This window comes from Grampus griseus (genome assembly GCF_964374135.1).
Source record: "Grampus griseus genome assembly, chromosome: 9".
NCBI classification, from domain to species: domain Eukaryota; kingdom Metazoa; phylum Chordata; class Mammalia; order Artiodactyla; family Delphinidae; genus Grampus; species Grampus griseus.
Window position 1 is genome coordinate 92,314,078 of NC_139003.1, and position 69,846 is coordinate 92,383,923.

Consider the following 69,846-nt stretch of genomic DNA (forward strand, 5'->3'; position numbering starts at 1 on the left):
GGAAGCAACTGAAATGTCCACTGACAGATGAATGGATAAAGAAGACGTGGTACATACATACAATGGAATACTACTCAGCCATAAAAAAGAATGAAATAATGCCATTTGCAGCAACATGGATGGACCTAGAGATTATCATACTAGGCAAAGTAAGTTAGAAAGAGAAAGACAAATACCATAATGGAATCTAAGATATGACACAAATGAACTTACCTACAAAACAGAAGCAGACTCACAGACACGGAGAACAGACTGTGGTTGCAGGGATTGTGGGGAGGGATGGATTGGGAGCTTGGGATTAGCAGATACAAACTATTATATATAGAATGGATATACAACAGGTCCTGCTGTATAGCACAGGGAACTATACTTAATATCCTGTAATAAACCATAATGGAAAAGAAAAAAAATACTACCTGCTTCATAAGTACTTATAGGGAATAAACAAGTTAACATATATGAAGCGTTACTAAGTGGTATGTAAGTCTTAGCTGCTGTTGTGGTTTGGAGAGGTGAGGAAATTGGGCAGTGTTTCAGTGGATAAAATAAGATTTTTTTTACATACATCTCCTCCCCAACCAGTATGGTCTCCTCATATGAAGGTGTTCACAGTTTACATTGTTTTTAGTTCCTATCATAATGAAAAAAATTGTAATGTTCATACTGTCTTAGTGTAAATGAAATTTGGCTTCATAAGTCGTGTAGTTTTCATGTATTGATACTAACAGGCTTCATGTTCTGGCAGGCTTGTGATCATTGCAGTTTCCTCCTTTGGAGCATCAGCAAGACACTGGGGTTTATACTAGGACTTGCTGTGTTGGTGAAGGCAGCTCTTACCCGCTGGGGCCGTGGAGTGGGTTTGGAAGGGACCCCAGGTTTCTCTACCAACCAAATGCTGTGCTTATATCTGTGGCCTGACCTCCTGGTTTAGCTTATTGGAGAAAAGATACTTAAGAGGCTGAAACTTTGGGGCCAGGACAGTTGGGAGTGGCAGGCCCTGTCTGTGCAAAGTCACTAGGTTATCTATCCTCTTTTTTTTTTTTTTTTTTTGCGGTACGCGGGCCTCTCACTGTTGTGGCCTCTCCCGTTGCGGAGCATAGGCTCCGGACGCGCAGGCTCAGCGGCCATGGCTCACGGGCCCAGCCGCTCCGCAGCATGTGGGATCTTCCCGGACCAGGGCACGAACCCGTGTCCCCAGCATCGGCAGGTGGAGTCTCAACTATTGTGCCACCAGGGAAGCCCAGGTTATCTATCCTGAGTAGAGAGATATAATGATGAAGTCACCCACCTGCTATTCTCCAGGGATGCTGACCTATGCTGGTCAGGTTTGTGTTACCACCAGAGCTCCTCCTATTTCCCTTGAGGTGTTGACTATTCAGGTATCAAACATGGAGCATAGGCACAGCAACTCCACCTGCTGACAGGATTAAACTAGAATATTCTGTCCTCACAGGGCAATCCCATTTCTCTTGCCCAGCTGAAGGAAAAAGGCCCAAGAAGTGTCAACAATTTTGATCAAAAGCAATCAACACAAGGGAAAAAAATACTTCATCAGAACAAGAGAGACTATAGACTATTTTCTAATCCCCTGGAAGAGTAAGCATCTTTTGAAAGGATTTGTTGTATCTGAAATCCAAATTCTGAAATCCAGTTCCTGGTACCTACCAAAAGCAGGGCAGTGACATTCACGGGTGTCTTTTGTGTCTCAGTCAAGGATAAATACTTTACATATGTTGAATCATTTAAAATCCTCTTAACATAATTATCTTCATTTTTATTGGTCTGGAAAAGGAAGCTCTTAAATTGAGGTAACACGTCCAAAGTAGCACCTCTAACACGGGGTTGGGGCCAGAACACCATTCCAGGTCTGTCCATAGACTCTGGCTCCTCGGGGAGGAAATTCACCTGTTTACCTAAGACAGCTGGGCTGCCTTAACATGAATGAAACGACGAAATGTCTTTTCAAAGATACGGGTTTTATGGAAAAGTCAGAAAATATACAGAAGCAAATGGAAAAATTATCATTCATCATCTCCCATCCAAGTTACTGCAGAAAACATTTTGGGGTTATATTTGAAAACGTTAATATGTTTACCTGCTTTTTTCATCTGAGCCTTTAGAATTAGGTTTTATTTCTAGGTCAATAAATGTAGATATAGGGGCTTCCCTGGTGGCACAGTGGTTAAGAATCTGCCTGCCAGTGCAAGGGATACAGGTTCGAGCTCTGGTCTGGGAAGATCCCACATGCCGCAGAGCAACTAAGCCCATGCGCCACAACTGCTGAACCTGCGCTCTAGAGTCCGCGAGCCACAACTACTGAAGCCCGCGTGCCTAGAGCCCGTGCTCCGCAACAAGAGAAGCCACTGCAATGAGAAGCCCACACACCTCAACGAATGGTAGTCCCTGCTCGCTGCAACTAGAGAAAAGCCCGCACTCAGCAATGAAGACCCAACGCAGCCAAAAATCAATAAATGTAATAAATAAATGTAATAAATAAATAAAAATGTAGACCTATACCATCTACAGTTGGCTGGGTAGTATCTCAGTGTACACATGTCCTAAATTATTCACCTGGTTCCTCTATCGTTAGACATCTATGTTGTTTCTAATTTTTATTTATTATAAACAGTGTTCGATACATATCTTTGTACATCTTTGGGTGCTTTTGTTTCTTTAGGGGAAAAAATCCTAAATGTGAAATTGCCAAGTCAAAGGGAATGCACGTAACTTTCTTAAAAAACAAACTTTTGTTTTATTTTATTTTGTTTTTGAAAAGCTTTTAAATATATATTTATTTATTTATTTGTTTGTTTGTTTGTTTTGTTGTGCCGGGTCTTAGTTGCAGCAGACAGACTCCTTAGTTGTGACATGTGAATTCTTAGTTGCAGCATGCATGTGGGATCTAGTTCCCTGACCAGGGATTGAACCTGGGCCCCCTGCATTGGGAGTGTGGAGTCTTAACCACTGCGCCACCAGGGAAGTCCCTGAAAATTTTTTTTTTAATTTTATGTACAAACAGCTAGCATTGTTTCTGCTGTAAGGATGTCCTGGATGACCCATTCAAGGAAGTTTACTTGGTCCAGTTTAATGAAGCCAATATCCTTTGTGTACTGACGGATCCTACTGTGCTGGTTTGAGCAGAGGTAGAGCAAGAACCAGAGCAAGAACCCTGGCTGAATTTTCTCGAATGGCTCCAGAAGAGCTGCTGGCTACCCATCCTGCTTTCTCGAATGCAAGGAGGCAAAAGGAAAGAGCTCCAAAAACAACCTTTTAGATTCAAGTATGTCATGTATAGAGAAAGTGCATAAGTTATAAGTGGACAGTTTGATCAAGTATCACAAAGGGAGCACACCTGTGTAAATACCACCCAGATCGAGAAATAGAAAACTATGATCCCCCTCCACCCCTCTCAGGCCTCCCCCCAACCTTTCCTGCTCTCACCTTTCCAGACATAACAACTCTTCTGACGTTTAACATCACAGATTGATTCTGGCTATCTCTTAACGTATAAACATTATCATCCAGTGTGTACTCATTTGTGTCTGATTTCTCTCACTCAATGTTATCTTTGTGAACTTATGTTGATGAGTATAGTGGGAGCTCATTTTCATTGATGTATTTTTTTTTAATTCTAATATTGAATTTTTAGAAAGTGAATAGTCACGGGCAACATCATACCAGAAGCATCTCTTGTGCCTTCTACCAGTCTTTGCTTTCCTAAAAGGTGACCTCTCTTCCGATTTCTATCACACTCGATTTGTTTTACCTTCCTTTAAATCTTACTGTAGATCATACAGTAAGTACTCTTTGATGACTGGCTTTTCACTCATATTTTTACCTATTGGATTCACCCACATTTTTGGGTGTAGCAGGAGTTCATCCTTTATTGTATAGTAGATCAGTTTACGAACATGCAGTAATTTATCCATTCTACTGTTGATAGGCATTTGGATTTTATATGATTTTTGGCTATCATCAATAATGCTACTACGGACATTCTTGTGCATGTCTTTAATGTTTGGAGGGGGCCATGTCCCCCTTTTCATTATTTTTCTTTTTCAGAATTTTTGGGCTATCTTTGCATATTATTCTTCATAGAGATGTACTTTAGTATCATTTGGTAAAAATCTTAGAAAAGTTAACGTTAGGATTTTGACTTGGATAGTGCAAAACACACAGGTTAATTTAATATCTTAATTTTGCTGATTCTCATTCCGTGTTTATTAAAATCCCATGTCTCTTGACAAAGTTTTACAGTTTTCTTCATATCATTTTTAAGCATTTATTTTTAAATTTATTCCTCGGTAGTTTATACCTTTGGTTGCTTTTGTGAATAGGATCTTCTTCCAGGGAGGTCTTTCAATGACACTGTATGAAAGAAATAAATGAGTGCTGTTCAGAAATTCAGTATGTTACAGAAATTCTACTTGTCTCTTTTGTTTGTAAACAACTATTTAGAACTTTCATAGTTGCTTGGTAACGTGTCCCCTTGGCTTTTCATTCTGTGGTGGTACAAAGATAACATGGATTTCTGGAGAAATCCAAAATTGCATGGCAGTGTTGGAAGCTTTCCCAGCTCACGAGTCCCTGCACAAGTTTCTACTCAGGCTGACGGGAAAGAACACCTAAAGCCTGGGCCATTTCTAGGTACTTATTCTGTACCAGTTACTACTAAATGTGGAGAAAACAGACAGATGATCCTCAGAAACATGTATAGAGCTTTCAGTTCTCTATGGAGAGAGATTCAGCCTGTAAGGCTGAAGAACTTTCCAGCAGGGGACCCGCATGGGGAAAGGCCCTGAGGTGGGAGGGACTTAGCACATTCAGAGAAGGGAAAAGAATGCAGGGCTGGGAAGTGCTGAGTGAGGGGTGTGTCCTGCGATGAGTCATGACTGGGGAAGTGCAGGAAGGATTATCTGCTGAGATGATGCTCTTCCCACTCTGGCTGATGGGGACCCAAGCAAATGCGATGGGCTGGGGGTGGCAGTCAGGCGGCCCTGGCTGCAAGGTGGTGTGGGCCCAGGGAGACTGAGTCCCAGCCCCAGGGTGGCCTCCTTCTAGCTGTGGAAATGAGGGCCAGTGCCGTGGCCTAACTCTCCCTGGGCCCCATACTGAACTGGACATCTGGCATTGTAGCTACATTACATAGAGAATGGATGGACAACAAGGTCCTACTGTATAGCACAGGGAATTATAGTCAATGTCCTAGGATAAGCCATAATGGAAAAGAATATAAAAAAGAATGTACATATATGTATAACCGAGTCATTTTGCTGTAGAGTGGAAATTAACACAACATTGTTAATCAACTATACTTCAATTAAAAAGGATTACTAATGAAATTAACATTTAAAGATCAACATATAAAAATACTTTTGGGACTTCCCTGGCGGTCCAGTGGTTAGGACTCCACACTTCCACTGCGGGTGGCACGGGTTCAATCCTTGGTCAGGGAACTAAGATCCCGCATCCTGTGGCGTGACCTAAAAAGAAATAAAAATATATTTTTTAGCATCATCCTTGCAGATTAACTTTATCTTATTTTTAAACTACATTTAATAAGCAGCAAGTTGGAACAGTTAAGCTTTGGGTTCCTCCCTCTGTTAAGCATGTAACCATCTGTAAGTGTACACATGAGAAGCTACTTCTTCAAGGGGCCCTTTTGAAATATGGACAAGCATTTTCTCATGGGAATAACATCACCCTCTAATTGGATGCAGTAAGAGAGTAAATGGTTTGATCATGCAGAAGACAGTCTAGTGAGGGAGAGGGTATGTTTATACACACAGGATCCTTTGATTCACACTCTGCTGTGTCCTGTGTTTCTATGACAGACATCCGGTCATTCCCCTCCCAGAAAGCCACTGTGTGGCACCAAAGAGATAAAGTGTGTGAAAAGGCTTTTTAACAGAAGAGCTAGACAGATTGGGGGTTATAATTAGGTTGGGTGACTTCCTGGGGTCCCTGAGCATCTGGGGAAATGGGTGGTAGGGGCCCTGACAGGTCACCCACTGAGAAAGCAGAGGAAATGCCAAAACTGAGATAACTGAGGCAGCTGGAGATCACATAAGACCTTTAATTTTTTTTCTAAGCTGGCCTGCCCACAGTTCAAAATTTGGCACTAGTTCCCACGGAAGAATGCTGATTGCCTCAACCATGAGACCTTTCACTGCCCCTCCACTCTCACCCTGTCCAGCTTCGACCTGGGCTCAGCCTAGCCAAACCCAGCTCCTGAATGCATGTGGGCCCAAGTGTTGCAGGAAAACGCGTGGGGCCAGAGAGGATGGTCACATCCCACGTCTCAGGCGAGTCCCTGGGACGGCCGCCAAGTGTGGGTTCTTAGCTTCGCACAGGAAAGAATTAAAGAGCGAGCCACAGTAAAGTGAAAGAAGGTTTATTCAGGGAGATCTATATTCCATAGACAGAGTGTGGGCCATCTGGGAAGGTGAGAGTGGCCCCAAGGTAGGGAGATCTATATTCCATAGACAGAGTGTGGGCCATCTCAGAAGGTGAGAGTGGCCCCAAGGTATAGTGCTGCCAGTTTCTATAGGGGTGGGTTTCTATAGTGGGTAATTTCATAGGCTAATGAGTGGGAGGAATATTCCAGCTATTTGGGGGAAGTGGTGGGGATTTCCAGGAATTGGACCACCGCCCACTTTTTGACTTTGTATGGTCGGCCTTGGAACTGTCATGGCACCTGTGAGTGTGTCATTTAGCATGCTGATGTGTTACAATGAGCATATATTGAGGCTCAAGGTCTGGTGGGAGTCAATTCATCAGCCATCTTGGACCTAGTTCGTTCTAACCAATTTATGTCGTGTCCTCAATGGCTGTCATTCTTTTAAAGGTTGTGTCCTGCCCCCTTCCTGTCTCACAAGCACCCATGTGGCTCAGAGATGGGGTGAACACATCTGGTTTTCCTGTGACCCTCCCCATTTGTGCCTGTTGTCCTGGTGCCATTACTAATACTCCCCCTCTCATTCTCCGCAGTGCTCCAATATAGGTGATAAATTATGTGTTCTCCTTATTGAGAACCCAGCTACAGGCTGTTTCCTCAACAGGCAGCAAGACTTGGAAGCCTAGGTTTGGAGAGCAAGGGTCCAGGGATACTACACTTGTTCCCAAAAGGTAAAAGGAATGGACAGCAGAGGAGGGTCTAAATTGTTCAGCCTAACATAAGAAAGACCCAGGAGGCAGTGATAATGCTCTGGTTCACCTCCCCATCCCAGGCATCCTCATTTGTTTGAGCCCCAGCACTGCTGCCTTGCGTACTAGCAATCTAGATGCATAAAGCACGGTACACTGATCAAAGGCAATCAGACATTCATTCCATCTAACAAAACTGAGTCCAAGCTCGCTTTGTGTACCACACAACAGGCCAATGAATCTGGAAGCGAGGTGCTGGGGCAAGGAATAGCGACTTTATTCAGAAAGACGGCAGACCAAGAAGATGGTGGACTAGTGTCCCCAAAAAACCATCTTATCAGGGTCTGGATGCCAGTTTCTTTTATAGAACAGAGAGGGTGAGGCAGTGAGGAAGTAAAGTAAAAAGGGCCATTAGTTTTGCCTGGCTTGGCCAGCCTCAGGGAGGGGATGTGTTAGTTTCTTCTTTTCTGCAGCCATCCACCAGTGGGCAGGGTCAGATTGTCTCCCTGTGAGCTGAACAAAGGCACTTTAGTTTAACATTCAGGCAGAGGGGCAGGGTTCCCTGAGGCAGGCCATTACCGATGATTATAATAACAAAAGCAACGAAAAGCAAAGGTTAAAGTCAAAGCAACAGATCCAACATGGAGTCAGATTTTGCTCTTCCCTGTTACACAATTACTGACACGCTACTTTGGTCCAGGAACAGACACAGATACTGGGAATCCAAAGAGGATTTCAGGCAAGTCACTAGACTTATAGTGCAGTGAGGTAAACACTATGAGGTAAGCCCAAGGGGTCATGGGAGCCCAGAGGAAGAGCTGGCTCACTTTTCCTGGAAAGCCAGCGGGGGGCAGGGAGGGGCGCAGTTACCAGGAAAGCTATCACAAAGGAGCTCTTGGAGCCAGGCTCTGCAGACAAGACAAGGTACCAGATATCTCCCTGTGGGAGCAGGGAGTTCTCAGCTTTCAAGAGCCATACAACCAGTGTGATGAATTGGGAAATGGGGATTGACATATATACACTAATATGTATAAAATGGATAACTAATAAGAACCTGCTGTATAAAAAAAAAAAACCATAAAATAAAATTAAAAAAAAAAAAAGCGCCAAACAACCAGAATTACAAGTGTGTGTGAGCCAGCAGGAGGACCCAGGCAGGCAGATGAAGCCATGGATGACGCAGTCCCAGGAGGGTGGGGCTGGTGTTCCTTTCAGACCTTCCCCTTAGGGGCAGCTTGTGCCAGGCCCCAAGCCGGGTCTGGGGCTGAAGTTCAGAGCATCCAGATGGCCTGTGGGAGGTGAGAGTGGGCCTAGAATCAGGCAGGCTCTGAAAAAGCTGATCCGCTGTCAGATAAACCTCCTGGGAAGAAGGGTGGAAATCTTGTGTGGCCATTCCGAGAAGCAGAAAGAATAGGCAGGCGCCAAGGCACTGGTTTCCCCTTGACTAGGGGGCAAGGTTGGGAAACAGGCTGGCCCCAGCTCACCCTTCCCACCCCTCCACGCTCTGCAATGTTTGCCACTGAGGATGCCATTAGGTTTTAGGGTCTGGTTGAGGTAACCCAGTGGTTCTCACGTTTTAGCATCACCTGGGGAGGCCTGTTAAAACACAGATGCCTGGGGCCCACTCCAGAGTCCATAGGTCTGGGGTAGAGACCCCAAAACTGTACTGTATACAAGTTCCCAGGTGCTCTGGTTCTCATGGCGTTTTTTGGTTTATTTGCTTTTCATTGAGGTATAATTATACAATAGTATACAAATTTCAGGTGTACAACATAGTGATTCACAATTTTTAAAGGTTATACTCCATTTATAGTTATTAGAAAATATTGGCTATATTCCCAGTGTATAGTATATCCTTGGAGCTTATTGATTATATTCTCAGGTTTTGAGAAGCACTGAGGTAACCCAGTCGTGGTCTCTCTTTGATGGGGCCCCCAGTGAGGCTGCCTGGGGCTGAGGACATGGGATTCGGAAGCGGGAACTGGGCTTGTGGGCTGGCTTGTAAGACTCCTCAGTTTCTACCTCAATAAAACGGTCATTCTGGGGAATATCCTGGCGGTCCAGTGGTTAGGACTTCGTGCTCTCACTGCCGAGGGCTTGGGCAACTAATAAATCCCACAAGCTGCGCAGCATGACCGAAAAAAAGAGAAAGGGGTCATTTTGAGTCCCAAACAAGACCTGTGATATAAAAGCCCTTTGTAAACTGAGAGGTGAAATTCAATGTCAGTTATCATGCCCAAGCTGAAACCGTGTAAAACTCAGATTGGGACTCGAACCACGCAGCCGGGGCTCAAACCCGGCCAAAACCCAGATTGGGACTTCAACCTACGTGGCCAGGATTTGAACCGGGCCAAAGCCCTGCTTGGGACTCTAACCTGACGTCTGGACTTACTGAGGCTCAGGTTCTGCGTCTCGGTGCAGAAGGAATTCAGCGAGAGGCAAAGTGATAGGAAAGAAGTAGATTTCTTAACTTAGGATGCTTGTAAGAGATGCAAGCGGGCAGGCGAGGGAGCTCTGCCTTGAGGATTAAGTGGGCTACAATTTTATGGTCAAAGGAAAGGGGGAGGGGAAAAGACGGCCTTATTCCAGTAGATGTGAGGCTTACATCACTAGTTCCTTCTTCATATCAGGCAGGAGAGTGTCTGACCCTATGAAGTCAAACTAGGATTATCATAGCACTTATTCAAATTAGTAGAAGGGTGGGGACATTTTTCTTCCATCTAATGGCCTGGGGCATATCTCGTACTTTTATTTATGGCTTTATAGTTAAGCAAGGCTGCTTTGTTCCAATAGCTTTCTTGAGCCATCATTAACTTACAGTGGTCTCCCAAAGTTTCCTAGGTTTCCCTCTCTAACTATAGTCCCCTACTGGGACTTCTACAACTACCTGTATAACTATCCTATTCTATGCGTATCACAAACCTGAAGTTGTGAAATGTGCTTGTTTCTCCTAAAATAATTATGGCTGTGACCTAAGGACCACACCTACATCAGGATCCCCTGGGATGCTTCTTTTAATGTGAACTTCATAGATCTGAATCTTGGGTTGGGGTCCATCATTACATTTACAATTTCAAAACATCTTGGGTGATTCTTGGACACCCCAAGGAGTTTAAGAACCTCCAACTTATTTGAAGAGTGAGTGGGAGATGAAAAAAAAAAAGTCATTCTTCATTTATCTGGTTTGCTCTTGGGCCAGTAAGATCCCTCCCGCCCCAAACCCCGCACTCCCTCAGTCTCCTTGCTGCCAGCAATGCTGGAGGAACCTCACTTCTCTGGAAAGTCATGGCTCACGGGATTCACTTTTCCAGAAAGCTGCTTCTCCGTTGCCAGGCTCCCAGCTGCACGCACGCCAGGCGCCCCCTCCTGGCCACATAGTTTTGTCACTTTTCCTCCGATGGGGCTAATCTGATCCTCCCACGTATGAGTTCAGAATCCTTTTAATGTCAGAAGAAAATATGATTCTCTTGCATTTAAGAAGTTTGAAAGCCTCTTGAAATGTCTCAGCTACTTGTGATTTTACTGTTCCAGTGTTCTGGAATGAGCTGTCCAGAAAAAAGAGGTTCAGGCATTTAGTTTGCAGAAGTGAAATCAGATCGGGGCGGGCGCGGTGGACTCCACCTTCCGTAGGTGGAGTCTTTTCTTTAAAAGGACCACATCTGCCAGGGTGTAGCTCATAACACAGCAGTAAACTTGGTCCCTGGAGGATGTTGGAGGTGTGTACCTGTGTGCAGTTTCCTTCCATGGCTTCATTTCAGCAGTGTGTGGTTTTCTGTGTTCAGTTAGCGTTTCTTGCAGAAGAAATCATGCATAAGCAAATGTAAAATTCCCATTATCCTCAGTTCCCTAATGTATCAATTGTACTGGCACAAATTCGTGCTCTTTTATAGCAAATCTGACTGTAATGCATCATTAAGAATGTGCTGATATGAAAATACCTCTGAAATAAATTGTAGAGTGAATAAAACCAAGGTGCAAAAAAAAAAAAAAAAAAGCCACATTTCGGTAGGCTGGCAGAGAAAGTGTTCGTGGATTCAGAAAATCTAATTAACAACCTGAGACTTCCTCTGAGTCTTCTGTTGACTGTCTGGTCACTTTCACCACAGCATCCTGGAGCTGGAGGGTGTCCTAGAGCTGTTCTTCCCAACTGTGTGCACACCCAGCACATAGTGATTGTTAAAAGATAAACTGATAAACTAAGGCACATTACACCTTTGAAGAGTTTATCTGAGCAAACATCAGTTTGAATCGGGCAGTACCGAACCAAAAGCTGTTAGAAGCACTCCACCTACAGGAGCTAGTAGAAAGGCTTTTATAGGAGGAGACTTGGAAAGAAAGCGAAGAAATTATTTGATTGGCTATAGCTTGAGCAGTTGCTTTTGGGGGGCAAACCTAGCTGACTGTTTGTTTTTGTGTTTTTTTGTTTTTTTGCTTTTTGGCACGTGGCACGTGGGATCTTAGCTCCCTGACCAGGGATCAAACCCACACCCCCTGCATTGGAAGCGTGGAGTCTCAACCACTGGATTGCCAGGGAAGTCCTGACCGTTTGTTCTTAAATTTTATTTTCTGGGATTTGAGTGGCTAGGTTTTGGTTTACTTAGATAGGCTACCAAGGCATTTGAGTCACCTTAGTCCATATATACATTAGGGTCCACCCTTGGTGTTGTACATTCTATGGGTTTGGACAAATGTGTAATGACATGCATCCATCATTATAGTATTATACAGAGTATTTTCACTGCCCTAAAAACCCTCTGTGCTCCCACGTAGTCAACCTCTCCCTTCTCACTAACAATCATTGATCTTTTTATTGTCTCCACAGTTTTGCCTTTTCCAGAATGTCTTATAGTTGGAATCATATAGTACGTAGCCTTCTCAGATTGGTTTATTTCACTTAGTCATATGCACTTAAGTTTCCTCCATTTCTTTTCATGGCTTCATACCTCATTTCCTTTCAGTGCTGAATAACATTCCATTTACTGATGTACTGCACTGTACCTATCCACTCATCTACTGAAGATTCCAGAATTTTTCATCTCCCCAAAAGGAAGCTCTGAACGCATCAAACACTTACTCCACATTCCCTGGTCTCCCCAACCCCTGGCAACTACTGATCTACTTTTAGTCTCTGTGCATTTGCCTATTCTGGATATTTCATGCAAATGAAATCTCATTAATTCTTTGTACCTTCCTTACTATAGTCTTTTTTTTTCCACATCTTTATTGGAGTATAATTGCTTTACAATGGTGTGTTAGTTTCTGCTTTATAACAAAGTGAATCAGTTATACATATACATATGTTCCCATATATCTTCCCTCTTGCATCTCCCTCCCTCCCACCCTCCCTATCCCACCCCTCTAGCTGGTCACAAAGCACTGAGCTGATCTCCCTGTGCTATGCAGCTGCTTCCCACTAGCTATCTACCTTACGTTTGGTGGTGTATATATGTCCATGCCTCTCTCTCACTTCGTCACAGCTTACCCTTCCCCTGCCCTATATCCTCAAGTCCATTCTCTAGTAGGTCTGTGTCTTTATTCCTGTCTTACCCCTAGGTTCTTCATGACCTTTTTTTTTTTCTTAGATTCCATATATGTGTGTTAGCATATGGTATTTGTTTTTCTCTTTCTGACTTACTTCACTCTGTATGACAGACTCTAGGTCCATCCACCTCACTACAAATAACTCAATTTCGTTTCTTTTTATGGCTGAGTAATATTCCATTGTATATATGTGCCACATCTTCTTTATCCATTCATCTGTTGATGGACACTTAGGTTGCTTCCATGTCCTGGTTATTGTAAATAGAGCTGCAATGAATATTTTGGTACATGACTCTTTTTGAATTATAGTTTTCTCAGGGTATATGCCCAGTAGTGGGATTGCTGGGTCGTATGGTAGTTCTATTTGTAGTTTTTTAAGGAACCTCCATACTGTTCTCCATAGTGGCTGTACCAATTTACATTCCCACCAACAGTGCAAGAGGGTTCTCTTTTCTCCACACCCTCTCCAGCATTTATTGTTTCTAGATTTTTTGATGATGGCCATTCTGACTGGTGTGAGATGATATCTCATTGTAGTTTTGATTTGCATTTCTCTAATGATTAATGATGTTGAGCATTCTTTCATGTGTTTGTTGGCAGTCTGTATATCTTCTTTGGAGAAATGTCTATTTAGGTCTTCTGCCCATTTTTGGATTGGGTTGTTTGTTTTTTTGTTATTGAGCTTATACAGTCTTTCTTTCATTTGTTCTTCATTTCCAACCTCTCCTTTGCCCTAGGTCCCCCAGGCTCCCCTGCTGCACGACAATGTGTTATCTTTCCTTGGAATATTTGCACTTTAAACCCATGTGAATATGGCAAGTATAAGGCAAAAAGATATTTTTAATCATATTTCTGGGCCTCATTGTGACCCTGGAGATCCAGTGGTTAGGACTGGGTGCTTTCACTGCTGAGGCCCTGGGTTCAATCCCTGGTCAGGGAACTAAGATCCCGCAAACCCCTTGGCATGGCCAAAAAAAAAAAAAGAGGCCTAATACTTGGAACAAATAGAGCCAGGGAACCTGGGTCAGCCTCAGAGTCACCTGGAAAGTTTCATGAAATGCAGATTCTAACTGCCCACCGGGGAAGTCTCATCCAGGGTGTCTTCGGTATGGTTTCGACAATGTCTTTTTGTTCATGCACACTTGTGAGCACTCTGGGGAGGGGCTATAAGTACAGTAAAGTCAAACCCTGGGGCACAGCATTTAGGGAAGCACTTGCCCTGCACCCCTTGCATCACCCAGTCAGGGCCCTGCACTGGGGGCTTCTAAAAATGTGTGGAGGAAAATGGGTCTTTCCAGGGAGCTGGAACCAGTGACCAGGGTCAGAAAAACCCAGGTTATACCTATAAGGTCTCCTGACATGGCAACTCGTTGAGTTTTCACTGTTATCTTTTAAAAACTCATATCTTGAAAGGTCACAGGCATAAGGCAATATTTCCACCTAAATCTCAGACCTAGAGATGTCTAAGAACTAATTAGAGTTAATGACATTGACTTTTCTCAAATGGATGATTTTTAACATGCTGTATTAGTTTCCTAGTGTTGCTGTAACAAAGCACCATAAATGAGGTAGCTTAGAGTAACTATTCTCACTCCGTTCTGGAGGCCAGAAGTCTGAAATCAAGGTGTTGGCAGGACCATGCTCCCTCTGAAACCTGTAGGGGAGAATCTCTCCTTGCTTCTTCTAGCTTCCAGGGGTTGCTGGCCATCCTTGGGTTTCCTCAGCTTGAAGTTCCATTACTCCAGTCTCTGCCCCCACAGTCTCAATGACCTTCTTCTCTCTGTGTCTGTGTCTCTGTCTCCCTCTCGTTATAAGATGGCCTATCCCAATCCAACGTGTCCTCATCTTAACTTGATTGCATCTGCAAAGATCCTATTTCCAAACAAGGTCACATTCATAGGTCACGGATAGACATGAATTGGAGGGGAGGAGGGGGACCCACTTCAACCCCGTCCTGTGCTCGCTTCGGCAGCACATATACTAAAATCGGAATGGTCCAGAGAAGATTGGCATGGCCCCTGCACAAGGATGACATGCAAATTCGTGAAGGGTTCCATGTTTTTCAAATATCATATATCACATATATGGAATCTAAAATATGACACAGATGAACTTTCCTACGAAACAGAAACAGACTCACAGACATAGAGAACAGACTTGTGGTTGCCAACGGGGAGGGGGCATAGGGGAGGGAAGGATTGGGAGTTTGGAATTAGCAGATGCAAACTATTATATATGGAATAGATAAACAACAAGGTCCTACTGTATAGCACAAGGAACTATATTCAATCTCCTGTGATAAACCATAATGGAAAAGAATATGAAAAAGAATATATATATACATATATATGTAAATAACTGAATCACTTTGCTGTACAGCAGAAATTAACACATTATAAATCAACTATACTTCAATAAAAAAAAAATTTTGGAGGGGGCTATACCACGCAGCTTGCGGGATCTTAGTTCCATGACCAGGGATTGAACCTAGACCACGACAGTGATAGCGCCAAGCCCTAACCACTGGACCGTCAGGGAACTCCCGAATAAATTTTTAAAAAAATTGTTCACCTCTTGGTTTTTCATTTGATTTGGATTCATTCTCTTCACCTACCTCCAAATAAGCCGGGGTCTTTTATAAGGATTTTAATGGATGTTGCCAATCATCTAGCACCAATTTAAAAGATGAGAAGATACTATTCTCCACAGGTGAACTAACCCATCAGATTATCAATGTGCTCTGCTCCCTTACAGAAATGCACATTTATAGGGGAGCAGCCTTTAGGGTTTCACCATCTGTATCCACTTGTATGTTTCCAAATGTAGGAGACAGTATACCTACAAAGGAATTTCTATTTCTAGGAAGGTTGGGAAAAAATAAATAAAACTCCCACTGTTTACTTGAATCTAGAAAGGAATGAAAGCTCTCTTTCTAAGTTAGCGAAGGAATGAGATAGTGACAGGCAGACCTAAAAGGCGAATTTTTATTTTAAGCGAAACAATGAGGAATCATCGCTGTTTCTCAGTCTTAAGGATCACCAGGTTCACCTCAGTTTATAGTCAATTGAAACCCAGGGAAGCTAAGTGATTTCCCAAGGTCACACAGTGCATCAATCACCTAAAAAATACTTACTGAGCCTCTGCTACATGGAAATTTCTATGCTGGGTAGCATAGGAGCCAGAACAGAACACTTGACTCCAGATTCCTAGTCTCTTAAAATTGCTGGTGCCTCAATACCAATCAAGGGAGTGGCACCAAACCACCAGCAGCTACTGCATTCTTTATCTCCATGTACTTTTTTTTAAAAAGCCAGTATCATTTAAGAATGTTCTTGATCAAGCAGTAAGAAGTCATTAATTTTATCAAATCTTGATCCTTGCATACACATCTTAATATCTTGTGTACGACATAAACAGGCATAAAGCGCTTTTGTTGCATCCTGAAGTTGTCCACGAAAAGCCCTTGACTTGCAAACTGAACGAGTTGCATTTTTCATGAAATACCATTTATACGTCAAAGAACACCTGCCCAAACTAGAGTTATTCACATCTGAGTATTTGGTAGGCATTTCCTCGAAACTGAATAAAGTGGAGACAACTGACAGCGTTTGTTGCCCATGATAAAATTTGAGCCTTCAAGTGACAAGTGAAATTTTGGAAAACTTGTGCCTACCACCATGAGCTTGACAGGTTCCCAACATTGTAAGACTTTTCTAATAAGATCTATAGTCATATTCCAAAGGTAATTTTTTCTATATTACATAATGAAGTGTGTTAACTTTTATAAGACTTGCATAACTCAGTTAATCAATATTTGCCAAATTATCAATCCATGATGTTAAAAAACCAAGCATGGGTAAAATATCTATTCAAAGTGCAAGATGAAAAAAAAACAAAGTGCAAAAGATGGATTTTAATGTAGCCAAGTAGAGTTCATTGATATGGTTTTAGATTACACATTGCAACTTAGGAAACCATCACTTGTCAAGCATTGGTGGTAGTATCACGCAATAGTCGCAATTATCTAATAATCATCTAAAAATGAAATTTTCTTCCCCTTGCTAACTACATAACAGTGAGGATGAATTTTCTTCAAACACTTTAACCAGAACAACACCTTGCAACAGACTAATGAAAAAGTAGGTGAGAATCAAACTGTCTTCTATTAGGTGAGGCCTTAATAAAACATTTTTAATGTAAAAAAACCACATTCTTCTCACTAAATGCTTCCCTATTTTGAAGAAGATCATTATTTTTTATTTTTAAAAATGTGTTGGGACTTCTCTGGTGGCGCAGTGGTTAAGAATCCACCTGCCAATGCAGGGGACACAGGTTCGAGCCCTGGTCCGGAAAGATCCCACATGCCGTGGAGCAACTAAGCCCGTGCGCCACAACTACTGAAGCCCACATGCCTAGAGCCCGTGCTCCACAACAAGAGAAGCCACCGCAATGAGAAGCCTGTGCACTGCAACAAAGAGTAGCCCTGCTTGCCGCAACTAGAGAAAGCCCGTGTGCAGCAACGAAGACCCAATGCAGCCAAAAATAAATTATTATTATTTTTTTTTGCGGTGCGCAGGCCTCTCACTGCTGTGGCCTCTCCCGTTGCGGATCACAGGCTCCAGACGCGCAGGCTCAGTGGCCGTGGCCCACGCGCCCAGCTGCTCTGTGGCACGCGGGATCCCCTCGAACCGGGGCACGAACCCACGTCCCCTGCATCGGCAGGCGGACTCCCAACCACTGCGCCACCAGGGAAGCCCTATTATTGTTTTAAAGTGTTATCGTTTTACCTAACATGAAGTGGGTTTATTATTGTTATTGCTCTGGTCATCCCATGGAAGTATATGGATCCCACAAGCAAAATTTGACTCCGGTTTTGAGACTAACACACCACACACACTAAGAGGGTATGAAGAATGCTATTACTCACATAATCAGGCTTTCTGGGAAGAGCAGGGCAGGCTCCAAAGAAGGTCCAAAAACAGCTGAAGAAAGCAGGGAGAGGCGACTGGAGTCTTCTGGTGGTTAGGGGTGGGGCTGGAGTGAGGGCTTCCTCACGCGGACCAGATCGTGCGTGGGCTGAACTTTTCCTTGGCACAAAGGCAGGCAGCTCCTTGAGCTTTGTAACTGGCTTCAGCTGTGGGGCGAGAGGGCCAGGTTAGGCACAGAGGCTGGAAGTTGTCAACACTCAAATAGCAACAACGGGGTCAGACTCCTTATTAAAATTCACCCTTGATATTGGACTGATGACTGAAATGTGGCCATGTTTCATTCAAATGAATTTGAACTTGTAAGAAACAAACCATTATGGTGTTCTATGAAGCCTGTAGGCTGGTTAGGGAGGTGAAAGTTCTGTTGAATGCCTTAAGAGCCCAGTGTTCTGTGTTTTGCAAAGTGAAATGTGTGCATTGGTTGCTATCAATAATATTTAGAACTGCAAAGGAGATAAGAAGGGTCTTGGTGAGCCCTCGTATTGTGGCTTTCGTAGGTGCAGAGATATGTGTGACCTTGGGTTTATATTTTGGGTATCTGTGAAGCAAGAGATTCCTAGAGTTTTTGACCCATAAGGATGCAACCTTGGATAAGGAATTGTTGCTGCCACTTGGCTGGACCAGATGGCTGACTATTGGCAATGAACAACCCAGGCATCTGTAAACATGCGCAGCTGAAGCAGATTGTTGGCTAGGGATCAGGGCTAAGATGACTGCCTGAAGTCCAGCTAATTGTGCTGACACTGTGTCCTGTCCTCAGTTAGGGATGACCCCATAAAGGGATAAAAAGCAGCAGCTCTCCAGAGAGCTCCATCACGTATAGTGATGGCAATGATGTCTGTAAACCATTCAAACTCCCATTGCTATTCACTGTATCGACCCCAAGCCTCCCCAAGTAGCCATGAGGTCTGGAGAGGGGTGACCTCTTCCAGCATGGTAGCATCTGGCAAAGGTTGTGAGACAAATGACCCAGGGCTACTTGAAAGAGGGCCTCAATGACATTCTCCAGGCCTTAAACATCAATTATCAAAACTTTCAACTGAGGTTGATGACATGTGTAACAGAGGCTTGGGCAGACTCAGCAGATGCAGCATAAAGCAGCCAACTCAGGGTGTAAGCTCCCTAGCAGGCAGCAACACAGCTCAAAGAGCACACTGGCCAGTCAGCAGGCAGCAGCTCAGAATGCATGCCTGCCAGCAGGCAACAGAACCAGTTAGCGAATCAAAGCAGGAGAAGAAAGACCCTTGGTAGTGGTCACCACCTAGATACTCAACGGTTGGGTTCACTCTGCCTGCTTGGGGTGATCACAACATTTATTTACACAGAAATAAATAAATAAATAAACAAATCAGTCATTAATTTTAAAATAAAATTTTGAATTCTCAGTTTTAATTTCTAATACAGTAAACGTCAGTAGAAATATCCCACATAAACAACAACTTTTTGACCCCCTCTCTATATTTTAAGGGTGTGAAGAGATCCTGAGACCAAACAGTGTGAGACCCATTGGCATATCTATTTGTAAAACTGAAGCAAAAGTCTCACAAGACGGCAGTTACTCATCTATCATGTGATACACCCGGTTTTCTCCCCTATTCTTTTCTATTTCATCCTCTAACAAATGCTGTTCATGCCCACAAGTGGTTCACTAGCTACAGCTTGAAAACACACAAGTAAGGCATGAGGATAGTATAGTGTCTTTGTGGGGCACTTTTTACTTAAATTAAACTTGGTTATTGCTGGAGAAGGAAGTATCTAAAGTCACATTGCCCCTGAGGATCAGGTTCTCACTTCTAAACAGAGTTGAATAGACCGTGAAGTTAATGAAGCTTGGCTTTACGTCTCCTCATGCGCACAGGCCCCTTCTAGGGTCCTGTACCTATTTTTTATGGGTAATTTGGCATTCCTATTTTTTTTTAAAGCTGGCCACCCAATCTGTATAAGCTTCAGGCCTCACCAAACCTAGATCCATGCCTGCTTCTAAACCATTTTTCCCCCAGTATATAAGCTGGATTGTTTTAAAATAAATGCTTTGCTTTCCTAACTAAAAACAATGGTAGCAATTAGAAACACAGTTGCTGTTTGCGTCAGGTCCCTTTAAAGAAACCCACATGAGTTACTTATTTCAAGGAAAAGGGAGTTGATTCTAAGGATACATGTGCACTGGGACTTGAGAACCGTCCAGAACAAGTCTGTCCCTTTTTCCCTTAGCAGCCCCATGGACTCTCTGCTTCTTTCTTGTGAATCTGTCCTCCTCTCTTTACAACCGGGCTCCTTCAGACCCTCAACTCCACGGTCCACAGTGAGCCCTTACTTAGTTCTCATCCTCCATTGACCCAGCCTGCCTCGGTTTACTCCCTTGATTTACAAATTGCCAACCCCTGGACGAGCAATCTGATTGGCTCAGCTCAGGGGTCCAAGTCTGGCCATGCCATAGGCTGCTGGGGAGCCTGAGATAGGCCATCCTTGGACCAAGTGCCCAGTAAACCACAGCGGCGGGTGTGGGCACAGGGCCAGGTGATACAAGCCTTAGCCAGTTAGGCCACAGAATCTGTAGACAGGGCCTTATCCCTTAGAAGGGCTGGTCAGCAGACAGAAGTTATTCTGATCATTCAAGCTTTGAGTTTTTGCTCTATATTCTTAATTAGATTTTAGTTCAATTTTAACTTGAATGTTTTTGCAGTGTTGCTTCCAAATGTATGTGTATGTGTGTGTTTGTGTTTACCTCACTTTTCACTGTTTAATTTTGGAGTACAAAGGAGAATTTTTGTTTCTGGTATTTTCTATTTTTAAAAACATGTTTCTTTCAGAGCATACTGATGTTCCAATTGTATTCCTCCCGGATTTTTTGCTAATCATTGGAAAGTTGATGCAGGTGAATTATTTCAAAGAAGTATGTGCTACTCAGTTTCACCTAGATGTCACTCTAAAAAGGTGGTTAAGACAAAAGAATCAATAGTATGTGTAAATAGGAGTTTCATTACGATATTCTTAGCTGCTGGAGAATTTAATTTGTGAGAAAGACACACAAACTCACTGTGAGAGTCAGCTCCAAAAGGTCTGCAATTTCCTTTGTCTCTCTTCAGTGACACCCTAGGATTCCCTGAGTGTGTTGTGGGCTGCGTGCCATTCCATGTTATTGCTTTGTTTGTTGCTGATGGCAAAACGTGTCTGTGACTTTTTTTAAAAATCTGGAAGCAGAAGTACCACATGAAGCATGTTTACAAATTTTAAGCCCTTCTGGATAGTTGCAGGAAAGAAGGCAGGAGAGGAAGGGAGTTCATGCACAAGAAAACCTACCATGGGCTTGGCACTATTCTCAGGTACTACCCTTTCTGAAGGTCAGCTCAGTAGAAGACTGCTAGACCCCATCCTTCCTCTGTAGCAGACACCCCTGTAGGGCTGTGGTTTTCCAAGTGGGGTCCTAGGACCAGCAGCGTCAGCACCACCTGGGAACTTACCAGGAAAGCACATCTTCAGGCTCAGCCCTAGACCTACCTAATCAGAGCCCCTGGGGGTGGGATCTGACACTTGGTTTTAACGAGCTCCCCCAGGTTTCTGATGCAGGCTAGAATCTGAGAACCGCCATTTACAGCAGCGGCCCCCAACAGTTCTGGCACTGGTTTCTTAGAAGACAATTTTTCCACCGACAGCTGGTTCAGGAGGTAATGCGAGCGATGGGGAGTGATGGGCAGAGGCAGATGAAGCTTCACTTACTCGTTCACCACTCACCTCCTGCTGTGCGGCCCGGCTCCTAACATGGAAGTACTACTGTGGACCAGTACCAGTCCACGGCCCGGGGGTTGGGGACCCCTGACTTACAGGCTTCCATGTCAAGATATAAGGATATGCAACACAAACAAACAGTACTTGGAGTAGGATCACAAGGGCCTATAACTCACAGGTTACTTTGCTACTTTCCTCACTGAGTCCAAGCTCACACTTCTCTCGGCACAATAGGCCAATAAATTGAGAGACGAGGTGTTGGGGCAGGAATAGCAACTTTATTAGGAGAGCCAGCGGACAGAGAAGACGGTGGACTTGTGTCCCAAAGAACCATCTTGTCCAAGTTAGAATTCAGGCTTCTTTTATACTCAGAGGGGAGGGAATAAAGTCAAACATTTCCTGCTTCCCAGACAGCCTCCAGAAGGGATATGTTAATTTCTTCCTTCCTGCAATCATTCATAGGTTTGCATGGTCAGGATGTTTCCTGTAGCTAAACAAAGGTATTTCAGCTTAATGCTCATTACCTGGGAGGCAGGGGTTCCAGAGATGGGTCATTATGTGTAATTTAAGCTTATAGGCAACATCCCTTTGGTGATTAACTTGTAATAGAATACAAAGGTTCTTCCCCGTTACACTTTCAGGCCTTTATTTAGGTTACTCCTCTAACTAGAACACTTTCTCTCTCCATGTCCAGGCCCATCTGTTGGAACCTTGTTTGTTTTTCAAAGCCAAACCAGTTCAAAAGCTACTTCCTCTAAGAAAATTTTCCAGATTCATTCACTCCTCTGAAATGTGGTGTCTGTCTTCTATGGGGAGTTCAAAATAGAACAAGTTGTGGTCAGGAAGAAAAGTTAGAAGCTGACACATTTCCTTTGCTTTCTATCAGCAAGTCATACTGCTGCTCCCACCTCAGGGTCTAACTGTTCCCTCTCCTGGAATGTGTGTACTTGAGCTCAGGAATCAGAGATCAGAGGTCAACAAACATAGCCCACATTCTATATTTGTACAGCCTCTGAGCTAAGAATGTTTTTTACATTTTAAAAGGGTTAGAAAAAATCAAAAGAAAAATAATGTTTTGTGACACATGAAAAGTACAGGAAATGCAAATTTCACTGTCCATAGATAAGGGATTGGTGGGACAACAGCCTCACCCATTCATTTATATGGTCTATGGCTGCTTTCTTGCCCCAAGGGCAAAGTTGAAATAGTTGCAACAGAAACTGTATGGCCTGCAAAGCCAAAAACCATGTCTGGCCCCTTACAGAAAAAGTTTGCCAACTCCTGCTCTAGGTAACCTCATGTTTCATGCTTTCACTTTATTTAAGTCTCTGCTCAGATCTCACCTTATCAGAGAGGTCTTCCTGGACCACCCTACCTAAATGAAACAGATGCCTCCCGACCTGTTCTGCATCCTTAAGATGCTTTGTTTTTCTTTGTAGCCCTTATCTTTTGTAGATGTTACGTATTTTTAAATTATGGGTCTCTCCTCATCAGAATCCAGCTTCATGAGATCAGAGTCTTTATTTTGGTTCATTACTACATGCCCAGAATGCTCTTAATTAACATTTAAATGAATGAATAAATATTCTCTAATAAGAATTCCTCCTAAGACATTTCCTGGTAGCTAAATTATTTTACTTTTATATTTGGAGGGACATGGGGTCATGTGTAACTAAGTGTAGTCTCTAGACTAAGTGATAGGAACAGAGGAAACTGGAGATACTGTTTGCCTTAAAAATAATGAACATACACTTTAGAATTTTTTTTTAATTAGAAGAACTGGAGGCAAAGCTTTCAGACATGGAGGCCATTTATCAAAACAACTCCTCTAGTTTGTAATAAGAACGTCCAGAGTTGCTGACTGGAATTCTAGAAATTAATTTTGACCACTTGTTTTTTTAAAGAGGTTTTAGAGACTACTTTGTCCTATTCTGTTTCTATTTCAAAATTCTTCCACATTTTAATCCAATTTTACAGATGTAGAATGTAGGCAAAAAAAATGGGTTTCAAGACATAATTGCTGTTTGCTTTAGGGTAAGGAATTTTCTGGAGAAGTAGCCAGCATCACTCAAGAGCCTCAAGTGATCTTCCCATGCCCTCCCAATTAGAAGTCAGAACAGTGTTTGTAAAGGAATAACTCATCTGCCTTTTCCTCCTTTTGTAAAGGCGTGGTGCCTTCTGTTGTTTTCTGTGGTTTTTTTGTTTTGTTTTTTTTTTATTTTTGGCTGCATTGGGTTTTCACTGCTGCGCGGGCTTTTCTCTAGTTGCCGCGAGCGGGGGCTACTCTTTGTTGTGGTGCACAGGCTTCTCAGTGCAGTGGTTTCTCTTGTTGCGGAGCACAGGCTCTAGGCACACGGGCTCAGTAGTTGTGGCTCGTGGGCTCTAGAGCGCAGGCTCAGTAGTTGTGGCGCACGGGCTCAGTTGCTCCGCGGCATGCGGGATCTTCCCGGACCAGGGCTCGAACCCATGTCCCCTGCATTGGCAGGCGGATTGTTAACCACGGTGCCACCAGGGAAGCCCCTGTAGTTTGTCTTTTAAACAGATTGCCTCATGTTTACCTTGTGCTGGATGAAGACAGCATGTTCACTAGGAATATGCCCTCTTCCCTTCCCCACTCAAATAAATAGAAGTTTAGGAAAACAAACAAAAAATAAATAAATAGATAGAAGTATCCACATGAAAGGACAGGTTTTATCATTACATTAGGGAAATTTATACAAATGACTTCTATCTGGAAAATCTGAATTGTGAGATTACAAACTTAGGGTGGTTCTCTCACGAAGACTGTCACTGTCACTTTGGGGAGAATTATGACTTTTGTATTAAATTCTGAAAGTTTTTTCTTGGATATCATAGTCTAACTCCCAGAAAGTATAAGCAACTTGGCTGTGGTCACACAGCTAGATTAGGACCCGGATGTCCTGCCTCCATCTCTGAGGGCTCTTTCCTCTTCCCTGCATCCTTCAATGCTTTCCAAAAACACTTTCCTGCATTTTCCTCCTTTAAACCTACATGACGGTGCAGGCAGGGTTTCCTTTGTTTATTATTAGTCTAGTTGTTGATTAAAAATGGAGAGAGACATTTCAATGCAATTCTTTTTTTTGTTAAAGGCATTTCTGGTCTCTGCTTAGTGGAATGTGAAAAGTTTACTACAGAAAATAAAAAGGAGTACATTCCTATATCAAGGAATAGTAGGACTTTTTGAGGTTCAGTGACTAGGGGAATAAAATGTGTGTGCTTGAAAGTACACTAAACAATTAGGTTCAGAAAATACTTTTCCAAATACTCTTTGCATCTAAAACAAGAAATCAGTTTGTCCTGGTACAGACACATCTGACAGAGCTAACGTTACTGGGCTTCAAGAAACTGCCCACGAGGACTTCCCTGGTGGCGCAGTGGTTAAGAATCCACCTGCTGATTCAGGGGACACAGGTTCGAGCCCTGGTTCAGGAAGATCCCACGTGCCACAGAGCAACTAAGCCCGTTTGCCACAACTACTGAGCCTGAGGTCTAGAGCCCATGAGCCACAACTACTGAAGCCTGTGCGCCTACAGCCCGTGCTCTGCAACAAGAGAAGCCACCGCAATGAGAGAAGCCCACACACCACAACAAAGAGTAGCCCCCGCTGGCCACAACTAGAGAAAGCCTGCGTGCAGCAACAAAGACCCAATGCAGCCAAAAAAATATAACTAAATGGATAAATAAATTTAAAAAAAGAAACTGCCCAGAGACAGGACTGAGAGCTCGGAAACAAGACTGAAGATCTGTTGTGACAGCAACTGACCATTCAGAAGCTTTATAAGCCGAAGATAAATGAGCTTGAGAAGAAACATGGGATAGCAACAAATCATCACCCTACACGGTGAGCTCTCCGATTTCTATGAAAGATGAAAATTCTGTCATTTGAAAAGGCAGGAAAAAATAAACATTCTCGAAAAAAAAAGAAGAAAAAAAACAAAAAAATAAACATTCTAACAATGAAACTTCTTAAGATTTTCTTTTTGTGAGAAACTGAGAGGAAAGTAGCACCTAAGTTATTTTAAAAAGATCACGATGTCAGAAGTCCTGTGGCTTGGAACAAAAAAACCCTGGGCTTAAGTTTTTGCTTGAGTTAACACTTTGTAAAATGGTTTCAAGTACATACTTTTATTTTTTTAAGACATACTTTTCAAAAGTAGGATGAATATATATTGGGCTGCACCCCGCATGCCTGCAAGGCCTGCACTTGCCCAGCGTTAAGACTGAAGGAAGAGGGACTTCCCTGGTAGTTCAGTGGTTAGAACCCCACACTTCCACTGCTGGGGGCCCCGGGTTTAATCCCTGGTCGGGGAACTAAGATCCAGCAAGCCACGCCACAGTGGCCAAAAAAAAAAAAAGACCAAAGAAAGAGTCCCGAGTCAGCAACAGAGACATCAATGGTTTAATGGATGGGGAGCTTACACGTCTGAAGCACAGTCCTGGAGTGACACCCCTCTGTGTACCCAGTGGGCAGGACTCAGCGGCAGGCTTTACTCCCTGGGGAAGGGGAGATTCCCAGTTATAGGGGAATTGACATCAGACGGGCTCACTGGTTACCAGGGAAACCAGCAGAGAGGCACGCCCCTCACGGCCCCTTCGATAAGAACAATCACCAGCTGGAGCCGGGGCAAGGAGGAAGGTCAGTTATGTGAGTAGGTGTAGGTGAAGCAGGCCCTGGTCAGGCGGGGCGTGTACAGAGAGCAAGAGGACAGCCCTCTTGAGTGGCCTGACCACACGATATGCCGTTTCCTGCTGCTACCTAGAGCTGTTGTGATTAATTAAATTGAAAAACAAAATAAAATTAAACAGAGGCAGTACCTAGATCAAAATATCTCTGTGCTATGAAAAAAAGAAGAGACATTAAAATATTGACTGCATGAAAATGAAAAATGAGGTTGGCGTCTACCTGTGCTCTAGTTTTGATATATCTGTTTTTCTTTTGCCAGGCTCAGGAGACATTTGTTGTTTCGGTGCGTATGTGTAGGTTGGATATCTGTTAAGGGGAGAGTGTATTGGATAGTTGTTGTTGTTGCTGTCGTTTTTACCCAGCTCTACTCTGTAGTAATTGTTCCCTGATTTTGCTTTGGGGAACCACCCCTTACTCCACACTCTGAGCCCACATGCTTCAGGTGAACCTGAATCCACTCTGGCTCCTGGAAAGAAGTATGTGACCCAGGGTAAGCTGATCAGCAAGCCTATGTCTCCTGACAACAGTAATTGGTTCAGAGAAGAACACGTGAATCAAATCAGACCAATCAGGGCATAAAAGATTCAGTTCCAAGAAATTGAGTTTATTGGTGGGTGACCTGGACCTATTTTTTCTCATTGGATGTGAATAAGAAAAGAGCTACTCCTATAGCTCCGGGGAAGAATAGAGCTACTCCTTGCATTCCGGGGGGGAATGCAACTCCTTGCATTCGGGGGGCGGGGGGGGGAATGCAAAATGTTACAACCTTACGGAGGAGAATTCAGCAATATCTAAAGAGACTGACAATAGAACGCAACTCAAAACCTGCGATATTTTTCCCCCTATAAAAGGTGTTATTGGAACAATTAGTGAAATCTGAGTTATTATATCAAGTTTAATATCTTGTTTTTTATCACTGTGTTTTCATAACTATACTGTGGTTGATAGTTTTGTTTTTAGATACTACACACTGACGTATTGAGAGATAGTCATCACATCTGCAACTCATTGCCCATGGTTCCAAAAAATTACATTATACACGTACACACGCAGATAGTATATGTATGAAGTAAGAGACAAGAAAAAGAATGATAAAACAAATGGGGTAAAAAGTTAACTAGGGAACCTGGTTAAGGGGTGTGGTATAATGAGAAATACATTTGGTCTTTGTCATAGTTCCTGGCTCTGAGCTCCTAAAACCCTTGCCATTCCCTGAGTGATAGGAGGGTCTGATCATTCATAAGGAGCCCCTCTCATGTACACCCGAGTTTATGCTAATGAGGTGACTTAGGGTGGGCCCCAAGATAACCTCTGGATGGAGCTGGTCGCCAGAAAGGCAAAGTGATTAGAATGGAAGAGTATGGAAGTTTCAGCCATACTCACCAACCTCTGGGAACGTGGGGAGGATGGAGATTAAGCTCTATAAAAACTCCTGAACAAAATTTGATCAGCTTCCTAGTTGGTGAAAGCTTCCACACACTGGGAGGTGGTGCACCCCAGTTCCACAGGGACAGAAACTCCGCTCCTCAGGACTCTTCCAGACCTTGCCCTATATACCTCTTCATCTGGCTGTAAATTTGTATCCTTTATAATAAACTGGTCAATGGAAATAAATATTTCTCTGAGCTCTGTGAGTCACTCTAGCAAGGTAATTGAACTTGAGGAAGGGGTTGTGAGAACCTCCAATTTATAGCCAGTTGGTCAGTAGCACAGGTGACAACCTGGAGTTTCTACTGGCATCTGAAAAGGCGAGGGTGGGGAGGAAGGGGGCGCAGTCTTATAGGACCGAGCCCTTAACCTGTGGGATCCGGCGGTATCTCCAGGCAGTGTCAGAACTGAGTTAAATTATAGGACACCCAGCTGGTGTTGCAGAATTGCTTAACGTGTGGAAAAAACTACCACACACTTGGTGTCAGAGGTGGAGTGTGTGAGTGGAAGAGTGAAGGACACACAAAGCAAGTGAGTTTTCCTTTACAGACGGGCACACAGAAATCCTTTATGCTATTCTCGTAACGCTTCTATAAATCTGTAATTATGTCAAAATAAAGTTTACTTGAGGAAGAGCGGGAGAGGGAGGAGGAAAAAGAAGAAGGTGGCTGTTGGCATCCATTTAAAAGCACACTGGGAAAGGCGGTCTCAGAATGGAACAGACCCAGAAGCAGCAGAGCAAGAAGTGGATCGGGGTGACTTTATGGGAACCCTGTGTTAAGATTTAAATGAGTGAATCTGCTCTACCTCTGTCCTTTTCAGCTTGCATGAGTCAAATGATTCCTTTTCACAAGACTTGCTTGTGAAATATATAATTCACCAGATTCCAGAAGTTACTACATTTCTTTTTCTTTCTTTAATTCTTTTTTTTTTCAGTTGTTTGTTTTCATTCCTATATGAACACTGAAACTACACACCAGAGTTCTAAGAAGCTACCCACTTTGCTGAAAAAAGTAAGAAGAAAAGGAGGAAAAGGACAAAAATTACTTACTGAAACACAACCATCAAGAATTACATGGACAGGACTTCCCTGGTTGTCCAGTGGTTAAAACTCTGCGCTTCCACTGCAGGGGGCACAGGTTCAATCCCTGGTGGCCCTGGTTGGGGAAGTTCCACATGCCATGCAGTGCAGCTGAAAAAAAAAAATTATATGGACAACTCAACAACAAAAAACAACCTGATTTAAAAATGAAGAAAGGACTTGAATAGGTATTTATCCAAAAAAGACATACAAGTGGCCAACAGGTATATGAAAAGATGCTCAACATCACTAATGATTAGTGAAATGCACATAAAACCACAATGAGGTATCACCTCACACCTATTAGGATGGCTACTATTAAAACGACAACAACAACAGAAAATAACAAGTGCTGGTGAGCATGTGGAGAAATTGGAATTCTTGTGCACTGGTGGTGAGAATGTAAAATGGTGCAGCCACTGTGGAAAATAGTATGGCAGTTCCTCAAAAAATTAAACATAGAATTACCGTATGATCCAGTATATACCCAAAATAAATGAACCAGCATCTCAAAGAGATATTTATACATTCATGGTCACAGGAGTATTATTTGCAATAGCCAAAAGATGAAAGTAATCCAAGTGTCCATTGATGGATGAATGGAAAAAGAAAATGTGGTATATACATACAATGAAATATTATTCAGCCTTAAAAAGGAAGGAAATTCTGGGGCTTCCCTGGTGGCGCAGTGGTTAAGAATCCGCCTGCCAATGCAGGGGACACGGGTTCGAGCCCTGGTCCAGGAAGATGCCACATGCCGCAGAGCAACTAAGCCCGTTCGCCACAAGTACTGAGCCTGCACTCTAGAGCCCGTGTACTACAACTGCTGAAGCCTAGAGCCCATGCTCCGCAACAAGAGAAGTCACCGCAATGAGAAGCCCACACACCGCAATGAAGAGCAGCCCCCGCTCGCTGCAACTAGAGGAAGCCCGCGCACAGCAACGAAGACCCAACACAGCCCAAAATAAGTAACTAAATACATAAAAATTAAGAAAAAAAATAGAGGAAATTCTGACACCTGCTACAACATGGATGAACCTTGAGGACATTATGCTGAGTGAAATAAACCCATCACAAAAGGACAAACACTGTGTGATTCCACTTACATGAGGTTCCTAGAGGGGTCTAATTCACAGAAAGTGAAATACAGAAAGTTAAATGGTGGGTGCCAGGACCTGGAGGGGAGGGGAGAATGGGGAGTTAGTGTTTAATAGGTACAGGTTTCAGTTTTGCATGATGAAAAGTGTTCTAAGGATGGATGGTAGTAATGGTAGCACAACAAAGTCAGTAAACTTTTTTTTAAATAAATTTATTTACCTATTTTTGGCGGAGTTGGGTCTTCCTTGCTGTGTGTGGGCTTTCTCTAGTTGCGGCAAGTGGGGGCTACTCTTTGTTGTGGTGCGTGGGCTTCTCATTGTAGTAGGCTTCTCTTGTTGCAGAGCATGGGCTCTAGGCACGCAGGCTTCAGTAGTTGTGGCACACGGGCTCAGTAGTTGTGGCTCGCAGGCTCCAGAGCACAGGCTCAGTAGTTGTGGTGCACGGGCTTAGTTGCTCCACGGCAGGTGGGACCTTCCCAGACCAGGGATTGAACCCATCTCCCTGCATTGGCAGGCGGATTCTTAACCACTGCACCACCAGGGAAGTCCCAAAGTCAGTAAACTTAATGACACTGAACTGTATATCTAAAAATGGTTAAGGTGGTAAACGTCATATCATGTGTATTTTACCATTAAAAAAAAATAGTTACAAGGACAAAGAACTTGCTGCCAGACAGACTGAACAACTTACATAGTTTAGCCAGAGAACAGCTCGAGTAAAAAAATAGATCACCCAAAGGAAGTAAATATTTATAAATCCTGAGGAAAAATAAAATTTATTGTAAAACTCTGAGGTAAATTTATGTAGAAAATGTAGCAGAGGGCTTCCCTGGTGGCGCAGGCAGTCCGCCTGCCGATGCAGGGGATGTGGGTTCATGCCCCGGTCCGGGAAGATCCCACATGCCGCGGAGCGGCTGGGCCCGTGAGCCATGGCCGCTGGGCCTGCGCATCCGGAGCCTGTGCTCCGCAGCGGGAGAGCCCATGACGGTGAGATGCCCACACAAAAACAACAAACAAACAAACAAACAAAAACAGAAAATGTAGCAGAAAATCAGGAAAACAAAATATTGTGGTGGGGAGCGGAGGGAAAGCATAAATTAGGAGTTTGTGATTAACATATACACACTACTATTTATAAAATAAACAACAAGGACCTACTGTACAGCACAGGGAACTATACTCAGTATTTTGTAATAACCTGTAAGGGAAAAGAATCTGAAATGGAATACATATATATATCTGAATCAGCTGTACACCTGAAACTAACACAGCACTGTAAATCAACTATACTTCAATAAAAACAAAAACAAAACAAAACAAAAAAAAGTATTACTAAATATGCATCACTAGACATGGGCCCTCTCTGCTATTCTAGAAATTCGGAGAAAGATTACCTTCCCCTGACATACTCTTGCAACCTTCTCACTGATGCCTTAAATTTCAGTCTTGGAGGTTTACAACTTTGGCTTAAAGCCTTTCCCTCTGGCCTAAGCATGATCCTAAGTTCAGAACTACAGTACAAAAGCCTAATCAACATTTTCCACCAGTTCTTCAAACCAACATATCCAAAAGTATTACCTTATTCTCCTCAGAATTCACTCCTTCAGACCTTACCAGTTCTGCCAGTCGCTCCCCTATTCCCTCCAAATCCCACAGTAATTTTCCCTCCTCCACCTCCCTTGCCCTAACAGGCACTTGGCAGTCTGGTGCTGGCATGTCCCTTCCCTGCCATTTCCATCTCTTCTGCTCATCCCCATGGTCACTCTCCTTTGTCTCATCATTCCTAGATTGCTGTAACAGAATCCAAATGCGCTCAGCCTCTGCCTGTCCCATAGTAGGAAGACTAAACACAGCCTACAGCAGCAGGAAAGCAGGACAGAAGGAAGAAAGGAAGAGAGGGAGGAAAACAATATTGGAAAATTTTCAATAACTTGAAAATAAAATCAAAGGATGCATCATGGAAAAATATAAAATCTACCTTGCTTAACAAATTCCATTCCTCAAACACAATCCTTATACACATATATTTCACACTTTTCCCCCAAATTTTCAAAAGATAGTCATGGATACTTCCTAGTAGTCTAGTCAGACGCTAGTCTATGAATCACTGTAATTAAAGAAAGCCTGTAAGAATCAATCTGAATGTAGTAACATAATGTACTGAACCTGAGATATTTTTTATCAAAAAATGTTCTCCAAGAATTACCAGGCTTTTAGAGGCCAGGGTGTCTTAAGAGGTTATAATACAAAGATTATTGTTTAATAATAATTTTACAGGTTCTGATTTAAATGTGCTCTCTGGATCACTGGATCCTTAGGTCAAACTTGAGGGAAAGGGAGTCTCAGCTCAGTATAAGAAAGACATCAACAACAATAGTGTCAGGAGTTCCCTGGTGGCCTAGCGGTTAGGATTCTGGGCTTTCACTGCCGTGATCCAGGTTCAATCCCTGGTCAGGGAACTGAGATCCTGCAAGCCGCGTGGTGTGGCCAAAAAATAAAATAAAATACCAAAAAAAACCCCCAAAACCCAAAACAACAACAATAGTGTCTACAACAGAATGGGCAGAATCAGAGGAAAGTAAGCTGGGGGGGTGGGGGTGGGGGTTGAGTATTTGTTAGGAAATTGTAGGACCGACTTAAACATGCATTAGTGGAGAAAAGTAAAGGAACTCCTTGATCAATGGTTTCTCAAACTAGTCAGTCATCAGAAACACTTGAAGAGCATGTTATAGTTCAGATTCCTTGGCCTCACTCATAGAAATTCTAATTTGGCAGGTTTGAGATGGAGCCCTGGCACATATATTTTTACAGAAATCCTCAGAAGACTCTGGATCCACTACCCTATGTTGGTTTCTCAAACTGGAGAAACCATGATCTACCCCAAGTATGTCCATAGATTGCATCCCTCATCCTGGGATCCACAGACCTCATTTTAAGAAATATTGCACCTAATCACCCTGCATTTGTGATGTTATTTTGGCAGAATTATTTTATTCAGTTATAGAGCTAAACCTGTATGTTTTCCAGCCTAACACTCTTAGCTTTATTCTGTACAGCTGTATATATAGCTGGCCAAGCTGTGTGGCATGTGGGATCTCAGGTCTGTGACCAGATATTGAACCTGTGCCCCCTGCAGTGGAAGCATAGAGCCTTAACCACTGGACTGCCAGGGAAGTCCCAACACAGCTGTATTCTTAATAGTGAACATATTCACAATATTTGTAACCCAAGCTCATAGTTGGAGAAACCAGTTTGAGAAACATTGTATTAGAAATTTTCTAAAGACCCTGAGATTTAACAATGCGGTAACTGGAGTTTCTGATTTGGGCTCAATTAATTCCTAAAGAAAGTTCTTAGGGGGAAAAAAAAAATGAGGACTGTGCGTGGGAGTACAGGTGGGGGGCAGGGAAGGGAGCAGGTAGCATATTAGTCCTTGAGGACAGAATCTGTGGCCTTTAAAAGCCCTTTCAGGGGCTTCCCTGGTGGCGCAGTGGTTGAGAGTCCACCTGCCGATGCAGGGGACACGGGTTCGTGCCCCGGTCCGGGAAGATCCCACATGCCGCGGAGCGGCTGCGCCCGTGAGCCATGGCCGCTGAGCCTGCGCGTCCGGAGCTTGTGCTCCGCAACGGAAGAGGCCACAACAGTGAGAGGCCCGCGTACCGCAAAAAAAAAAAAAAAAAAAAAAGCCCTTTCACCAGGGCCTGGAGCAGGGTCTGGCATAATAGGCAGTCAACAGATACTTAGGAAGGAAGGAAGGAAGGAAGGGAGGGAGGGAGGGAGGGAGGGAGGGAGGGAGATTATGTTTGTCATAACCAGATCATTTGCCTGTATTTGTGGCTTAGCAAGCCATATAAAAAAAACCTACAAAAAGTCATTTTTGAGATAATCAAGGACATTTGAATAGGGTTTGAGTATTGCATGTTATTAATTTATTGAAAATCTTATTAATATTAGTTTTTTTTTTAGATGCTACTAATTTACTATGACTTTCGCTAGGTGCAATCATGGCACAGTGATTTATTAGCGATGTAAAAGGTCCTTTCCAGTGAGAGATGTATACTGAAGAATTTATGAGTGAAATTTCAGGATGTCTCAAGCAATAGATGAAACAAAATTCACAAATCGTTGCTAATTGCTAAAGATGAGTGGTTTGTATTCAGGGGTTTGTTACAGCACACATTGTGCTAGTCTTTCTATGTCCCTGTATGTAACAAAAGGTAAACAGCCTCTTTCCTGAGAGAAACCGGTCTTCTTGTGCTAAGGCATGCGTATGTAATGAATTAACTTTGCTCCTACGTAACCAGATCAAAGCACTTCTGCGTGGTCCCTGTGGTTCCTCCTCAACGACTGAGAACATTTTAGAGAGAAGTAAAACCCGTAATCCAGAGGGAGTGCCCCGTTAGGAAACAGGAAGGCACAGTCAGGGCTTACCTAATCTTTCTTTGCCTCAGCTCATGCACATGTGAAATGTGGATAATAATACCCACCTTATAAGTGGTTGAGATGAACTGCCTGCCCTTCTTGTTGTCCTGGTCAATTGATTGTGCACTGTCTGAACATGGTGGCTTCTGCCCAAGGCCAAAACAGGGGATGAGGGAAGAGGAAGCATTGGAAGCAATGGTTGTGGGCACACGCCTCTGGACACAGCCCACAAGGACCTGCTTTCCTATCCTGACCCCATGACCCTTAAGCTGTGTGATTTAGGGCAATGACTTAACCTCTCTTAACATCAACTGCTTCTCCCGTGAAACAGAGATGGTATTACCCAACGTGCTGTTGGGAAGACTGAAGCATTGTAGGGAATGGGTCTGGTGGTCTGCATGGTATACAGCAGATGCTCCTTAAGTTAGTGATATAGGCAGGAAGAGCCTCTCATAGCTGCTCTCCCACCATGGCCATTCAGACCTCACAGGATTCTTTGCACCTTGGATTTTAGATGCTGATAACTGGTTTCTGTAAGGTGAGGTCAGGGCAGAGAAGACCCAGGGAAGGGTTGGTAGGCTGCTCAAAAGACACCCTCCATAAGGGCTGATGGTGGGGTTTTAGGTGAGGGAGATGAGAAGGAGAATGCTTGCAAGAGAGGCAAGGGGAGTTCCTGGAGCAAATAGTGAGGGAAAGGAGGGTATGCTCCAAGGAACACACGGAGGACTGGCATTACCTGTGAATATGAACATCTCCTATAAACAGAGAAGAAAGTTAGATAGTGCTTATTATATGCCGATGATTATTCAAGGTGCTTTAGGTATGTTAATTCACGCAAACCTCTCAGCAACCTTTGAGGTATGTACTATTATCATCTCCATTTTACATGTGCGTGAACTGAGACAAAGAGCAGTTAAGTAACTTGCTTAAGGTCCCCCAGCTGGTAAGTGGCGGGGCTGGGTCACACCAGGTAGGCTTATTTTAATGTCCTTCCACCAAACCATGAAACTGATTGTGATTGTGCACCCCTGTGTTAGGGGCGCACAAAAGTCAGGGTTGTCACGTCTTGGTTGATCTTTCTTCCCCTGAAAATTGGGTCACCCTAACAGTCCCTGGTTTACTCAACCAGGGCACTTTCAGTATCCAGCATCTTTTTTCTTTTTTTTCCTCTTGGCTTGTCCATTGTCTGTTCTCAGATGGGATGTCTGTGCTCAGATGGGATGTCCTCGCCGTTCCCGTAGAGCAGTCAGGGTTCAATTAGAGGAAAAAACACCACCACTAGGAGTGATATATAACATTATAAGCACTAAATAATTTTGTGAGCTGAACAGCCTATGTACTGGGGTCTGAAGTCTCCAGGGCAGGCATTCTAGAAGGGAAGATGAAGATGGATATGAAGTGGGAGAGATCAAGGACAAACTGGAACGCACAAGCATGAAGCTGGGACCAAAGGACAGACTGGAACTCACATATGTCTTTCAAAAAGCCTCCAAGTTCAAGGGAGTGGGTGTCCTATAGGAAAAGCCAGAGCCCTCCACTGTGGAATTAACCACACACCTGGCTCGGGAGTCAGAAGCTGAAGGAGGCTCCCACAGGGGAGGGGATTGGAGGGGCAGTGAGCTCAGTGGCTGCCCACACCAACGAGTTGAGACAGGAGCTTGGGCTGCGACGGTGCCTCACACCCCAAACCAGTCTCCGGAGAAGGAATATGGCTACTGTTTCACTCCTGCCCTCCAAATTCCACCCCAGAATGTCTCTTGCGGCCCATTCCAACCTGAAACTGTGCAGGGAAGGGAATTTGGGGAAGCGTAGCTCCAGTTTAACTAAATTGCTACAATGAGGGTTACCCTACTTTTGCCGGGGAAGCTCCATCATTCTTTCTCTGGCTGTCAAGCTGAGGGGAATAAAAATACCTCCTGCCCAGGCAATTTCCTCTTTCTAACATTTACTTTATGTTTTGTTTTAGAGCAAAAGAGGAGTTATTCCCTGCTGCCAGCCTCTGCTCTGAACCCCTGGGTGTGTCATCTGCTTCTCTTCAGAACCACCGACACCCTCTGCCCTTGGGCCTCTTCTGTCCAAAAGTAGGTTGTTATCCTAATCAAAAGAGTCACCAGTGGTTTGATGAGTTTGGGAAATGAAGCTAATTTTTTTAGGGTCTTAATTATATAATTGCTATGTTCCAAAAAAGAAAAAAATATATATATATTTAAGTCTCAGAAAGTGTCTTTTGAATATGCCATAATTATATGAAGTAACATAAACGACAGTGTAATATGATCTACCATACTGATCTCCAGGGTAGGTGTAGGCACAGAGTTGCTTTTATTTAAATATACTAAAAATTAGAGGTAGCATAGCCTAGGTGAGTGGTTGTCACACTTTGGCCTGGGGCAGAATCCTCTGGAGGGCTGGTTAAAAGTCTGCTGGTTCCCATCGCCAGAATTTCTGGTTCTAAAGGTCTGGGGTTGGCTTCCCTGCTGGCCCAGTGGTTAAGAATCCATCTACCAATGCAGCGGACACGGGTTCGAGCCCTGGTCCGGGAAGATCCCACATGCCGCGGAGCAACTAAGCCCGTGGGCCACAACTACTGGGCCTGCGCTCTAGAGCCCACGAGCCACAACTACTGAGCCTGTATGCCACAACTACTGAAGCCCACGCGCCTAGAGCCCGTGCTCTGCAACAAGAGAAGCCACTGCAATGAGAAGCCCTCGCACCGCAACAAAGAGTAGCCCCCGCTCACTGCAGCTAGAGAAAGCCCACGCGCAGCAACAAAGACTCAACGCAGCCAAAAAAAAAAAAAAAAAGGTCTGGGGTAGGGCGCAGGAACTTGCAGTTCTATTGAGTTTCCAGGTAATGATGGTGCTGCTGGTCTAGGGGCCACACTTTGAGAACCACTGGTCTTGTGGTTAAGATCACAGGCTTCTAGGCCAGACATCATGGGTTGGACTCCCAATTCACCATCTGTTTGCTCTGTGACCTTGAGCAAATTACTCAATATCTCCATGCCTCAGTTTCTTTATATGTGAAATGAGGATAATAATGACACTTACCTTTGGGGGTTATTGCGAGGTTTAAATAAATTAATCCACATAACGTATGGATACTTTATTTTTTTATTTTGTAATTTATTTATTTTGGGGTGTGTTGGGTCTTCATTGCTGTGTGCGGGCTTTCTCTAGTTGCGGCGAGTGGGGGCCACTCTTTGTTGCAGTGCGTGGACTTATTGCAGTGGCTTCTCTTGTTGCGGAGCATGGGCTCTAGGCAAGTGGGCTTCAGCAGTTGTGACACGTGGGCTCAGTAGTTGTGGCTCGCTGGCTCTAGAGCGCAGGCTCAGTAGTTGCGGCATGCAGGCTTAGTTGCTCCACGGCATGTGGGATCTTCCCGGACCAGGGGTCGAACCCGTGTCCCCTGCATTGGCAGGCGGATTCTTAACCACTGTGCCACCAGGGAAGTCCGTATGGATACTTTATGCGTCTATAAAATACTTTTATCCACATAAAATATGGAGACAGCACACGGTAAATATCAAATATTTGCCATTATTTTAATTCAGAATGTTTTGTGAGTCAGTGATTACATAGCAAATGCATATTATAAAATATTCCAGATCCACAGATCTTTTACACTCACAAAGGCTGAGTCTAGAAAAAATGGGAGGTTTTAAATTTAATTTCTAAGTAATCGGTTGTGGAGTTCCCTGGCGGTCCAGTGGTTAAGACTCCGTGCTGCCAATGCAGGGGGCTCGGGCTCGATCCCTGGTCAGGGGAACTAAGATCCCACGTGCCACCAGGCCAAAAGATTTAAAAAAAAAGAAAAAGTAATCAGTTGTGAAATTGTTATGTCTCTTCCTACTTGTCCCTTAGTATTTCTCTAATGATCACGGAGCTTGGAAATACCCAGCAAATGCATTAGGAAAAAAGAGAAATATAGCAAATGCCAGTTCTTTTACAAAACATTATCATTTAAGGGAAAAGGTAGCATTATGGCAAAGTTTGAGTTCAATTTCCTAGTTGACCACAAGGTGGCAGCACCACACAGGATTTTGCAGAAGAATAGTATTGCTCAAAGTCGCCTCCCGCATACCCCCTGCACGAGGCTGCCCTCTTGGACTCTGAAATCCACTTCCTGGATCTCGGTCCCTTTCTTATCCTTGTTTAGGCTTTAGACCATCCGTGGACCGAGCCCCATTCCTGTTGCGGACTCGAGGGTCAATTCACGGATTAGAAAAACAGGGTTTCACTGCAAGACTAACCTGATTTGTAATTCGGAAGAGCTCCCTGTGCGACTCTGAGCCTCAGTTCCCCCGGTGTAAACTAAGACAGTGGAATAGGGGCCCTCCGCGGTCATCAGCCCAGGGTTCCAAGTTCCGAATCAGGTTTGTAGGAGGTGTCCACAGCAGGCAAGTGGGTTCACAGTCGCCGGTGATTTCTGGCTGCAGGAATCCAGGACCGCCACTGTGTGCCAGAGACCAGCACGACGCCCTCTGGAGCATCCTGTTTAGGGCCTAAGAAATGTAAAACGTTGTGTGCTATTATCAGGAGATTCCGTGGAAAGTCGTGTCAATTTTTAACGTAAAACGGATTACTTCAATGAGATTACATGCCTCAGAAGACTTTTTCAGGGACCACCTGTCCACTCTCTTCTGCCTTTAGGGTTACCTCGGTGGAGCCTGTCGCTTTGAGCAAGTGTTTTTGTTTAATTGACGCCTAAAGGGTTTTGTTGAACTGAAACTTCTTTTGGAGAAGGATGCTCTGGCGCCCTCTGGTGACTTATCCCAAGTAATGCGTCACTCGCCTTAAAACGCCTTGCTTTCAACTTCTTACACCAAATAATCCAGTTTTTGCCTTCTGAGTCCTATGTTAGCCTGCTTCTGGATTATTACTTTTACTGCTAACTCTATGAACCACACCCCCGCCAAGTATGGTTATGAGATTCCGTGCTAGAAATATAGACTCCAGGCGAGCTTAGAGTGGAAGCACGAATAAACTAACATGGCAGGAGTGCCAAGCCTTTGACGTTGGCTCATTTCATAGGAAAAGAACATGCCTTAGGAGAGATGGTTGTCAATCCCAGCGGGGAGAGGGAGTGTCTGTGATGAGCCTCATATTTTCTGTGCTTACGGTCCAGGTAGCTGGCTCTCTGGAATCCCCCTGCCCTTTCCTCTACCTCCCATCTCCTTGGCTCATGTGGTATGACTTTGTGGCCACCCAGTTCCTCGCAGGCTGGCCCCTCTTGGGACTCTGACTCTATCCTAGTGCTCCTGGCTAGTGAGGGGCCAGATCCTGATCCTTGTGCCTGGAAATGTTGCTAGAAATACCGTATTTCTCCAGGGACCAACTGCATCAGGATCTCCTGGGATGCTGCTTACATCCAGACTCCTTGGGTCCAGCCCCAGACTTGCTGCATTAGAATCTCTGAAAGTAGAGATGAGAATTATGCATTTTAAACAAGATCCCTGGGTGATTGTTAGGGAAGCCAGGATTTAGAAATTGATTCATAGACATGTGACTTCACAGACATGATGATGATCACGATACCCTCTGTCCACATAACAAGTGTCTGCATTTCTGCTACCACTTCCCCACCCCACCGCCAATATGACTGTGCACCTTCTTAGGTCTGAGCATCAGCCAGGGTGCACAAGCATGAACCTCCTGGCTTCTGTACCAGGAAGCACATCATAGAGTAAGTTTTCTACCTCTTCCCTGAACCCCTTTTATCATCAATCAGGTTAGTGTTTCTGACCAAGACTCTTTGCTGAGCAAACTTAAATTATACCCCTAACATTAAAATGTCAAGGATTAAGAAGTTGATCCTCTATGTGGTACATATATACAACGGAATACTACTCAGCCATAAAAAAGAACAAAATAATGCCATTTGCAGCAACATGGTTGCAACTAGAGAGTATCATACTAAGTGAAGTAAGTCAGAAAGAGAAAGGCAAATACCATATGATGTCACTTATATGTGTAATCTAAAATATGGCACAAATGAACCTATCTATGAAACAAAAACAGACTCTCAGACATAGAGAACAGACTTGTGGTTGCCGAGGGGGGGGGAGAGGGAGCAGGATGGACTGGGAATTTGGGGTTAGTAGGTGCAAACTATTACATTTAGAATGGATAAACAACAAGGTCCTACTGTATAGCACAGGGAACTCTATTCAGTATCCTGTAATGAACCATAATGGAAAAGAATATGAAAAAAATACATATATATTGTTTTATATATATATATATATAACTGAATCACTTTGCTGTACAGCAGAAATTAACACAACATTGTAAATCAACTATACTTCAAGAAAATAAAGTTTAAAATAAATAAAAATAAATAAAAGCTACCTACCAAAACAGTTGTGTGGTATTTTGGTAGCTTTGCTGAGGCACCTTTTGTCTATCTGTGTCTGTCTGTCTTTCTGTCTATGGAGGGCATGGCATGCCATTGTGCACTTGACATTAACAGGAATAACATGAAATTGAGCACCTGCTCTTTCTGTTAGACAGAAACTATGAGGTCCGGGGCCTGAAACCCATCCTAGGGTTCAGGGACTCAGTGGTGGGAAGGACAGTGAAGTCCAATTTGTTGGCCAGGGCAGGAATCCCATCCCCTCACGCTCACTGAAGGGACATTGTCTTAGATGCCAACTTCTGCAGCTGCCTGCCCTTGGACCTATTTTCAGGTATACTTTTCACCCGAGTACCCAAGTCCTTCCTCACCCAGCAAGGCTCAGAAAAGAGGTGGTGAACAAAATAGCCTAGGAGGTCACTAACACTGGTCACTAGTGCTATGAGTGCGGACACTCATCTCAGACGCTGAGCAGTGCTGTCCAACGTGGTAGCACAAGCCACATGTGGTCATTGAGCACTTGAAATGCAGCTCATGCAGAATGTGCTGCAAGTGTGAAAACATACACCAGACTCTGGACACACAGTAAGAATATAAAATATCTCCTTGACAGTTATAGATAGATAGATAGACACATGGATAGATAGATAGATGGCATGCGGAAATGATAATATTCTGGATATATTGGGTTAAATAAAATGTATTATTAAAATTAATTTTACTTATTTGTCATTTTCAAATTTGGCTACAAGGCAATTTAAAATTATATAATGTGGCTTGGACGCTACGGGTCTGGGCCCATGGTATTTGACCATTTCCACTGTTTCTAATCCTTTGGAACTTAACCACTTCCCTAACATGAACTTTCTGGTTTCTCCTAGTTCTTTCCCTCCTGGACAGCCCTATTGTATTGCCCATGGAGCTGTGTGACACATGCCAGCTCTTGCTAAAAAGTCCTGCTGGAGTGCCCCAAGTTGCCCACTCCATTGCTACATGACTCTAGCTGTTAGAAGATTCCTTCTTATACATCAACCAAAACAGGCTTCCCTGAGACAGCTTTCTATGAGAATAAATGAGCCATGGTTAATAACCTGCTAGCAACACATTTATGCCATTTATTTAGTCGAGTCCCTATTTAGTTTTCAGGTTTCTAAAATGTGTATTATGATAATCATCCTTATGTTTAAATTTTTATACACATATTAAATAATTTGGATAAATTCTTACTAATAAAATCTTTTAAGCTTTTGACACTGTTCTGTATTACATGAACAACATTGGGTATTATAATTTTTTTTTTAAATTTATTTTATTTTATTTATTTTTGGCTGCACTGGGTCTTCGTTGCTACGCGCGGGCTTTCTCTAGTTGCAGCGAGAGGGGGCTACTCTTCGTTGCGGTGCGCAGGCTTCTCATCGCAGTGGCTTCTCTTGTTGTGGAGCAGGGGCTCCAGGCACGCGGGCTTCAGTAGTTGTGGCACATGGGCTCAGTAGTTGTGGCTCGCGGGCTCTAGAGCGCAGGCTCAGTAGTTGTGGCCCACGGGCTTAGGTGCTCCGTGGCATGTGGGATCTTCCCGGACCAGGGCTCGAACTCGTGTCCCCTGCATTGGCAGGCGGACTCTCAACCACTGCGCCACCAGGGAAGCCCTGGGTATTATAATTTTTAAGATCTTTGTAATTCTTATAAAATGTTAATTTTGTTAAAAATTTTACATTAAAATGGTTTAAAATAAGTTTAAAATGGTAATTTATTGTTTTCTTTTGCTTTAGTGTTAGTATATTTTAACTTTGTTTATTCAGAACTTAATTTCATCTCAAGCTCCCTTTCTGTTGATGGTAGAAATTAAACAGAATTCAAATGCTAGTTCCTATGTGCATGTTTTCTTCTAGAGGTGATCTATGCATTTTCTACACAAATGTACCATATAATACACGTTTTTCTATGCCTTTCATTTTCATATTTATTCTCTTTTTAAAAAAGAAAATCCTAGGCTGGCTTTTTAAAAATATTTAGTTGGCTGCACCGGGTCTTAGTTGTGCATGAGGGATCTTCGTTGCCATGTGCAAGATCTTCAAGGGCCTGAGGATCCAGTTCCCCGACCAGGGATCAAACCCGGGGCCCCTGCGTTGGGACTGTAGAGTCTTAACCACTGGACCGCCAGGGAAGTCCCTAGGCTGACTTTCTAAAAAGTCCTCCTTCACAAATGTCACTGATTACCTTAGCCTTGTAATAAACACAGGAATCCACTTTAAGGAGCAATTTAGTTTCCTTTTTTTTTTTTTTTTTTCATTTCACCCTTCTTTCCTTTATTTCTACTTGTCTTTTCTTCAGATGGAAGAGTAAGCAGTCAGATCCTGAGTGTCCCGGAACCCCCAGTGGACAAGTTTGCTCACCCCTGCATCTTGTGAGCTGGAAACGGTGGGCATGAAGGCCCTGGGCCAGGCTGCAGAAGCTCTCCACTAAGACCTGCTGATGGAGGCAACAGGTAAGAAATGACTGAATTCTTCTTCTTGTAAGAAGTCCCAGCCTCTCCTCCTCAACCCCCCAGGTTCATTCCTTTCTTTTATCTCTTATATGTAATGCTTTACATATAACTGGCACTATATAAATACTTGTTGAATGAATGAATGAATAAATGTAAATATCAATGGGTGAATGCTAACCCTGGAAATATCTGGTTAGGCTTGTTAAAGCAACACCGAAGATTTTCATCTGTGTGAATGACTTACCATGAATGACCAGTGATAGGGTAGCACAAACACCATTGGGATATCATAAAATCATATATTGTTAGAGCTGGAAGGGGCCCTTGAGCTTTGTATGTCCCAAGGTTCCCAACTGATGAATACCATCAGAATCTAGCTGGCAGGTGTATTTACTTAGCTTGTAGTCTTGCTGCTGATGTTGGTTTTCCCCTTGGAATTAGTTACCAACATATAAATACTGGAAGACTTCATAAAAAGTGTTTTAAACTGGAGTGTCTGGCACTGCTAGGTCCGTAGCTACACACAACACCCTGGGCTGAGCCGTTGCTGCCCTATTTTAGATGGGATGCGTTCTATTCATCGATGGAGCCCCCAGCTGCACACAGTGCACCTGACACACACACAGGACTTGTCCGGCCCTGGGAGAGGTTGCACTTGTGATGCCTAACCTAGTCCAATGCCAATGTAGATAAGGAAACTGAAGCCCACTGAATTTACCTCCCTAAACAGTTTGCTTGATTTTAGCCTCATCCCTGCACTATCTTCCATCTACTTCCAGAGTAAGCTCCGGAAAACACAAAATTGACTAGGTCACACCCCTGCTTAAAATCCTTTGGTGGCTCTACTAGATCTAAAGATCCCAATCTTCTTATCATGGATTATGAGACCTTTCAGTGGAAAGCCTGCTTTGCCAACTTTAACTCGGACAACTCTGACTCACCGGCCACACCAGGTATCTTCATGTTCCTCTACTCTGCCATGTCCTCTTGTGCCTCAGCGTCTCCATATCCGCTGTTCCCTTTTCCTAGAAGGCTTCTCCCTATCTGTTTATGTGTCTGACAATTTATTCATATTCAGTACTTAGCACAGGCACCTGTGATTCTCCCCGGTGAATCCTTCCACCCTCACTTCATCGTCTCTACCATGGGACACAGTTCACAGTCCTCTTTATAGCTCCTGGAACCGTTTATTATGACTTCCCCACTAGACTGTGTGCTCCTTGAGGAAAGGAACCACAGATCATTCATTTTTATCTTAATTATTTATCCCAGTGCTCAATAAATGTTGAATGAGTGAATGACAGCCTTGCTCCAGGTGACTTTGTTAGTGACATAGCTGTGAGACACTATGGTCTTCCCCTGATTTCCTCCTGTAGCGTTATGACCAGGAGTCCTTTGCAAACAGAAGAGAGTGTAGGGACAAGCTTCACTCTTCCCATATTACCAGACTGTCTCAGGACCCTTAGTCTTCAGGGTTTGTTGATTTTATTCCTCCTCTTTCTTCTATACATATTGTATACCTCATCTTGGCTTCAGCTTCTCACTTAAAAAATTGACTCCCAGGGCTTCCCTGGTGGCGCAGTGGTTGAGAGTCCGCCTGCCAATGCAGGGGACACGGGTTCGTGCCCCGGTCCGGGAAGATCCCACATGCTGCGGAGCGGCTGCGCCCGTGAGCCATGGCCGCTGAGCCTGCGCGTCCGGGGCCTGTGCTCCACAAAGGGAGAGGCCACAACAGTGAGAGGCCCACGTACCACAAAAAAAAAAAAAAAAAAAAAAGACTCCCAAACATCCATTTGACTCCAGATAATTAACACAAGCCAATCATGGAAATTCTATACTCCATGCCAGTGGGTTCATAAATGGTTTGCGGCCAAAACCTGGCCAGTGAGATGTGAAGAGAATCCTGCTGGATGGAAGATAGCTCTGAGACATTGTCCACCATCCTAAAGAAAAGCCATGAGAACAGATGTCTCCTCCCTTTATCATCTGGACATTGTCATTTCAGAATGTGATGTATACAAGTGCTAAAAATATCTTGCCACAAGCCTGAAAACGAAGCCAATATCAAGGATGACAGAAAGATGGGAAAAACCTGGAATGAAGGTATCACTGAACAAATGAATTAACCAACCCTGATTCTTATTACCAAATGAGGGTATATTGGTTTTTTAAATTTTTATTTATTTATTTATTTTTGGCTGCATTGGGTCTTCGTTGCTATGTGCAGGCTTTCTCTAGTTGCGTCGAGTGGGGGCTACTTTTCATTGCGGTGCGCGGGCTTCTCATTGCAGTGGCTTCTCTTCTTGCGGAGCACGGGCTCTAGGTGCACGGGCTTCAGTAGTTATGGCACGCGGGCTCAGTAGTTGTGGCTCACGGGCTTAGTTACTCCATGGCATGTGGGATCTTCCCGGGCCAGGGCTCGAACCAGTGTTCCCTGCATTGGCAGGTGGATTCTTAACCACTGTGCCACAAGGGAAGTCCCTGAGGGTATACTGTTAATTGCTACGTTAGATAATAAACTTCCTTCCTGTTAAGCCAGTTTAAGTCTTGTTTCTATAATTTGGAACCAAAACATGTTACCTGATGTAGTTCTTCAATTCCCACTATCATTCCTAAAATAACTACATATAATCCTCAACTTTCTAATCCCTTTTTAGTCTGTGAATAGCGTATTATATAAGCTTTGGGTGATCTAAAATTGAGCGCCAAGGAGGAACCAAGATGGCGGAGTAGAAGGATGTGCTCCCACTCCCTCTTGCGAGAACACCAGAATCACAACCAGCTGCTGGATAATCATCGACCGAAAGACACTGGAACTCACCAGAAAAGATATCCCACATCCAAAGACAAAGGAGAAGCCACAAGGAGATGGTAGGAGGGGCGCAATCACGGTAAAATCAAATCTCATAACTGCTGGGTGAGTGACTCACAGACTGGAGAACACTTATACCACAGAAGTCCATCTACTGGAGTGAAGGTTCTGAGCCCCACGTCAGGCTTCCCAACCTGGGGGTCCGGCAATGGGAGGAGGAATTCCTAGAGATTCAGACTTTCAAGCCTAGTGGGAACTGATTGCAGGACTTTGACAGGACTGTGAGAAACAGAGATTCTACTCTTGGAGGGCACACACAAAGTTAGTGTGCGCATCGGGACCCAGAGGAAAGAGCAGTGACCCCAGGGGAGACTGAACCAGGCCTACCTGCTAGTGTTGGAGGGTCTCCAGCAGAGGTGGGGGGTGGCTGTGGCTCACCGTGGGGATAAGGACACTGGAAGCAGAAGTTCTGGGAAGTACTCCTTGGTGTGAGCCTTCCAAGAGTCTGCCATTAGCCCCAGCAAAGAGCCCAGGTAGGCTCCAGTGTTGGGTTGCCTCAGGCCAAACAACCAACAGGGAGGGAACCCAGCCCCAGCCATCAGAAGTCAAGTGAATTAAAGTTTTACTGAGCTCTGCCCACCAGAGAAACAGTCAGCTCTACACACCACCAGTCCCTCCCATCAAGCCTCTTAGACAGCCTCATCCACCAGAGGGCAGACAGCAGAAGCAAGAAGAACTACAATCCTGCAGCCTGTGGAACAAAAACCACATTCACAGAAAGATAGACAAGATGAAAAGGCAGAGGGCTAGGTACCAGATGAAGGAACAAGATAAAACCCCAGAAAAACAACTAAATGAAGTGGAGATAGGCAACCTTCCAGAAAAAGAATCCAGATTAATGATAGTGAAGATGATCCAGGACCTCGGAAAAAGAATGCAGGCAAAGAAGAAGATGCAAGAAATGTTTAACACAGACCTAGGAGAATTAAAGAACAAACAAACAGAGATGAACAATACAATAACTGAAATGAAAACTACACTAGAAGGAATCAATAGCAGAATAACTGAGGCAGAAGAATGGATAAGCGACCTGGAAGACAGAATGGTGGAATTCACTGCACGGAACAGAATAAAGAAAAAAGAATGAAAAGAAATGAAGACAGCCTAAGAAAACCTCTGGGACAACGTTAAACACAACAACATTCGCATTATAGGGGTCCTAGAAGGAGAAGAGAGAGAGAAAGGACCAGAGAAAATATTTGAAGAGATTATATTCGAAAACTTCCCTAACATGGGAAAGGAAACAGCCACCCAACTCCAGGAAGCACAGTGAGTCCCATACAGGATAAACCCAAGGAGAAACATGCTGAGACACATAGTAATCAAATTGGCAAAAATTAAAGACAAAGAAAAATTATTGAAAGCAGCAAGGGAAAAATGACAAATAATATACAAGGGAACTCCCATAAGGTTAACAGCTGATTTCTCAGCAGAAACTCTACAAGTCAGAAGGGAGTGGCATGATATACTTAAAGTGATGAAAGGGAAGAACCTACAACCAAGATTACTCTACCCGGCAAGGATCTCATTCAGATTCGATGGAGAAATCAAAAGCTTTACAGACAAGCAAAAGCTAAGAGAATTCAGCACCACCAAACCAGCTCTACAACAAATGCTAAAGGAACTTCTCTAAGTGGGAAATACAAGAGAAGAAAGGGACCTACAAAAACAAACCCAAAACAATTAAGAAAATGGGAATAGGAACATACATATTGATAATTACCTTAAACGTGAGTGGATTAAATGCTCCAACCAAAAGACACAGGCTTACTGAACGGATACAAAAACAGGACCCATATATATGCTGTCTACAAGAGACCCACTTCAGACCTAGGAACACATACAGACTGAAAGTGAGGGGATGGAAAAAGATATCCCATGCAAATGGAAATCAAAAGAAAGCTGGAGTAGCTATACTCATATCAGACAAAATTGACTTTAAAATAAAGAATGTTACAAGAGACAAGGAAGGACACTACATAATGATCAAGGGATCAATCCAAGAAGAATATATAAGAATTACAAAGATGCACCCAACATAGGAGCACCTCAATACATAAGGCAACTGCTAACAGCTATGAAAGAGGAAATGGACAGTAACACAATAATAGTGGGGGACTTTAGCACCTCACTTTCACCAATGGACAGATCATCCAAAATGAAAATAAATAAGGAAACAGAAACTTTAAATGACACAACAGACCAGATAGATTTAATTGATATTTATAGGACATTCCATCCAAAAACAGCAGATTAAACTTTCTTCTCAAGTGTGCCTGGAACATTCTCCAGGTTAGATCAAATCTTGGGTCACAAATCAAGCCTCAGTAAACTTAAGAAAATTGAAATCATATCAAGCATCTTTTCTGACCACAACGCTATGAGATTAGAAATGAATTACAGGGAAAAAACCGTAAAAAACACAAACACATGAAGGCTAAACAATACGTTACTAAATAACCAAGAGATCACTGAAGAAATCAAAGAGGAAATCAAAAAATACCTAGAGACAAATGACAATGAAAACACAACGATCCAAAACCTATGGGATGCAGCAAAAGCAGTTCTAAGAGGGAAGTTTATAGCTATACAACCCTACCTCAAGAAGCAGGAAAAATCTCAAGTAAACAATCTAACCTTACACCTAAAGGAACTAGAGAAAGAAAAACAAACAAAACCCAAAGTTAGCAGAAGGAAAGAAATCATAAAGATCAGAGCAGAAATAAATGAAATAGAAACAAAGAAAACAATAGCAAAGATCAATAAAACTAAAAGCTGTTTCTTTGAGAAAATAAACAAAATTGATTAGCCAGACTCATCAAGAGAAAGAGGGAGAGGACTCAAATCAACAAAATTAGAAATGAAAAAGGAGAAGTTACAACAGACACTGCAGAAATACAAAGCACCCTACGAGACTACTACAAGCAGCTCTGTGCCAATAAAATGGACAACCTGGAAGAAATGGGCAAATTCTTAGAAAGGTATAACCTTCCAAGACTGAACCAGAAAGAAACAGAAAATATGAACAGACCAATCACAAGTAATGAAATTGAAACTGTGATTAAAAATCTTCCAACAAACCAGGACCAGATGGCTTCACAGGTGAATTCTATCAAACATTTAGAGAAGAGCTAACACCCAAACTTCTCAAACTCTCCCAAAAAATTGCAGAGGAAGGAACACTCCCAAACTCATTCTATGAGGCCACCATCACCCTGATACCAAAACCAGACAAAGATACTACAAAAAAAGAAAAGTACAGACCAATATCACTGATGAATATAGATGCAAAAGTCCTCAACAAAATACTAGCAAACAGAATCCAACAGCACATTAGAAGTGTCATACACCACGATCAAGTGGGCTTTATCCCAGGGATGCAAGGATTCTTCAATATATGCAGATCAATCAATGTGATACACTATATTAACAAACTGAAGGAGAAAAACCTATGATCATCTCAATAGATGCAGAAAAAGCTTCTGACAAAATTCAACACCCATTTATGATAGAAACTCTCCAGGAAGTGGGCATAGAGGGACCCTACCTCAACATAATAAAGGCCATATACGACAAAACCACAGCAAACATCATTCTCAATGGTGAAAAACTGAAAGCATTTCCTGTAAGATCAGGAATGAGACAAGGATGTCCACTCTCACCACTATTATTCAACATAGTTTTGGAAGTCCTAGCCATGGCGATCAGAGAAGAAAAAGGAATAAAAGGAATACAAATAGGAAAAGAAGAAGTAAAACTGTCACTGTTTGCAGATGACATGATACTATATATAGAGAATCCTAAAAATGCCACCAGAAAACTACTAGACCTAATCAATGAATTTGGTAAAGTTGCAGGATACAAAAATTAATGCACAGAAATCTCTTGTATTCCTATACACTAATGATGAAAAATCTGAAAGAGAAATTAAGGAAACAGTGCCATTTACCATTGCAACAAAAAGAATAAAATACCTAGGAATAAACCTACCTAGGGAGACAAAAGACCTGTATGCAGAAAACTATAAGACACTGATGAAAGAAATTAAAGATGATACCAACAGGTGGAGAGATATACCATGTTCTTGGATTGTAAGAATCAGTATTGTGAGAATGACTCTACTACCCAAAGCAATCTACAAATTCAATGCAATCCCTATCAAATTACCAATGGCATTTTTTACAGAACTAGAACAAAAAGTCTTAAAATTTGTATGGAGACACAAAAGACCCCGAATAGCCAAAGCAGTCTTGATGGAAAAAAACGGAGCTGGAGGAAGCAGACTCCCTGACTTCAGACTACATTACAAATCTACAGTAATCAAGACAATATGGTACTGGCACAAAATCAGAAATATAGATCAATGGAACAGGATAGAAAGCCCAGAGCTAAACCCACGCACCTATGGTCAACTAATCCATGACAAAGGAGGCAAAGATATACAATGGAGAAAAGACAGTCTCTTCAATAAGTGGTGCTGGGAAAACTGGACAGCCACATGTAAAAGAATGAAATTAGAACACTCCCTAACACCACACACCAAAATAAACTCAAAATGGATTTGAGACCTAAATGTAAGATTGGACACTATAAAAGTCTTAGAGGAAAACATAGGAAGAACACTCCTTGACATAAATCACAGCAAGATCTTTTTTGATCCACCTCCTAGAGTAATGGAAATAAAAACAAAAATAAACAAATGGGACCTAATGAAACTTCAAAGCTTTTGCACAGCAAAAGAAACCATAAACAAAACGAAAAGACAACCCTCAGAATGGGAGACATTATTTGCAAACAATTCAATGGACAAAGGATTAATCTCCAAAATATATAAACAGCTCATGCAGCTCAATATTAAAAAAAACAAACAACCCAATCCAAAAATGGGCAGAAGACCTAAATAGACATTTCTCCAAAGAAGACATACAGATGGCCAAGAAGCACATGAAAAGCTGCTCAATATTACTAATTATTAGAGAAATGTAAATCAAAACTACAATGAGGTATCACCTCACACCAGTTAGAATGGGCATCATCAGAAAATCTACAAACAACAAATGCTGGAGAGGGTGTAGAGAAAAGGAACCCTTTGCACTATTGGTGGGAATGTAAATTGATACAGCCACTATGGAGAACAGTACGGAGGTTCCTTAAAAAACTAAAAATAGAATTACAATATGATCCAGCAATCCCACTACTGGGCATATACCCAGAGAAAACCATAATTCAAAAAGACACATGCACCCCAATGTTCACTGCAGCACTTTTTACAATAGCCAGGTCATGGAAGCAACATAAATGCCCATCGACAGATGAATGAATAAAGAATTTGTGGTACATATATACAATGGAATATTACTCAGCCACAAAAAGGAATGAAATTGAGTCATTTGTTGAGATATGGATAGATCTAAAGACTGTCATACAGAGTGAAGTAAGTCAAAAAGAGAAAAACAAATATCATATATTAACGCATGTATGTGGAACCTAGAAAAATGGTACAGATGAACCGGTTTGCAGGGCACAAGTTGAGACACAGATGTAGAGAAGAAACGTATGGACACCAAGGGGGGAAAACCGTGGTGGGGTGGGGATGGTGGTGTGCTGAATTGGGGAATTGGGATTGACATGTATACACTGATGTGTATAAAATTGATGACTAATAAGAACCTGCAGTATAAAAAAACAAACAAAAAAAATCTAATACTAATTTTTCTTTGGGTTATTTGTATGGAAATATGTTAATATAAATGTTTCAGACATTACATGAAATTTCTAAAACTCTTATATGTTCTGGTATAATGTTATAAGTCATAATTCAAGTTATTACTTTAAAATGTATATCTCAGAAATAACTAAATTTCCTTGTCAATTGCATTATTTTGAACTTTCATCAAATCTTTAACCGTGGTCATTTTTAAGTCTTTTGTCATTACAGACAGTTCTGGCTGTATTCTGATGCTTTTTCAAAAATGTTCCTATAAAAGGGTTTCATCGGGCTTCCCTGGTGGCGCAGTGGTTGAGAGTCCGCCTGCCCATGCAGGCGACACGGGTTCGTGCCCTGGTCCGGGAAGATCCCACATGCCGCGGAGCGGCTGGGCCCGTGAGCCATGGCCGCTGAGCCTGCGCGTCCGGAGCCTGTGCTCCGCAACGGGAGACGCCACAACAGTGAGGGGCCCGCGTACTGCAAAAAACAAAACAAAACAAAACAAAAGCGTTTCATCTTCAAGGAATTCATGGAAAAGACTCTGACAAGTACAGGTTTCTGGTAACTGACTGTACTGCTGAACTGAATAAATAAGCATTTTCAGAAATCTAATGGAAAACTGATGAATTCATAAAAGTGCTAACAAAAGGTCAAGATGAAAAAAAATTAATTACATGGGACTGAGTGAACTGATGAGGATGATTATAATTTTTGTGACTTTCTGTTTGAATAAAAAAAAAATCCCACAAGGACTCAGAGGCAAAAAACATACAAATCAATTTTCACTGCAAAGTAACGGAGCTGTTACAGTGGAGGATTACTGGACTGAATGTCAATATTATGACATAGTGTGATTGTGTTTCGTGTTTGGTAATTGCAATCATTGTTGCTTTTGTTGTGGTCATCCATTTACAATGCTTGGTGTCAGTTTATTAAGCTCTTGTAAAAATAAAATACAGTGTGTGTGTGTATGTGTGTGTGTGTGAAAAATAAATTAAATACAATTGAGTACCATAAAGGGGGAAGTGACATGAAAAGGAATTCTTTAAGTATTTGTTTTCTTTGTATCCGTTCTACACATGGCTCTTAATTATTAATAAAGCATATCTTAGAGGGGGCCAAGAGTGAGCCTCACTTCATTATTCCCTACTGTGGGCCACGCTGTCAGTTTCTCTTCAGGCTTCAGCCACAGTTTTTCCTTCCTAACTCCACCCAGATTTTGTTTATAAGAATACCCATCCTCTTTATAGTCACAGTACCCCCAGTTCTAAGAGTAAGCCTGATTCTTCCATGGATAATTCCACTACCCCTTGTCGACGATCAGTTATGAGTGATCCCATGACTGAATTCCAGCCAGGGAGACATGAGGGGAAGTCTATTAGGAGGCTTCTGGGAAAACTTCCCTCATTCCTAAGAGAGAAGTCATCCTTTTTCCTCTTATTTGCCTGTGGGAACGTCGATACTGGAATTGCTGCTGCTATCTTATTACGAGCTTGAGAATAAAGCCAACTCCAAGGATTTCAGAAGAGAAATATGAAAAGAATCCAGGTCCTTGACGGCACATTGAACTGTTCAATTGACCAATGCTGAAGCACTCCTCATCTTAGTTGAAAACTTTCGTAGTGCAAGATAATGCATTTTCTTACTTTTAAGCCCATTTGATTTAGACTTTCTGACATTTGCTCTTAAAACATCCACATGATACATCTCCAAAATGTGGAAGATGTCTTGCACTTAACCACTTATTACTTTCCTCATAGCTCTAAGTTACTTTTGTATATTTTGTTTGCTGGTTGAAAATCAAATTTTCATTAAGCATCTGACATGTGGGTGATGTGACTTGAAAAGGGTATTTCAGGAATCAGCTATTGTTCAGTTCTCCTTTCCAACACAAATCAAAGGGTACATAATTGTATTGGTCAGGATAGGATAGGATATGATGCAGTAACAAACCCTAAATCTCAGTGACTTGGCATATGTTAGACGAAAGCTCTTCTCCATCTGGCGACTCAAGAATCCAGCTTTATTCTCTGCAGAAATGCCTGCCTTCTCAATCTGGGGCTCCCAAGGTCACCACGGCAGGGAATATAGTACAGGGAGACAGCACACCAGCTATTAAATATCTCCATCCAGAAGTGACACACATCACTTACATTCACATTTCTTTGGTAAGAACTGGATACACATCTTGCCATCCTTAATAAAGGGACTACATAAAAGATGATGGAAGTGATCCTGTGCCAGCTCCAAGCTTTGAACCTTAAGAAGGTCTGGCAGCCTCTGCTTTTGCAATTTGGGGATCCCTCGAGCCACCAGGTCCAGCTACTCTTCTGGCGGGACCACGTAGGAAGACCCTGTGGAGGGGCCACACGGAGAGGGCGAGGCTCTAGGACTACTTGGGGGGTGAGAGAAGTCTCATCTCAGAACTTCAGCTGAGCCCAGTCTTCCTCTGCCTTCACCCAGGGTCCAGACATGAGAGTCAGGACATCTTGGACATTCCAGCCCCCGCTGGCAGGTGACTGCAGCTTTATGAGAGACTGTTCATAAGACCAGCAGAAGAGCCATTCAGCTGAGCTTTAGTCAACTCACAGAACCAAGGAAAATAATAAAATGGTGGTTGTTCTAAGTCACTAAGGTTTGTGACATAACTAAAATGGCCACCAGGCAGCAATGCCCCCAGAGAGGGAGCCTGGGGATAAACATTTCAACCTCACTCTTCTCTTTGCCTCTGATCTCCTTGTAGGTGCTCCCCATAAATTGAACCTAATTGGAAGCAGAGGGCAAGGGAAGCTTTGATGTTATCCATAAAGGTCAGCCTCTCAGGGCACAGATCAGGGAAGAGAAGAATGGAGACTGGATCTGGAGAGGCGAACAGAAGCTATTCAGTAGGGTTCACCCCCTGTGCCCTGCAGCATCAACTCTTGATCTCTGTGCAGGTGAAATTTTGTCTCCCCATCATGGGAGATACTCAAAGTCCTTCAGCTTCCATATTACCATAGGGAAATGTTTATTCAGTCATAGTCCCAACTGAATCTAAAATATTAGCCAATATTAGAGCTTTTTATTTTATTTTTTGGCCATGCTGTGAGACATGCAAGATCTTAATTCCCAGACCAGGGGTCGAACCCATGCCCCTGGCCGTGGAAAGGTGGAGTCTTAACCACTGGACCACCAGGGAAGTCCCGACTCTAGCATATTTCATATCAGGTGGCTAGGACAAGGGGGAAAGGGATGTGGAAAAATAATTAATTGATATGTAAAACATAGCTATGACCATCCCTGCCTCTGTGACTGGTCATGAGGTCTAAGCAGGTGGTAATTATAGCTGCATTCTTCCAGATTAGCTTCATGTTTTTCTTATCCTCTGATACCATGTCAGCTGGATGGGATCCTTTACCCAGTAGGGTGACTCAAACCTTCTTTCCCGTGGGGTTTCAGTTCTTAGTGGTTTTGCTTTATTGTACCGCTACAGTTTCCCATTGACTGGGAGAGTTGGCCAATTGAGTACTACGAGGCCTCCAGTGAATCCTCTGGGCTCCAAACATAGTTCTCTGCCTTTCTTGTGTAGCAGTAACCCAATTTCTCCCTGGTAATCAGGATCAATGACCCAGCCAGCACAGTAGCCTCATTCTCTGCATTCCTCCCTTGGGCACTAGGATCTCTAAGGGACGCTAAGGTCACAGAGACGGAAAGCAAAAATTCTTCAAGTGTACGGTGTGATAGAGAGAAGAAGCACTCTCACCTTTGACCCTTGGTGCCCATGCATTCTGGCTAGGAAAAAGAAGGCACCAGAAATTGACCACCGGTTAAAAGCATACCTCGATTTATAAATCGGCAGCCCAACCTCACAGGGTGGTGTCTCCCAGCTGGTGTCTGGACTGAGCCATCAGCAAGCCACTCCGCTGTTCTGTCAAGCAAGCTACTCCTGTGTAATGGAGCACGTGGTAAGGTCAGCGAAGTCCACAGGTGCTGAGGGCAGTGCTCAACTCACTGCCATAAAATGCATCCCCTTGTCTCAGGCAACGCTGTGTGGGATACGATGGTGGTGAATAAGGTGTTCCGAGAGAACAAAAGCTAGTGGAGTTGGCAGAAGCGCTGAGCTCTTGCCACTGATTTTCCAAGATTTATCTTTCCAAGCTCCTGACCAACTGAGTCACTGTCCGTGTGTCACTATAGTTTTGTACCTCAGGCTACCTCTTCTTTTTTCTTTATTGAAGTAGAGTTGATTTACAATATCGTGTTAGTTTCAGGTGTACCGCACTGTAGGTCCAACAAGAACCTACTGTACAGCACAGGGAACTATACTCAGTATTTTGTAATAACCTATAAGGGAAAAGAATCTGAAATGGAATATATACACATACTCTCACTATATATATTGAACTATACTCTCTCTCTCTCTCTCTCTCTCTCTATATATATATATATATATATACACACACACTCAACTGAGTATATCTATACATTGAGCAGAGTTCCCTGCGGCAGACTGCTAGTGCAGCGGCCCTCACTTCTGGCGGGTAATGGCACAACAGGCAGGTCCATCAATAAATCTGGCCTATGTTTTTCCCTTTTCTGTTAACTGGTGGTATGGAACTCCTTGCAAGGCACTGGTGTGGATTGAGAAAGAGGTGACAAAGCAGAAGGAGCTGGGGGGAGGCCTGCCACCTGCTTATGCAGTTTCCTTGTGTCTTCCTGACCTGCTTATGAGACCGGGCATATCATTTCTATTTTATAAGAAATCTGCTGTGCACGCCCAAATTTTGATGTTTTGGTAGAACACATACCGCTGAGTTTATTATGGGCAGTTTGGGTCACAGGTGTCTGTCAGGGCCTAGTTATCCAGGAGTTTTGTTTTGTTTTTCAGTACATAATAGTTGATGGCCTTTTAGGAGCTGAGTCCTTCCATTGAGGGATGCAGCTGAGTTCTTAGAAGGGGGCTGGAGGAATAAATATCCTAACCTCCCTCTTCTTCCTCTCTCTGAGCTCCTTGGTTTGTCATGGGCTGAAACTAAATGGAATCCAGAGAACAGGGGGTTCATTGGTGATTGTAGACCATATAGGTCACCCTCCCAGGGCACAAAGCAGGGTGGACGGTGGATCTAGAGAGGCAAACGGAAGATATCCTGCACATCGGGTGAGTATAGTAAAGGGAGACACAAAGGAATTAAGAATGAAGTGAGGGACTTCCCTGGTGATCCAGTGGTTAAGACTCCGCGCTCCCAATGCAGGGGACCCAGGTTCAATCCCTGGTCAGGGAACTAGATCCTGCCTGTGGCAAAGAAGATCCCGTATGCCGCAACAGCCAAATAAATAAATAAATAGTCAAAAAAAAATGAAGTGAAAGATAACCTTTAAGCTGGGTAGGGGGAGTGATGAGGACATGGGAAGAGGAGGACAGCAGTGAGAAAGATTCAGGATCTTATAACTACAGGTCCAATGGGGGTTACAGAGTATTTAAGTGGGAATACTAAGGCAAGTTGGGAAGACAGAAGGTGTCTGTCAGAGAAGGGAACTGCTTAAAATAAAACTCTTGTGTGAAATACTGGTCATGATAAGGTTTAGAATAGCCCTGTCCAGTGGAACTTTCTGTGATGATGGACATGATCTATATCTGTGCTGTCCAGTTCTGTAGCCACTCGCCACATGTGGCTATTAAGCACTTAAAATGTGGCTAGTGTGAGGACTTCCCTGGTGGTCCAGTGGCTAAGACTCCACGCTCCCAATGCAGGGAGCCCAGCTTCAACCCCTGGTCAGGGAACTAAGATCCTGCCTGTGGCAAAGAAGATCCCGCAACTAAGACCCGGCACAGCCAAATAAATAAATAAGCATTAAAAAAAATGTGGCTAGTGTGACTGAGAAAATGAATTTTAGATTTTATTTCATTGTAATTAATTAATTTTATTTTTGATAGCCAAATGGAGCTAGTGACTACTGAATTGGATAGTACAGGTCTAGAGTGTGATCACGTCAGCTGCTTTATTGGGAGGTGCAATCTAAGGGCAGCAAAGAATGACGGAAAAAAGGGAGCAGAAGCAAATACATGTGGTGAGTTACAGAGCTGGTCACAGCCTCACAGGAAAACACATCGGTCATACAGGACATCTCTGGAGGTGCCACGGGGTAGTGCTGTGGGAACAGCCCATCAAGGGCAGGAAGGAAGATACACTTGTTTGCTGGCTTCTTCTCATCTCCAAGGGTGCCCCACAGGGTGCTAATTACTCCACACTTCTGGGTTGTGCTGGGAAAGCAGCACTTCATCTAATCTGGAAGCTGTGCGAGGAGCCAGTCAGTAGGTCACTATGGACCTGGGTGCTGAAGCTGCTGCTTCCTGAGTGGGCATGAGGGACCTCAGGCCAATGCCATGCTTTCACTCCCAGGGAGTCTGAGTCACCTGGGGCATTAGGAGATGAGGTGAGCTCCACTGAGCAAGAGGCCAAGGTCAGGAGGTAGGGTCAGGGGGAGCCAAATGAGTCTGCAGTAGTGTATGAACTCAGTCTTGTATATTGTGAGTGACCTTGGGCAGGTCAGCTAAGTACTTCAAGTCTTAGCTCCCTTTTTTGTACAATGGTAACAGGCCCTACCTCGTATGCTGGTTCATATTATTCATACACATTACCCAGTATTATTTACAAGAGCTTTGTAACAATAGGTGAGACAGCCATCATTCTTGCCATTTCACAGATGTGGAAACAAAGAGAGAGTAGATGAAAATACTTACAAATGCTATAGCCAGGGTCCATCTGACTCAACTTCTTACTCTTTCCACCCTGTCACACGTCCCCTTGAGATTTCATCTGAGGACTGAATTTCAAAACCCTAAGAGAGAGGATTCAAACATGAAAGTGAGTTAAAAGTTATACACGGGGGCAGATATTATAAAGGGTAAAATGTGTGTCCAACGACATTGATTTTATAAAGGAAAATGTACTTTGAAATCAGTTTACAAGCATAGTTTTATTTATTTTTAATTTTTTAAAAATTGGAATAGAGTTGCTTTACACTGCTGTGTCAGTTTCTGCTGTACAGCAAAGTGAATCAGCCATACCTATACATATATCCCCTCTTTTTTGGATTTCCTTCCCGCAAGCATAGCTTTAGAAGCACTCCAAAAAAATGTTTGTTTTGAACGAAGTTATTTCTGTTGAATCGTACTGATCTGTTGAAGCATAAAACATAAGACCCACTCTTCCGAACAATTTTCAGAGGACGCAGTCTCATTTGCCAGGCGAGCGCAGCAGGAGAGCTGCTATCATTGAGACCACACATGCTCTGACTTGTCAAGACCTACCTTCGTGTTTCCCTCTGCCAAGGAACAGGCTCAGCTATCATGATCTCTAATCCCTTGGATGCAGCTGCCTGTCAAAGACTGTTAGAGCCCAAGCCACACAGCTTTCACTGACAGCAAACCTCTTTCCCATCTGAGTTCTGAGGAAAAGAACGCAAGATGGAGGGATTAATGGAGCAAAGACCCTCCAGACAGTATGAGTAAAAACTTAATGATGAAAATGAGATGTGTGAACTGTTAATATTTTGCACTTCATGTACATAGAGAGTGAAATCAAGACTCTCTTAAAAATAGGGTTATTACCTTGTAGCCTTCAAACTCTCTGAGTAAGACGATATGGGAGTGACAGTAAGGGACACAGACAGAGCTCTTAAAGAAGCCTGGCAGTTCCCGGGAGCACACAGCGCAGATGAGCCGTTTCAAAACTGAAGACATTTCCTGTGAATTACACGGACGCCATAGGGCTATGGAAACAGAAACTGGCACCTACTGACTGATGTTCTTACCCTGAGAAGCAAATGGTGGAAGAGATGAGAAGGTCATCCAAATGTTAGACTGAGTCAGGTGTCCTGGAGACCCAGGGCCTCCTCATCGAGAGAGAGGCAAACAGGGGCTCTGCATCTCCAAACTTGCTCCCCTAGTCCTAAACCAGAAGGTGATGGTGGCAGTGCCAAGATACAGTGAGGATCAGCACGGGCTTCTTTCGTGGGAAGCTAAGAGGTCATCTACTACTGATGTAAACACTTCCATGAACTATCTCCAAGGCCACTTTTTTTTTTTTTTTAGTAAATTTATTTATTTACTTTTGGCTGCGTTGGGTCTTCGTTGTTGCACGCGGGCTTTCTCTAGCTGCGGTGAGCAGGGGCTACTCTTTGTTGCAGTGCATGGGCTTCTCATTGCGGTGGCCTCTCTTGTTGCAGAGCATGGACTCTAGGCACGTGAGCTCCGTAGTTGTGGCACGTGGGCTCGGTAGTTGTGGCTCACAAGCTCTAGGGCGCAGGCTCAGTAGTTGTGGTGCACGGGTTTCGTTGCTCCACGGCATGTGGGATCTTCCCGTGTCCCCTGCATTGGCAGGCGGATTCCCAACCACTGTGCCACAGGGAAGTCCATCCAAGGCCATCTTTAATGATAAGGAAAGAGAGTCTCAAATATGGTATAGTCTGGAATGGTAGAATTTCACATAAACTTTCCACCAGAAGAGATAGAAATGGTGCTGTCAGAGAAGATACATGTCTGCCTCACGTGTTTGTGTTCTTGTGTCCAGAATGGTGCCTGCCATGGATACAATAGGACAATCTCTGTCATCAATGCTGATAGTAACAAGGCTTGATTTAAAAAAAAATTTTTTTCCTGGGCTTTCTGGAGTAATTATTTGTTTACCTTTCACTTTCAGTGGTCAGGGGATGAAAACACATGTTTTGACTTCACATTGTCTTGTGAGGCATTAACCAGCTGTCCTTTCATGAACAGCTGTGAACATAAAAATGTTTCAATACTATTATATCTTCTTTAGACAAGTTCTCATTTTACCCCCCCCTCCTTTCTCCTTAAGTATACAGATATCACTCAAGGTTCTACTAGTTATATGATGTTGAGAAAATTATCTAATTTCTTTGATGTTACATTTCTACATTTGCTTAATAGGGATGATAGTAATGCCTATCTCACAGGGGTGTTCTGAAAAGTAAATGAGTTATTATCTGTGAGTGTCTTCAGCAGGATGTTTAGTGGACTGTAGGTATGCATAGGATTATTGGATTAAAAAACATGCAAAAATGGGACTTCCCTGGCAGTCCAGTGGTTAGGACTCCGAGCTTCCACTGCAGAGTTCGATCCCTGGTCAGGGAACTAAAATCTGCCATGCTGTGTGGTGCGGCCAAAAGTTAAAAAAAAAAAAAAGCAAAAATGACAACGAAGTTTTACTTAGCTGACATTTCAAATTTCTCTTTTGAGTCTGCTATGAATTATCAGAAGAAAAAGGGAAAGGAGCAGGAAATAGTCAATATTTTAGAAAATACTTCAGAAGAAAATCAATGTCATATGGCCCAAACTTTTTTTTTTCAGATTTAGGCCAATTCTACCTCTCCTGAAGTATGGTCAGTTTGAATTTTCTTTTGATTTTGAGGAATTTTCTTTAAATCAAAGACCTCTAAACATCTAGATTTTTCAGAGAAAATACAAAGAATTAGGAAAAGAAAATCCTGCAGCATTTCTGGTTTCATCTGGATTGGAATTTATAGATTCTTTTAAAAAAATTTTGAGACAGATTTTTGAAATTTATTTATTTATTTTTGGCTGCGTTGGGTCTTCGTTGCTGTGTGTCAGGTTTCTCTAGTTGCAGCGAGCGGGGGCTACTCTTCATTGTGGTGCACGGGCTTCTCACTGCGGTGGCTTCGCTCGTTGCGGAGCACGAGCTCTAGGTGCATGGGCTTCAGTTGTTGTGGCATGTGGGCTCAGTAGTTGTGGCTTGCAGGCTGTAGAGCGCAGGCTCAGTAGTTGTGGCATACGGGCTTAGTTACTCCACAGCATGTGGGATCTTCCTGGACCAGGGATCAAACCCGTGTCTCCTGCATTGGCAGGCGGATTCTTAACCACTGAACCACCAGGGAAGTCCCTGGAATTTATAGATTTTTATCAAATGTTTTATAATTTTTTATAAAATGGGAAAACTATTTAACTTGCATGAATCTTGTCATTCTCAATTAAAATTTTGTGCAAAAAACCTCATACAATAAGTTACTGCTAATAACTAGAGAGGTAAATGGAAATCAAGTTTTAAAAAAAACATCAGCAATAAATAGTGATCGCCTACTATTTTATGCAATACGTTAAGCAATGGGAATATACTTCAAATTTTCAGGAAACTAACATTCAAGTCATTCAAAAGGACAGTTAGAAGAGTTGACTGTGAGTGCATTATTTTATGAGAAAACAATACTGTTTCTTTGGTAGAAATTTTGTTTATGTTTTTTCTACTTGATTTTGTGTAATTTGGTGTTTACCCGGGACACCCCTTGTGGGGAGTAGAAACAGGGCGATTGAATGTAAAGGGATTTGAGGGTGAGGCTAGGCAGAACAGGCAGGGGCTTGATTATTCATCTGGCTTGGAATTTGTCTGGTTTATAAATGAGCTGAGAACTAAAGTCATTATTTAGAAACAAAAGGAGAAACTTTCTCATTAAGACCAACTTTATGGTCATAAGATTACAAGTCCGCTAGGGAAATTAGGGTCAGGAGAGAATGAGTGAAGATGCCAAGCTAGGATGAATTAATCCAGTAAGATGCTGTGGAAATACCCAAGATAGCATACATCTCAGCTTTGGAGAGATGAAGAAAGTCCCTCCTTGGAGGAGGGGAGACTTAAGTTGAACTTTTGTGGGTACATAGGAGACACACAGGAGTCAGCCATGGGAAAGAGGATTGAAAAAGGAAGGAACCACACCCAGGAGCTCTGGTTCAAAGACCAGCAAGCAACACATTTGGATTGACTGGGATGCTGAGAGGTGAGGCCAGAAAGGTGACCAGAGATTAGACAAAGAAAAACCTTCAATCTGTCATGAAGGCAATAGAGATCCATTAAAGGATTTAGGTTAGGGGAAGACTTTAAGCAGATTTGCCTTTGAGTAAGATCCCTCAGGACTAGCGTGAAGAAGAGATTGAGGGAGATAGTCTAGATATTGGCCAAAATCAAAGTCTTAGAGGGAAGAAAGTGACATATAATAAACCTGTTTTTCAAGTTTAATCCAACTTTAATTTCCTCGTGTTGCTCTTAGAAGCAACCCAGACATCTTTTTTAAAAAATTAATTAATTAATTATTTTTGGCTGCATTGGGTCTTCTTCGCTGCGCGTGGACTTCCCTAGTTGCGGCAAGCAGGGGCTACTCTTTGTTGTGGTGTGCAGGATTCTCATTGCGGTGACTTCTCTTGTCGCAGAGCACAGACTCTAGGCATGCAGGCTTCAGTAGTTGTGGTACGCGGGCTTCAGTAGTTGTGGCCTGTGGGCTCTAGAGTGCAGGCTCAGTAGTTGTGGCGCACAGGCTTAGTTGCTCCACTGCATGTGGGATCTTCCTCGACCAGAGCTTGAACCCGTGCCCCCTGCATTGGCAGGCAGATTCTTAACCACTGCGCCACCAGGGAAGACCCAACCCAGACATCTTGAGTAACTACCTAAATATATAAATTCAATTTGCAACCTTCATGTAAATATATACGGCTAATGTGTTGGTAGATTTTTATACAAACAAGAATTTCAAGAAAAGCTGGATGTAGTTCTAGAGATGATTTTCCCCTTGTGCAAGCTCAGTGGCTGGATTCCTTTGATTTATCATTTAAAATCATTAGTCATGTCAGATGTTATGAGCAATTGTATAATTAAGGGTATATACGCCCTCTCTGAAGGGCGCCTCTATGAAACACAGATGGCACTTTCAGGGTTTTTCATATGTGATTTAAAAATGAATTCACCAGTGATTTTAAAATGAATTCTTAATTTTTTAGTTCCTTGACATTGTAAACCATAACATTATGAAACTCAATGGTTTCATTTCTATAGTTTAATGCAGACTCAGGATTAAGGACTATCATGATCTTCACAAAGATAAATTCTGGGAAACATAAAAGTGTGGAAACGTGTACATTCTGTCTGTTCTTTGAAAGGTACTAAAACCTATTTTTCTCCAGAGACAGGCAGTGCCTTCTGCTACTCCTGAAAACTTTACTCAGCCATTGGTCTCTTCTATTATTACTGGCAGAAAAATTTAGTCCCTTACCTTCGAGAGCAACTTCCTGGCAAGCCTGAGAGTAATACCTACCTACCTTTCAAAACCAAAGAATATAAAAGAACTTATAACTCAAAGTAACAGTCACCTGCCCCACCCCTGGACCATTTTCCAGAGGCAACTACTTGGAATCATTTTCTTGCTATTAATCTAATTTAGACATTGTCTTTTTACTTCCTGCTATGACAGGAGAGTATTTAGCACACTTATACCTCAGCTCAGTTCACTTACTTCCCTCTCATTTCTGTTAGTCACCTTCCCACACTGTATTTAGTTTCTCTATTGCAGAGGTTGCAAATGGATGGCCTGAAGGCCAGATCTGACTGTAGATGTGTTTTGTTTGAATTGCAGTGAGTTCAAAAACAAAACAAAAAACAAACAGAAAACCCCAACATGAAAAAAATGATAAGATTTAACATTTAAAAATTCCAAATGTTTAGCCCCACAAAAAAGTCAGATGCAGGGGACTTCCCTGGTGGTGCAGTGGTTAAGAATCCACCTGCCAAGGCAGGGGACACGGGTTCGAGCCCTCATCTGGGAAGATCCCACATGCCGCGAAGCAACTAAGCCCGTGAGCCACAACTACTGAGCCCGCGAGCCACAACTACTGAAGCCCATGCACTTAGAGCCCCTGCTCTGCAACGAGAAGCCACTGCAATTAGAAGCCCATGCACCGCAACGAAGAGTGGCCCCCACTGGCCGCAACTAGAGAAAGCCTGCGTGCAGCAACAAGACCCAATGCAGCCAAAAATAAATAAATAAATAAATTAATTAAAAAGTCAGATGCTGCACGTTTTAGTTTCCTAGGGCTGCCATAAGAAAGTATCACAAACCAGGAAGCATAAAACTTAAAACTCTCACTATCCTGGAGTCTCGAAGTCTGGAATCAGGCTGGTAGCAGGACCATGCTCCCTCTGGAAGCTCTAGGAAAGAATCCTTTCTTGCCTCTTCTGAGCTTCTGGTGGTTGCCAGCAATTCCTGGCATTCCTTGGTTTGTAGCTGTATCACTGAAATTTCTTCCTCTCTCTGCATGTGGCCTTCTTCCCCTCTGTGTGTCACGTCTCTTAGTCCAAATCTCCCCTTCTTGTAAGGACACCAGCCATTGGATTTAGGGCTCACCCTAATCCAGTATAACTTCCCTTTACGAATTACATTTGCAGAGACACTTTTTCCAAATAAGATCTCTTTCTGACGTTCCAGGTGGACATGAATGCTGGGGGGACACTCACCGAATACAAGGCAAATATGGCCCCTTTCCCATGAATTCACCAAAGCTGATTAAGTGGCTGTACTCTCCAGATGGGGCAAGCACTGACTCGTATGCCAAAGTTCTCTGCACATCTACCAGGTAAACACAAGCACCAAGACCTGAGCCCTGTTTCTCATTTATGTTGCTTGCTTTTCTCCTATAACTATTTCAGTTTGCTAACCATGCTATTGGTCATCTTTATAACTTTTAAATAATATACCAAAACTCCTATTTCATGTTTTATAAACTTTTGCCAATATCTCATGGCCACCTTCCTGTTTTGTGGTACCAGGATATTAGGGTTTTCTCCCACGTTTCCCTCTATCTCTTCTGCTTCCTTTCCACCTCATGGATTTTTGTTGGTAGCATCTTAATTATTGTTATGGGTTGAATTGTGTCCCCCCCACCCCCACCAAAATTCATATGTTGAAGTTCTAATCCCTAGGACCTCAGATTGTGACCTTATTTGGAAATAGGGTGACTGCAAATATAAGTAGTTAAGGTGAGGTCATACCAAAGTAGGGTGGGTCCCTAATCCAATATGACTGATGTCCTTAAAAATGGAGGGGGAAATTTGGAGACAGATACACACACAGGGAGAATGCCATGTCAAGGGAAAGGCAGAGATTGGGGTGATGCAGCAGAAGCCAAGAAATGCCAAAGATTGCCAGCAAACCTCCAGAAGCTAGGGGTGAGGCATGCAAGAGATTCTCCTTCACAGCCTTTAGAAGGAACCAACACTGCTGGCACCTAGTTCTTGGATTTCTAGCCTCCAGGACTGTGAGACAATAAAATTTCCATTGTTTTCAGTCCCCAGTCTGTGGCACTTTGTTATAGCAGCCCTAATTAATTAATATAACTTCATTATACATACATATTCAATGTTAGAGCACTCATATTACATTCTAAAATTTTAAGTATACTTTATGTTCTATGGCCCTCAAATGTCTGCTGATTCTGGTTTATCCATTCATATTTAAAATGAGGTGATAGACTGTCTGCTTCTGCTCATGAAGAGGTTACCAGTATGGGGCTGGCCACCTGCTGTAAACAACTAGAAAACTGGACACAATGTATGAAATAAATGTTCGAAGCCATTTATTTTTAGCCATGGAAAGAAAGGAGGGAATTCCCTGCCAGTCCAGTGTTTAGGACTCTGTGCTTTCACTGCTGAGGGCCTAGGTTCAATCCCTGGTCAGGGAACTAAGATCCCGCAAGCCATGCAGCGCGGCCGAAGAAAGGAAGGAAGAAAGAAAGGAAACCGATAAGGTACACCTTTTGACGGTTGCAGCTTTCTCCCTGGGGGCAATTACTGGACCATAGGGCCAGGAGGAGAAATCCAGACATCACCTGGAAGATATCACTGTGTTGAAATCCAGAAATAAGGACTTGGGGAAGGCTGAGGTGGCTGCAGTTTGTGGGGCAGAACACCAAAGAGGAGGGTGACATGCATAGGGAGTCCCTTGATTATTTGCCGGGATAATAATCTGAACCTATGTAAGATGAAACTACATGAGGCTGGGCAAAGAACAAAAGCTGGGAGCTATGAGCTAAACGAATCTTAGTGCTCACACAGGGCTAAGAGACATTTGATCTCCTACTAACTAGAGTGAAGAAAACATATGAAAAACCTGGGGCATTCAACAGAGAAACCAAAAGTGTTATGTCTTAGTAGTTACGCTAAATAAGCATTAGAATAAAGCTACTTTAGATCTACTCTAACAACGCGGAAAAGTAGGCCTTGATGTGATCAAGCTGATCCCCAAGTGACTAAATTTTCTGCCAAGCAAATTTAACATTAATTAAATAAGACAACCAAGTTCAAAATTTCAAAAATATAACATTCATAATGCTCAACTTCTACTCAAAAATTGCTAGACAAGCAAAGAAGGTGAAAATATGATCCCTAGCCAGGAGAAAAATTCAGTATGAAAAAAAGGGGAGGGGGTTAAATTCATCAGGCAGATATAATTTCTCAATGTGTATGCACCTAATAACAGCATTTCAAAATACACAAAGCAAAAATTGATAGAATTAAAGAAGTGAAAAATCCACAATTGCAGATTTCACTCAGCTCAGTAAATGACAGATTAAGAAGCAATCTGTGAGAATATAGAACACCTATAAGCCAAATTATCCTGTTGACCCTTATAGAACACTACCCTCAACAACAGAAGAGTACACATTTTTTAAGTGACCATAGAATAATCACTAAAATAGGCCATATATTGAACCATAAAACAAGTTTTGATAAATTTATACATATTGAAATCATAGCGAGCATATTCTTTGACCATAATGGAATTAAATTAGAAACGAGTAGTCAAAAGATATATGAGAAGAGTCTAATTATCTGGATAATCTGTATATTTAAAAAATATAGCATTTGGGGCTTCCCTGGTGGTGTAGTGATTAAGAATCCACCTGCCAGTGCAGGGGACACAGGTTCGAGCCCTGGTCTGGGAAGATCCCACATGCCGCAGAGCAACTAAGCCCGTGCCCCACAACTACTGAGCCTGCACTCTAGAGCCCGTGAGCCACAACTACTGAGCCCACGTGCTGCAACTACTGAAGCCCACGTGCCTAGAGCAGTGAGAAGCCTGTGCACCAAAATGAAGAGGAGCCCCCGCTTGCCACAACTAGAGAAAGCCCACGTGCGGCAACAAAGACCGAACACAGCCAAAAATAAATAAATAAAATAAATAAAAAATTAAAAAATATATAGCATTTGTCATTAGGGAACTTCAAATTAAAACAATGAGATACTACTACATACCTATTAGAATTACGAAAATCCAGAAAAAGTTGCCAACACCTGTTGCTGGTGAGGATGTAGAGATCAGGAACTCTCATTCACTACTGATGGGAATGGAAAATGGTACAATTTGGAAGCTTCTTACAAAGTTAAAAATAGTCTAAACATAATCTTACCATATGATTCAGCAGTTGCACTCCTAAGTATTTACCCAACTGATCTGAAATTTTATGTCTACCCAGAAACCTGCATACAAATGGTTATATCGTCAGCTCTGTTCATAATCACACAAAACTCAGAACAACCAAGACATCCTTCAATAGGTGAACAGATAACCAAATGGTAGTATATCTGTACAGTGGAATATTTTTCAGTGATAAAAAGAAAAGAGCTATCAAACCACAAAAAGACGAGGATGAATCTTAAATACACATTGTTAAGTGAAAGATGCCTGTCTGAAAAGACTAAATACTGTACAAGTACAATTACATTCTGGAAAACTAAAACTGTAGCAATGTTCAAAAGATCAGCAATTGCCAGAGGTCTGAGGGGAGTGAGAAATGGTTAAGTAGGAGAAGCACACGGGATATTTTTAGGGCAGCAAAACTATTTTATATGATACTCCAGTGGTGGATACATGAACTTCATAGCAGTCTTATTCATAATAGTCCCAAACTGGAAACAACCTGAATGTCCAACCAGAGGTGAATGGATAAACCATGTGGTATATCCATAAAATGGAGTACTACTCAGCAAGAAAATGAACTGAATTACTGATACAGACTACAACTAGATGAATCTCAAAAACTTTATGCTAAGCAAGAGAACCAGAACCACATACTCTATGATTCATTTCATCAGAAATTCTAGAACATGAAAATTAATCTATAGTTAGTTGCCTGGGACTAGTGGTGGTAGGGATTGATTTCAAAGAGGTAGGAGGAAACTTTTTGTTTTTGTGAAAAACTTTTTTGTTTTACTTTGTGTGGTGTTTATATGACTTATATATTTGTCACTATATTATACATGAATTATACATCAATTAAGTTGCATTTTTTTAAAAAAAGGAAGCAATGGCAAGACTGACTGGATGATTCGTGCAGAGAAGAGATTCGCAATTCATAGGCCTTTATCGAGACTATATAGGTCAAGGGCTGCCCTTTATGCAGGAAGCTTCTCTCATGCCAGAGTGGAGAGATCTTCTCCGCTATACCAAGTCCTTCCTAGCACCCCCAGTTCTCTCTAGGCAGTTCTTTACAAAGGAATTCTCCTGCCCTCCCTAACCTCCACCACTGCCCACCCAGGTGTAACCGCCTGACTGCCAACAATTCTATGTTTCACGGAACGGGTGGGGTTGGTTTGCTCCCTATAGACCTTGAAATCATTCGGATTCTGCCCCAATTCTCTTTCTTTCCTTCTGTAATACTTCCTATACCCGAGTCCAGAACCGCTCCAAAGTTCTGCAAATCCAAAATTGTTAATTTGTTCTCAAGATTTTTACTTCTTGATGTGCATCCATTGATTTAATCCCAGTTGAAAGTGTATTCGTTGTCTATTACTGCATAACAAATACCACAAAATTTAGTGGCTTAAAGCAACAATAAAAAGGAAATGAGGATCACTGGGGATCATCTTGGAGGCTGACTAATACACAGTCAGTAAATGCTTACTTGTGTATTTATGTCCATCTACTTCATTTTATTCCTCAGCGAGCGTTTTACCTGCTACTTGTGAAGAAAATGCCAGTCATTCTTTATTAGTGTGATGGATACTACGATAAAGGTAACTAAGAAGTATATACTATTTAAAAATTACAATTGTATTGATACATGATTCTCTCTTTAAAAAAAATTAATATACTTTTTTTATAAAAAGCCGTTGTATTAAAAATTGAGCTGGAAGTTCCCGTATACACCCCACTCCGTTTCTTCTATTAACATCTTGCATTAGCACAGGACATTTGTTACAATTAATGAGCCAATACTGATACATTTTTATTAACTAAAATCCAACTAAAGTTTATATTAGGGTTTATTGTGTTGTACATCCTATGGATTTTGACAAATGTATAATGACATGTATCCACCTTTACAATATCATGCAAAACAAATTTCACTTCTTTAAAAGTATCTTTTGCTCCATCTATTAATCCCGCCCTTGCCCCTGAACCCCTAATCTTTTTAGTATTTCTAGTTTTGCCTCTTCCAGAATGTCACATAGTTGA

At 42.7% G+C, this 69,846-nt stretch overlaps 1 long non-coding RNA gene across 1 annotated transcript; it reads right to left on the reverse strand.

Annotated features, from left to right (window-relative positions):
• Positions 1–38,391: 38,391 nt before the first annotated feature.
• LOC309827758 lies at positions 38,392–59,021 on the reverse strand. The gene is made up of 4 exons (XR_014297243.1): positions 58,844–59,021; positions 58,274–58,371; positions 39,452–39,548; positions 38,392–38,638 (listed from the first exon to the last, which is right to left on the reverse strand). It is a non-coding gene; the product is annotated as an uncharacterized lncRNA (long non-coding RNA).
• Between the last annotated feature and the right edge of the window lie 10,825 nt (positions 59,022–69,846).